At 39.2% G+C, this 72,089-nt stretch overlaps 1 long non-coding RNA gene across 1 annotated transcript; it reads left to right on the forward strand.

The window, feature by feature from the left end:
- The first annotated feature begins 44,712 nt into the window (after window positions 1-44,712).
- Window positions 44,713-47,396, forward strand: LOC129519906 (uncharacterized). Its single transcript, XR_008666448.1, has 2 exons — window positions 44,713-44,810; window positions 46,926-47,396. It is a non-coding gene; the product is annotated as an uncharacterized LOC129519906 (long non-coding RNA).
- The last annotated feature ends 24,693 nt before the right edge of the window (window positions 47,397-72,089 follow it).

Here is a 72,089-nt window from a genome sequence, read left to right on the forward strand (position 1 = left end):
GTCAACAGATTGGTATCATGTCATACAAAGTTTCTTCTTTTTTCCTTCTGTCTGCATTGTCATATTTTCCTCCTTCCCGTCATTATTATTGCTTTACATTGGAGGGTCAATGGCTTGTGGCATCAAAACCATAGTAAGACAGAAGGTCAGCTGGCAACAGGGTGAATCGTATTAGCTCTGTCTTCAGTTTAATTTTTTCATGAAAAATTTCTCATTTTTCAATGGACACTGAGGTGTTATTCTGGAGGACTGCAATAAAAAAAATATCACCATTCACCTAGGATGTAAAATATTTTCCCAAGGCAGTCTCTTCTTAATTTCCTGTGTTCTGTCTATTGGAAGGCTCGCTGGTGCAAAGCCAATATGAGCTATGCTATATTTCAAACAAATGCCTTTTTGTTCTGGGGGACTGGGCATTCTTTTTTCTTTTCCAAGTAATTAACCCAGTCAGGGAAAAATATCAAAAGTCATTTTGTCCATTTTTGTTTCCCTTTTCCTCTCTGGTCAAGGTTGGAACATTCTTCTCATCAAGAATATTTCCAAAGACAACTTTGTGTAGCCAGGAAGGACATTGTCCACACTTTTTAATTCAGTGGCAGAGGCTTTGGGAAAACAGCAGGCTACTTGTAGTCCAAGCAAAAAGGTGTAAATGGCTTTATTGAAAATCAATATGCTCTTGTGAAGTGCTGCTCATTTCTGAGTTCTTCACCATTTGTCGTTTTGCACCGATGAGAGTTGGAAGGAGGTTTACAGCTGTGGGTCTCTGAGTTTGAAATTTTATTTTTTTTTCTGTGTTTTCTACCATGAACATAAGGTTAAAGGATCATTTGGTGTTTTATTTCTTTACTCTTTGGAAGAAGAGATGTGTGCTTTTTTTTTTCCTCTTTGATCACAGGGGTCGACGAATTCCCTCCCACGAAGGAATATGGCTGTCATTCACAATGTGGTCTCCAAAATAAGGTCAAATTTGGACAGACTTTGGACGGGTGTTTAGGGTTTCTTAAAAATTCTCTCAGGATGCTGTAGAAACTCTCCCTCATCCCAGAGAGTGAAAAGATGAGGCACTGAGTTCAGTCAGTACAGGAAGGCAAATGTCTTCATACTCTGTCATGAGTACTCAGGTCCATTACTGAGTAGGTTTAGTTGTGACCATTACTATAAGAACACAAACTGATTTTAATTGGTCACAGTTTTGGCGAAAGATTAGCCATGAGGTGAGATTTATCAAAATTTATGTGCTGGTTGCGGTTAACATGGCAGCATCTGAGAAAGATCAGGGTCATTTGTAATGACTTCATTTGATTTGTACAGATTTCGATGACTTACAACATTTCTCCTGTGCTGAGAAACTAGATATTTCCTCATAAATTTCCAAAGACCCTTTAAAAAGTTTAACCTTCATTTTAAGCCTAGAGATAACATAAATCTGAACAGTGAGGTATGGGTGACGGTAGCTGTGTCATAGCAAGGTCTTAATGAAATAGAGCCTAAAAGGGGTCCATAGGAGAGAGGACTGGAGGGTATGCCCTTGGACAATTTCTTAATGAATCAATGTCCAAGGGTCACTTTATTTATTTATTTATTTATTTATTATTTATTTAATGCCTTGCAAATACATGGTATTTGATGCATTTAATTTGAGACCTGAACTCAATGGGATTTACGGAGAGAATGACACGTGACACAAAATAACTTGATAACAAATTGTTTGAAAGAGGACAAAGTGTTTTACTTTTTGCTATTTTGAGCCAGGAATTGGGGGGGAGGACAAGCCCAGGGGCAGTTCAATAGTTTTGTTTCTTAGCTTCACATTTTTTCCCTATAAAATTCCTACCTACCCCTAAGCAAATAATACTTATCTTTGGCCTCATTTGCTACATCCCTTACTCAGACTGGTGCCTTCCTTTCTTTACAGTAACTTCTGATCCTGTCCTGAAACCTTTAAGCAATCCCAACAGGGCTTGCTATGTTCCTAGAGGAGGGCTCTTACTACAAAGTATCACTAATATTCCATACTGTAACTTAAACATTGCCTGCTGTACAATTTGATTAGTAGTTAATTAGGATTCTGTTTAATTTGATCAGAACCTCTGGAATTAAATCATTTTATATTAAAAAATCATAAAATTTCATTGTTCCAAGAAAAGATTATTAGAATGCCAATCAGATGGTTAGAAAAAATTGTCATCAAATAATAAGACTAATTTTATAAACGAGTTGGAAAACAGCCAGAGAAGCTAGCCTAAGTTTGTTCTCAAAGTGTGTCCCCAGGGAACTTAGAGCCAGCAAAAATCTTCCTAATGGTTCTATGGGCTGACCTCTGATAGCTCAGATGGTTGTAATAAAACAGATGCTACAAGTTTGTTGTTACATGCATTGAAAATTTACTTGTGATATTTAGTAAAATAAAGCCTGAGTGTAACCACCATTGTTTTGACTCATTTAATTATGTTATTCATTTACTTACTTGTATGTGCATACCTTTATATCTCTTTGGTGATTCTTTAGGTGACATAAACTATATTACTCTTGAAAGATCTTCTGGAATATGCTCTATTTTGCAAAGTTGAATTATTTATCTGGTAGTGTTTGGGCAACCAGATCATTTCTTTTCTTCTTGTCTGTCAGATTATAGGTGAGAGTTGATGCCATTTATTTAAGGTGTATTGAGAGGAAATGGCATTGCAGGCATCTGTTAGTAAGATTTTAAAATAGTTTCCTGGGACGTTTGACTCATCTCAGTCTGGGTTGACCAGGTGAGAAGAGGCAAAAGGACAGCTAGCACCGGCCAGTGCGTTTGGTTGTCCCAGTTACACATAACTGAATGTCTCTATGGTGAGGGGACATGATCATGAATTTACCTTTTGTTTTCACAAAATATGACTAATTTTGGACATTTAAATACTATTATATGTTATTAAATAAATGAGGAATACCACATGGAGTTTTAAAAAAATAATGAAGAAACTTCTACTACTGAACAGTTTATTTGAGCTTGTGGTCTAATATGCTACATTCAGTTTTCTTATGGAATTTCACAGAGCTAGCCAGTTTTGCTTATTCTCTACTGTATTGTGTTTTTGTTTGTTTGATTGGTTAGTTGTTCTCATAAACAAACCTTTTATCTCAGATGAAGGCCCCTATTAATCTAACTTTCTTTCAGAGAGATATTTTTCTATTGCTTCAATTCTCTCTTACAAAACCTGATAGGTTTCCTCCACCTCTCAAAGACCAGGTTTTGTTTCCTTTGTTATTTTTTTGCCAAAATTTCACTTAAGGAAAAGAAAAATGAAGTGGATATTTTTTTCACATGTAAAAAGAGATCTTGGAAATTCTGTAGATCATTATTCTTAAGAAATATTGTTACTAGAATGTGTAATATTGTGGCTTTTGTGGAGAATGTATCTGTCCCACTGGTCAGGTCCTGGAGATTATAAGGAAAAACACTCACTTATTGCCTCAATAGAGGAAGATTACTGGAAGGATATATCAATAGCTTGAGTATAAAAGAAGTTTTCTCCTGTATCAATTTTCCTGGACTCCGTAATATGCAGTTAGTTTCTTAAATACTAATAATATATCAATAACAGTGTGAAAATGTTAATAGCTAACATTTATTGAGAAGTTACTAGGTGGTACACATGTTATAGGGATTGTGTAATCAAATCTTCAAGGCGGTTCTGTAAATTAGGTATATTATCTTCATTTTACATATGAAATGTTGACTTGGAGAAGTTAAATAATTATCCAGAGTCACACTATTCTTAAGTGGGCTAGGACTCCAGATAGATAGAATCCAGACCTTCAGCTATATTGTGTATGGGGTTCATATACATTTATAAATGGTTAAAATCTCGTCCATTGGCTTAAAAAGCTAAATGTAATGATCTTTTTTCCATCCTCATCTCTTCTGCGATTCCCAATCCCTCCAAACTGGTTAAGTCCTCTTATTAGTTTCTTTATAATTACCTGGAGTTTTCTTAATGCACATGTGAACAAATATAAATATAATATTCCCTCACTTTTTAAAACACCAATTGTAGCATTTATACAAAAGACTGTGCATGTTTGTCTGTATCTTGTAGAGCCTAGCCCTTAACTCTCTTACTCTCTCCACCTTTCATGACCAGAATCTCTAAACTGTTTAAACTCTGTCTACACCAACCACCTGGTTGATTGGTTTAAGCACATTCAAAAATGGAAAGCCTGGTAGGGTAGAGTCTATGCCAGCCTTCTCAAAAGTGGCTGCCCCTCCTAATGTTCGGGCCAAACATGATTATCTTAATGGATTCCTCCACTGAGGCTGAGACTGACTCCATCTCTAGTGAGTGAGCAGCAGTGAGTTGGAAATGCTGCTCAGAAACTAAATGTAAATGACGTAGGTACAGGCTTCCCTGGTTTCTCCGTATGTCCTTTTAGTATTATATATATATATATATATATATATATATATATATATATATATAGTTATATTTTAGAGAAGTTTTAAGTTCACAGAAAACATTGAGCAGAATGTACAGAGGGTTGCTGTAGACCCTCATCCCCATACATAACCTCCTCTACTATCAACATCCTACACCACAGTGATACATTTTTTACATTAAGTTAGATTTTTTTTTGCTTGCTTTTATAATATACTAACTCCTGAACAAGACTTATGTTTAGTTGACAGTATATTGAAAGCATTTAGTTTCCTCAGGGCTCCATGTTGTCCGGGCACAGTAGTGAGTGAGAGGAGGATAAGCAGAAGTACTAAAGGCAAGTAAAGCATGGTGGTGAGTGCTCTCAGAAGCCCAAGTCAAGTTGGGAAATCAGACCACATACATAAACTGACTGGGGAATTCACTTCCTGAGAAAATGTACACTAATAAGTGGAAAGTAATACCCCATAAAAGGCACATTTACTACTTCAGTAATATAGATCTTGAGATCATGTATGCATGGATTGGGTTGAAATTTACCTTCTATACCACTTAAGATAAAGGGTAGTACCAAGGGTGTAAATCAGTTTATGGAGGCCACACTTAGTCTATTTAGGCAGTGAATCACTTTCTAGTATTTCCCAAACCACTTTAGCATCAACCACTTCAATGGCAACAATATGCTAGTAATTATTATAAATGGTTCTTAGTCATTTATTAAAACAGATCCAATGAGAGCTTTACTTAACAATATTTGGCCTTTAGTCAACATTCTTTTTTTTTTTTTTTTTTTTTTTTTTTTAGTCAGCATTTTTTGAACTACTTCTTTGTGACCACAAGAGGCAGCATGAGGCCGTGAAAAGAACATGGGTTCTGGTGCCAGACTGGCTTTTTTTTTTTTTTTTAAGATTTTATTTATTTATTCATGAGAGACACAGAGAGAGGGAGAGAGGCAGAGACATAAGCAGAGGGAGAAGCAGGCTCCTTGCAGGAAGCCTGATGTGGGACTCAGTCTCGGAACTCCGGGATCATGCCCTGAGCTGAAGGCAGATGCTCAACCACTGAGCCACCCAGGCATCCCATTTTTTTATTTTTTTATTTTTTATTTTTGTACCTTAACCATATACTAGCCTGTGAGCTTGACCACATGACTTTGCCTTTCAAAGCTTCAGCACTTTATAATGCTGATGTGAGGGTGGATGAGACAACTCATTTCAAGTGCCCTGCAAGGTGACCAGAACATGGTGGGTTCAGCATGAATATATAACCTCTTTGTTCAAAAAATTGGAGAAACCAGACTCTCTTTGTAAAACAAGATTGCCAGATCTTAACCATTAGGGAATATAACAAAATGACCTTAAAAATATACATATTATAATTGCAGTTGATCCACCCTCAAGTTATTGTAAATCACTGAGATTTTACTGTGGAATTGAATTCAGTGAGGTTGATGAAGAGCAATTAACTAATTGGGCATGTAGATAGGAAGGCCGTAAGAATCTGCCACATTTTGTAGGCCTCGGATGACTCCTTGGGTACAGATATTCCCCATTTAAACATTCTGAGCCATTGTCAACAGCTTAGGCACTGCAGGGCTGCTATGTAGTAGTCCCTCTTGGGATGCAACCTGTGGATCACCTGACTCTTGGATGATGTGGTTGTCTTTCAGCAGACAGGCAGTGGGGCCAGTTACTGATTACCCCCGGTGAAAGAAAGATACTTGTCCAGGAAGCAGTTGCCAAATTGCTAGCCAAGCTTTTCTGTACTTGGAACATTTTATCCACACACTGCTTCCAATGTAGCCTATCTTCTAAAGAGATTTCTGTCCTTAGTTTTGGAGATAGGATTTCATTCTACCCTGCAGTCCCATTTTTTGACTGGTGGTCTTAAGAGGGTTATTACTTTGTTGGCTAAAGAGCACTAAAATTTTATGACATGCCATATGGAACTAAAGAATTAAGGAGGTGACTCCTTTGTATGGTATTATTAATTCTGATTGTCACCCATCTCTTGCCTTCAGCCATTTCTCTGGCCTCTGGATGAGGTATGTACCAGTGGTCTGAAATAATACTGTTTTGGCTTCCAAAAGCTTTAATTTCCCTGAGATGGCAGTTGTGGTAGAGCTCTTTTTCTCTCTTTCCAATTTCCTGGATACATCCACACATGGAATTGAAATGGCCTCTCTCTACCTGCTGTGTGCATAGGACCTCTACACCTGTTCAGTCATGAAACCACTAATGAGGCCTCTCCTGTCCTATTCAGGATTTTGACGGAATATGAAATCTCATTACCCAGAGTCAATGAATGACATCTGTTCCCCATCCCCCTCCCAAAACCATCATTTCAGCTGCTTGGTGCTGTGAAAAAGATGTGCCGCTCAGAGAGAGAATTAGAGTCCAGAAAAGAAGGTCTTCCTTCTCTGTCAGCAACAGGGTGGGTAGAGCTTTCTAGTGTTCTGGTTCCTATTTAGACCTTTGTCCTAAGAGAATTAACATAATGGAAAATTTCATTATTACAGGCTTTAAAAAAATTCTGACTATTTGCTTCTGAAACAAATCAAAACCAGGAAATATGAGGTTTTCCTGTTAAGGAAGATGTGGAAAGTATTAACCTGAAATCCAGCTCAGTGACTAAATGATTAAATTGATTAAATGTTAAGTTGTTTTAAATGGGTATGAATACAAAGGTTATTTATATAATTTGGCCTCTCACAGATCCTTCTTTTAGGAAGAGGAGAGCTATAAATAAATAGACACGAATATAAAAAGTATATATATATGCCATAAAGTTTTTTATTTGGGGGCTATTCATGCAGAGTGACCTATATGTAAGACAAAATCAACATAAAATACTGTACAATTAATTTATCCAAAATATTTCATTGTTTTCATTCATTATTCATTTATGAAAGTGGCCACTAAGTATTTATTAAACATCTATTATGTGCCAGGCATTATAATTGCTGCTGTGGATACAAAGATGAATAAAAGCTCAATGTTTAGAAAAGGAGATATGATAAAGTTAATCATTATAGTCTTTGTGGGCTAAGTCCTACAGCTGATGGATTGGAGGAGTGGGATCACCCCTCCCTGGGGTGTGAAGACCTGAGAGGGGTGGAATTGCTAGCTGGGTCTTAGGGGGGCCAGGAGGACACAGGCAGGAAGACATTCAAGGCAGAGGGAGCATGTACATGTGGGAAGGCAAGCAGGTAGGAAAAGGCATCTCAGGTTTGGAGTCTTACAAATACTTCGACCGATGGGATACTATGCTCTGAGAAGAGAAATGATGCTGGACAGATTCTTTCAGGGTCACATCACGGAGGACCTTTGAGGCCAGTAGAAAGTTGGCACTTTTTGCTGCAAGAGGAATTTTATTCTACTTGGTCAGGAGTAGACTCTCAATAAAAGTTTATTGAGCAAAGCTGAATCGCACTGAAGATTTTTTAATTTTTTATTTGTTTTGCAAAACTGTTATGTGCACATGGTAACAACCGAGCTATAATTGATTGCTTTATCATAAAACAAGCCTGCAATTCTACTCCTTCCCCCCAGATAAGGTCTCACTCCCCAGAGGCAAGCTCTTTCTCCTCTCGTCCTCCCCCTCCTCTTCCTCTTTCTCCTTCAGGCAGTTTTTGCCATATTTTAGATAAGATGTTTAGCTTTTATTTCTTGTTTGATCAATCTTAGGTAACACTTAGTGATGCCAGAGGTAAAATCTGATGATTTAATGCACGTTTTTATGTCCCTTACTCTTTCTCTTTTGCTCTGAGTTAGATTCTCAAGGTCGTGATTATTTTTATTTCTTCCATTAATTACCATCATAACTTTGAATAACACGCTCACCTCTCTCGCTCTTGTTCAGGCAGATTTGGGAGTGTCTTTTGATTTGCCACTTTATACAATGGTTATCTTTCCCCTATGCTTTCCTCCCCGCTTCTTCCCAGCTTTGCTCGCTCCGTCTTTGTTAGCTGCTCCTCTTTTATGTTTGCTTTGTCAAGGTGGTCAAGGTTGATGTCTTGCACTGCGAGTCCCTGTGAACGTCAACCACGTTAGTCAATAATGACAGGTCGCCGTGTGCTAGGACACTACTTTGATCTCTGTGAGCCCTGTGTTGTAAGTTAAGCCAGGCGATGCAGACTATTCTTAGTGTTAAGATCAAAGGCAAATGGATTCCTCTTGCTTTCATTCCATCAACTGCTTGAAGATGATTCATTTTCCTTGATAGTCGGAGTCTCACTTCTGTGTGCACTTTGTGTTGTTTTCCGGGAGTTCTATTGGCTTTGTGTTGTTCTGGCACGGTTCTCACTGAAGGTAGCTTCAATTTCTTCTTAAATTCTTAATGTTGCCTTCAATCCTCTTGAGGGCTCATTCTAATATTTCTGGAATCCTCTCTCTTACAAGCCTCCTCTCTTCTACTGGAGCCTGGACTGGTGGCTTCCTAGGTGCACTGCACAGCCGCCTGCTGGGAGCTGTCCGAATTGCTCCCCTGCGCTGCACCACTGTTTCCTGTGTCATCCTCTGGTTTGTATTCTTGTTTTGCTCGAAACTCTCCCAAAAATAACCTTCCTCTCATTTTTAAGTCCCTTCAGTCTTTATTCTCCAGTCCCTTTTCAATCCCCTTCTACTCAGGCAACAATTTTTATGCACTCATCATGCATCTTTTTTGTGTGTATGTGTTCTTGCAAAATGTTCTTTTGTTTGCATACCTGTTCTTCTTCTTCTTTTTTTTTTTTTCATTTAGGTAAACAGCATTGTATTACTTTGCTGGTCATTTTGCCTGTTTCTTCTCAGACCCATTTCCTGAATTTTTCTTGCTGGGTTCTGTATCACACACCAGGGCATGACCTATACAAAACACGTTTCCCACACATGCCTGGCTTTGGTTGGGTTTTGAAGAAAGCACTGGGGTGAGCTTTGAGGAAAGAAGGAAGGGAAAGGGTGGTGGATTCTCCTCTTCACCTCTGCCTCGTGGTGACTTGCACAGTGACTTCACCTACTGCTGTGCTGCCAGCACCAACCAGGTGGCCCTGGCTTCTAAGCTCTAGTAACATCCTCCTGACATCTTTTCCCTGTATTCCTCCAACACTGTGTGTTGGTGGGGGAGATTTTGCCTCCAAGGAAGCTAAAATGGTTCTTAGGGGAGGGGAATCTTCCTTTTTTTTTTTTTTTTTTAACATACACTACATAAAGAGATATACGATGTATCATGATGGGGGGATGATTAGGGAAAATCAACCTAAAAAGTCTTCTCAGAGGAATGATAATGAAAAAGAAATAGCACAGCAGTTGTTGATTTGTGCTTTGCCTTATATTCCTCTGTCTTTCCTTTCAGCCCTTCTAAAATCTTAGTTTTCCGTATTAAATGCCATCTATTTAACTACCTGGCTTAAGTTCTGCTTTCTTGGAAGATCCTTACTGTCATAATTATATACTTAATTTTGTTCCTCACATTTTCCCCCACTAAGCATTGTATCCGGTAGATCCATCTATGTTGTTACATACATCTAACCCATTGCTTCTGATTTCTGTACAGTATTCTGTGGTGTTCCTCTGCCATGGTTAACATAACCTCTCTCTTATTATAGATGTTCAGATTGCTTCCAGTTCCCCGCTCTACAGAAAAGCTGCACCAAGCATCATCATATACAAACTGCTAAGGACCCGTGAGAACTACTTGGAAGTAAAGATTCATGAGGGGAACTGCTGAGTCATGAGTAAAGTCATTTTGATTGCCAGATTGTTTTCTGGAAAGCCTGCATCATTGTATATTTTTACCCACTTTATAATTTTTGCCAATCAAAAGATATGAAATGGTATCTCCTTGATATCTTGGTTTGAATTTCTCTATTTATGGTTTTTTAAAAAATCACTCTTCAAAAAAAAATCACTCTTCATTATATTTGTTGGTCTTTTGGGTTTCCTCTTTTGCAAATCACCTATTTGGATTTGCTTATTTTTCTTAGTGTGGCTGTTGTTCTTTTTCTTGTTATTTTGTAGGTGTTCCTTAAATATTCTGGGTAGTGACTGGTTTAGACATAGATAGGTATCTCAATCTTTCATGTGTCTGTTGACTTTTCAATGGTTTCAAATGGTAAATTGAACTTAAATTTTGAATGTAATGAAATTATGAAATTCTTTTTAGTTTTATTGTTCATGCTTTTTAGTTTATTGTTCCCTACAGAAGTAGGGATGAGATACAAGGGAAAACCTTGTAAAGAAAGAGTTTTAAATAAAACTCCCAAATTCCTTTTCAGCCTCTAAACAGTGAAGATACTTTCCCACATTTTTGCCTAAGTTTATGGTTTTCTTTCATTTTTAAGCCTTTAATTCACCTGGAATATATCTTTGTATGGAGTTTTAAGTAGGGATCAACAATTATTTTCTGCATAATGAGGTCATTGCCCCAGCATCATCTACTGAACACAATAGATGTCTCCATGCTATCTATTCTGTTTAATTTTTTTATTAGTCTCTTCTTGCATGAATACAACATGATTTGGATTACTATGATTTCATAGCATTCCTTAGGGAAACTTTCCCCTCCTTACATCTCCTTTTGTTAAGGCCTATTTAGTTATTCATGATGTTTATTCTTTTTTTGTAAATATTAGAGTATATCTATCAAGTTCCTCACAAAAATCCAAACTGGCATTTTGATTGGAATTATATTGAAGAAAAATAAATTTTTGAGTCTTCACCTGCCTTCAAACTTAATCGATAATTTGGCTCGGTACAGAACTCTTGGTTGAAGATAATTTTCCTTGAAAACTTGGAAAGCATTGGTCCATTGGGTTCTAGTGTCTGCTATATTGGTGAAAAGGTGTCCCTTACAGGTAACTTGTTTTGCTCTCTGGCAGCTTTCTGTTATATTCAGGTTTTGAAATTTCACAATGATGTGTTTAGATATAGATTTTAAAAAATTCATCATGCTAGACATTTTGTTTGTACTTTTAATCTGAAGACACGTGTCTTGCTTTAGCACTGGGAAATTCTCTTATTTTTTTCAGTAATTTCCTTCTTTTCAAATTTTTTTGTTTTCTCATTATGGAATGTTTATTGATTGGATGTTTGTAGTCTGAGTTTTTCAAGAAATATTTTTCATGCCTTTGTCCTTTTGCTTCAATTTTAGGAAATTTGACTTTATTTTCTAGTTTTCTTTTAACAGTTTCATTTCAAGAATGATCTTAAATGTCCAATATCTTAAATTATAACTTTCACTACTTATTCCTTTGTCATAGCATCCTAATTTTGTTTTATGACTGTCATAGCTTTTTTACTCTTCTTGTCTATGGTAATTAGACTTTAAAAATTGTCTTTTTTTCCCGTAATTTCTTGAGGTCAGTTGTCAGTTTTTCTACTTCTCCTTCACACTTCTGGTTCTCCTCAGTTTTTAGTTACCAATGGTCATCTCTTCATCTTTAAGAAAGTAAGATTGGAAGTTGTGATTGATTTCCTCTCCATGGTAGAGGTAATGTCATTATTTATTTTATTTATTATTTTATGATGGGCCGAAGGAAGCACCTCATAGCCATGGGCTCCCTAATGTCAGGAAAGAAGGTCTTTGCTCTGGGAAACCAGAAAACATGCTGCAACTATTTGCTATTCCCATCTGTTCAATATCTTTAGAGATCTAATGGCTTTTGATCTAGGAGCAAATGGTCTCTGTCTATATTCTTCGTTAGTTGGGGAGGTGATAGCTTGCATGTTTATGAATAGAAGCTACCTTGTACATGGTTTTAGAAGCTCCCCAATGAAGACTGTGTCCATGTTCATGGGAAACAGATGGCACCCTTGATATGAAATAATTAGAGGAGGTTTTCTTACCAAGGGACTGTATGTGATAATATGAGTATAAGAAAAGTATAAGAAATGATGCAATAACTCAGTGTCTTAGTAGCACCTGAGTAGTTTCCATGCTAATGTACCAAGAAGGGGGGGGGGGAGTTTTTGTAGAGCCAGGTTTGAATGGAGCAGTGACTTTTGATGGACAGATAACAAGCATCTGTCAGAAACCTTGTAAAGAAAGAGTCACCACCATTGTCCTTTTCATCTCTTTCAAGTGCTCCATTAGCTTAACCCAGGTGAAAGCAAGAGAGCATGTGAACCAGTTAATATGTTCCATCCAGATGATTTCCCAGGGCTGAGACTAAGGTGAAAAAGGACAGAAAGAGGTCTGTCAGGGCAAATGAAAAAAAACGCAATAGGTCTACATTGTTTGAAGCTCACCTGTGGCTTCCATATATTTTGAGATGGCTTGGAACCTGAGGCTGCTTTTGTTTGTATACTGGAGATAGAAATGAATTAAGAGGCCTTCTAGCTTTGGGTGAATTTGATGCCACTATTTATTAACATGCCACAGAGGTAACCCATAGTGAGAGTATAGCAGGGTGAACCTAGTTGGACTTCAGGCCCTAAGTCCTAAAGTTGAACAAATATAGTTATTTAACCTGGTGAGATACATGACAGAAGTAGGGATGAGATATTTCTAGACACTAAAATGCAAATTATTAGTGACTTTATTTCAGTAACTGGTAAGGAAATTTTAGGAATCTGTGATGAGGAGAGACATGGGCATTTGAAACATTTTAGCATTTAGAATTTTGAAGTTCCTAAGTCCAGGTTCTGCTCTGAGTTCTCTTGCCTAGAAAGCAGAACTTCAATGCACCTCCTTCTTCTCAGCCCTGGTCTTGTTGCAGTCTCTGGATTTTGAGCCCAGAGGCTTTCTGAGATTAACACTCATATCTGAGGTTTGTCAGTTCAATGTTTGGACTGTTGTTGGCTCACTTCACTCTTCAAGTGCACATAGATGGCAACTTCTCAGATCATTGGGAAATAGGAAATGTTTTGTACCCTAATTCCATGACCCTGGAATAATGTGATGTTGAAGGCCTGAGGATGGAATCCTTTTGAAATTGATTGTCCTGATTTTCTTGCACTCTAAAATGATGGAGTATGCAAAGACATAAATATTTTTTCTTTTCAAAAAAGATTTTATATATTTATTTGAGAGAGAAGAAAGCACTTGCATGAGTGAGAGAGAGAGAGGGCATGCACCAGCAGGGTGAGGGGCAGAGGGAGAAGCAGACTCCCCACTGGGGAGCCTGCATGGAACTGGTTGGATCCCAGGACCGGAGCTGAAGGCACATGCTTAACCGACTGAGCTTCTCAAGTGCCCCAAAAATCTAAACGCATACTTCTTCCAGGATTCTTTTTCTCCATACCATTTGAAGGGCTTTGTTTGATATATATATATATTTTTTTGATAAAATATAATAAACCACTGCCACCTTTTCCTCTTTTCAATACCTTAGACTTGCTACATCATTTTCTTGGAGTTGTAATCTCCATGTGGGTACACAGAGATACTGCTCTGGTACTCTGCATGCTAAAAAGCACCCGTGCTTTAGAAAATTGGTTACTTAGTTTTCTTGTTGATACAGACCCTCCATGTCTGAGCTTGAGGTTAACAGACAGTAGGGAAAAAATGAAGCACCTTCCTAATTTCTTTCAGGCTATCGGGGGTACTCTGCTGGTAAACCTTAGCAGTCTTTTTTTTTTCCTAGAAAATTATCCACTATATTAAACTGGGAACAAAATAGTCTGTTATGATTCCTTCAATTTTCTTTAGATCTGAGATACTTTTCTCCTTTTATTTCTTATTTCGTATATTTACTTGATTTTACTGTTTTCTTAGAATTGATAATAATTTGTCTGTTTTTTGGTGTTTTTAACCAGTTTAAAATTTTTCCCTCTATTTTTTCCTCTTTAAATTCATTCATTTTTTCCTAATTTTTATTCTTTATATTGTTCTGCTTTTTAAAGGCTTATATTGAATTTTAAATTTGAATGCATTTCCTCTTTTTCTTTCTGTATTCAGCGGTACTTGAGGTTGCTATCTTTCCTCTGAATTCTATTTTAGCTATTTTCCATAGGTTATCATGTGTTGGATTTTTATTATAATTATTTTCTAAGTATTCTTGAGTTTCTGTTTGAATTTTCTCTAGTATCATCAAGAATACTTAAAAATTTTAAAAAAAACTTAACTTAGATAATCTCTGTACCCAATACGGGGCTTGAACTCATGACCCCAAGATCAAGAGTCACATATTCTTCTGACTGAGCCAGCCAGGCCCCCCAAGAATATTTTATTAAAAGATTGGGAAAGGCAACATAAGGGAATTGTTTTAAATTATAATACTCTAAATAATCAAACTTGAGAAAATTTAAGTTCTTAGTGATGAAAGTCAATGACAATGTGTGAGAGTTGAAGTGATTTCTTCATCAATAGCAAACTGCCTTTCCGTGTGGACTTAGAGCCAGCTAAGGCTGAAGATTCTACTAGGACAACTAAAAGAAGAACTGGAGGGCAAGTTTAGAGAAAACTAAAAAGAAAAACCTTGTTGATGTGTCAGCACCTTGAGGCAGTATCCCATCTCCTCAAGCCCTTTGGATTTCTGAATGTTTGACCCACACAGAGCAGCTCTTGACTACATCATGGGACTCTGAGAGCTCATGCATTACACTGCAAATTCCCTGAGGCCAGATATTGTCCTTTGCAGTAATCGTCCTAGTGTTCACTTGACTTTATTGTACTACAGCTGATCATAGTTTGTGAGACCAAAGTTGTACCAACACTAAACAATTGAATGCCATTAAATGTATTTCAAAAGTAAGTAAAACTTTTAGAAGGCATCTGTTTTGAATATAACTTAGATTAATTGACATACAAATCTGCTCTGGATCAATCACTTGTTTTAAGTATTTGGGAAATACTGCCTCCCTGTTATATACACTGATGCAGATTTTTCTCAAATGTCATAGTATTCAAAAGTGAGTCTTTAAAAAGTTTTCAAAGTGTTCCTTACTTTGAAATTATGTCTTCTGCACTTGTATATTCCTTTGTTTGGTTTTCTCAGGTCTCAGGAAAATGCTTGTGTTATTGTCTGACCTTTCCACAATTTATGGCAGTGCTTCATGGTGTTCTTTTCTGGGCTTGGTCTTCTCTCAGTATATAGATATCTGTATCACACTCAGAATGCTTCCTGGATCTGCCTGCTTGGGCTACAGAAGTAGTCATTGCTCTGGGTGTTTAGAAGGCAATGCAAGTGCAGACTGAATGTACCACAAGCACATACAAAGATAATTTATTGCACATTCATTTATATGAAGCCGCATGCATAATGTTTAAAAATCCATAGTGGGCAAAACCACTGCATTTAGTGATTATTGCATCTCTTTCTCAATCAATAATAATTAATAATAGCAACAACAGCAATAACAATAATATAGCAATTATTATTTATGGAGTACTTAACTCTGCATCAGATATTGTTCTTAGCACTTTCCATGGACTGACTCACTAAATCTTCACCTCCATTGTATGATATAGCAACTTTTACTTTCCCCATTTTGCAGAAAAAGGAACTAATACACAGAGAGGTTAAATTCCCTAGGTCCCTGAACCAGTAAGTGGCAACTATGGAATTCAAACCCCAAGCAGTACAATTTATAGCCCTCAAACGTTACTGTTACAAATTGCTGTGCCTTTTTTTTTTTTTGGATCTCAAAGAAAACTCTTTGATTTAACTTAATTTTATTTTATCCCACTAGAGTTGACATATAGTATTATATTAGTTTCAGGTACACAATATAGTGATTCCACAATTCTTTACATTACTCAGTGCTCATCACAACAATTATCCCTTAGCCTATTTCCCCCATCCCCCAATCCACCTCCCCTCTGATAACTCTCAGTTTGTTCTCTGTAGTGAAGTCTGGTTTTCGGTTTGTCTCTCTTTTTCTTTGTTCATTTGTTTTGTTACTTAAATTCCACATATGAGTAAAATCACATGGTGTTTGTCTTTCTTTGACAGACTTATTTCACTTAGCACTATGCCCTCTAGATCCATCTCTGTTGTTGCAATGGCAAGATTTCATCCTTTTTTATGGCTAATTAATGTTCCACTATATATTTAGTAATATATATATTACATGTAACATATGTGATATTAGATGTAATATATATATTACATTAGATGTATATGTATATTACATCTTCTCTATCCATTAATCTATAAATGGATACTTAGGTTGCTTCCGTATCTTGGCTATTGTAAATAATGTTGCTGTAAACATAGGGGTGCATATATCTTTTCCAATTAGTGTTTTTATTTTCTCTAGGTATATATTCAGTAGTGGAATTACAGGATCATATGGTAGTTCTTGTTTTAATTTTTTTGGGTACCTCCATGATGTTTTTCACAATGGTTGTACCAGTTTCCATTCCCACCAACAGTGTACAGGTTTCCTTTTTCTTTACATCCCTGCCAAACACTTGCTGTTTCTTCTCTTTTTTGATTTTGGCCATTGTGACAAGTGCGAGGTGATATCTCATCATGATTTTGATTCACATTTCCTTGATGATTAGTGATGTTGAAAATATTTTTATGTGTCTGTTGTCTATCTGGATGTCTTCTTTGGAGAAATGTCTGTTTATGTCTTCTGCCCATTTTTTAATTGGATTGTTTTCTTGGTATTGAGTTGTATAAATTATTTATATATTTTGGATATTAACCTTTTATTGGATATGTCATTTGCAAATATCTTCTCTCATTCAGTGGGTTCTCTTTTAGTTTTGTTGATTGTCTCCTTTGCTGTGCTGAAAATTTTATTTTGACGTAGTCCTAATAGTTTATTTTTGCTTTTGTGTTCTTTGCCTTAGGAGACATATCTAGAAAAATGTTGCTATAGCTGATGTCAGAGAAAATATTGACTATACTTTTATCTAAGATTTTTATGGTTTCATGTCTCACATTTAAATCTTTAACCTATTTTTAGTTTATTTTTACATATGGTGTAAGAAAATGGTTCAGTTTCATTCTTTTGCATGTAGCTGAACAGTTTTCCCAACACCATTTGTTTAAGTGTTTGTCCTATTTCCTATACATGCCTTTTTTTTTTGTCATAGATTAATTGACCATATAAGCATGGGTTTATTTCTGGGTTCTGTATTTTATTCCATTCATCTATGTGTTTATTTTTGGGTCAGTGTCATACTGTTCTGATTACTACAGCTTTGTAGTATATCTTGAAATCTGGGATTATGATACTTTCAGTTTTGTTCATTTTTAAGACAGTTTTGGCCATTTGGGATCTTTTGTGATTCCATACAGATTTTAGGATGGTTTGTTCTAGTTCTGTGAAAAATGCTGGTAGTATTTTGATAGGGATTACATTAAATGTCTAGACTGCTTTGGATAGTATGGACATTTTAACAATAGTAGTTCTCCAATCCAGGAGCATAGAATATCTTTCCATTTGCTTATGTCATCTTCAGTTACTTTCATCAGTGTTTTATCATTTTCACAGTACAGGTCTTTTACCTCCTTGGATAAGTTTACTTCTAGGTATTTTATTATTTTGGTTATAATTATAAATGGAATTGTTTTCATAATTTTTCTTTCTGCTTCTTCACTATTAGTGTATAGAAATGGAACAGATTTCTGTATATTGATTTTGTATCCTGTGACCTTACTGAATTAGTTTATCAGTTCTAGGATTTTTTTTTTTTTTGGTGGAGTCCTTAGGGTTTTCTATATTTAGTATCATGTCATCTGTAAATAGTGAAAGTTTTGCTTCTTCCTTACCAATTTTGATGCCTTTTTTTTCTTTTTCCTTGTCCAATTGCTATGGCTAAGACTTCCTATACTATGTTCAATAAAAGTGATGAGAGTGTACATCTTTGTCTTGTTTCTAACCGGAGGTGAAAAGCTCTCAGTTTTTCCTCATTGAGTATGATGTTAGCTATGGGTTTCACAAATGGCCTTTATTATGTTGAGGTATAGTCCCTCTAAATCTACTTTGTTGAGGAGTTTTATCATGAATGGATGTTGGATTTATGAAGTGCTTTTTCTGCATCTATTGAAATGATCATATGATTTTTATTTTTTCTGTTGTTGATGTGATGTATTACACTGATTGATTTGCAAATATTGAACCACCCTTGCATTCCAGGAATAAATCCCACTTGATCATGGTGAATGATTTTTTTAAATATATTGTTGGATTCGGTTTGCTAATACTTTGTTGAGGATTTTTGCATTGATGTTTATCTATATATTGTTGCTTTTTACACAAAAGTGTTGCTTAAGTAAATATCTTTTCAGTGGCTTAGACATTACTAACAACAACAACCTTCAGTGAAATGAAACAATAGGGGTCAACTATTTAGTCCAATATTTTTTGTTTTCACATTAGAAATTGGAGGGCCAGAGGATTGGAACAGCAGAATCACAGAATTAGAAATGGATAGAGCCAGGTTGTGAATTCAGATCTTCTGCCTCCCAGGGCAAATTATCTTTTCAATGATGTTATATTGTCTCTTCTTGGTTTTTATCACACATTGCCCAGGCAGTGGAAAATTTTGCTATTCTTATTTTTAGTTTCTAGTTGTGCAAAAAAGGATTAGGGATATAATATTTGTTGAGCATCTGTTATGTACTGGGTCTGTAATAATTCTGAGATGCAGATGTTACTATACTCTTTATCCAACTGAGGAAGCTGAGGCTCAATGATGTTAAAAAACTTACCCCAAATCCTAGAAATAGTAAGTGCTATTTTGAATTCTTATTCATTTAGCTTTGGAATTGACAGTCTTTATGCTCACTAGGCTGCCCCCTGGTTAAGGACTTCAGAGTGCAAAGACTTCATCAACTATGTATTTTTAGCTCTAGCTATTTATCCATTTTTTCCTACTGCAAAGATCCTTGTGACTTTTGGAGATGTGCTCTCATCCAATTTTGCAAATATGCCTGCTTTGTCTATCAGTGATGTGGTGAAAGATGAGGTTTATAGATCTCGTTGTCTTTCTGACTGATGTGCCTCCTAAAGAAATCCTCCACTACCGAGAAGCTCTTTCATTTGTAATTGCTTCTTAGGTAAGACTATCAGAGATCTCTCCCTAGCTGCAATATCTGAGTTATAAATTGTCTGCATTCTGTCTTGCTGGGATTTTGTGGTTTAATTTTTCCATGCTACTTAACAGGGAGCTGCATTTATGGTCACAAGAGCAGTTGACAAATGTTTAGCTGTCTTGAACCAGCTTGCACTCTTGATTATCTAGTATCCCAGAAAAAGGATTTGTATCCAAGATAATCCTTCCCCTGGCTTGTTTTCTTTCTGTGTTTTGACCTCCCCAGAAGCAGTAGAGAGTCACTTTGCATCTTAGAAAAAGCAGAAGAGGGGAAGGATTTTTGAATTGCCAAGTAGGATAGTATCTTTCACTCAACATTTTTCTTGTTGTGCATGAGAAATTCTCTCACTACAGTCTTTGTTGCTGGATCACAGACTTCAAATGCATGGGATCTCATATCTGACAATCTCAAAGTCAATCCAGTGCATTAAGTAGTTTAATAAAAATGAGGTAGATTCACTGTGACATATCTGTAAAGATTTGGTGAGAAATTCTGATCTTGTTGTGGTGGCTGTTACTCCAGCCATTAAAATTCCTGGTGAGGCTAATAGTGCTTGTTCTTCATCATTGTTGATACTCTCTCTTTGACTCTTTATGAAATCTGTTCCGGAAATCTGATGCAAAAAAGCACAGTGACCTCCTTTTTTAACTCCAATGATTATGATGGCAGTGGAGAGCTTGAGTAGGGACGGCTTAAATGATGAGGCAAAGGGTGAAAGCCTAGACCTAGGCCATTGATTTCCTTATTTCTCTCATTTATCCATTATCCATAAGGCCAGTGGTAGTCAATCAAGCAACAAGAGGGTGTCCCAGTCTTGTTTTATCTTCCTCATAAAAGCAATTATAGGAGATAAGGAAGTAGCAGAGCTTATATGTTGTCTCTGGGTTCTGTTGCATCTAGCTGTCCTCAGTACCGAAAGGCCATTTCCACCCGAATGACCCGTGCAGTTCTTTACAATGTACCATTATAGCAGAACTGCTTTCCTACTGCATGACAACCCAGATTAACATAATCTAATCCTAATGGGCCACACCATTTTCAACTTGCCAAATATGTTTAAAGTATATTTCTCAACAGCACTGTCATACTCAGTCAATCAGATAATCCATTTACGCACTCGCTCCTGACTGAAGGAAAGGTCATATGTCTGTCTTGTAATGCAAAAGAGAATTGTTACAGGCTGAGGCCTATTGTAGTGTGTTTCAAATGCCTTTGGCTACCTGAGTAGCCTTAAACTTGACTAATCTCATGATAGGGGTGAGACTACAAAAAAACCAGACAAAACAAAAACAAAAATGTTTCCACTCTTTGATGAAGGGCATTACTACAGCCTTTGTTTAGAAAAGGATGATTGTTATCCATGTTCAGGAAGTCTCTGTGAGTTGTTCAGTGTGACATGGCAATAATCAAGAATGCCATGTGATGAAATATTGGAAAAGTAATTAGATTTTCCTCAGTTCATTGTTTAATTAGAGGGCAGGTTAAAGTCCAAAGTAATGAAATTAAAATCTAACGATGGTTAAGACTGTGATTTTTTTTTTTTTTGCTCAGTGCCACCAGAGTACTTAGCACCCCAGGGAACATATGAGGAATCATAGGCCCTGAGGCTAGGAGTATAAGGCTTTAGGTAGAATTTGACAGGGTTTGATCTGAAACAGGGGAGGCTAAGAACGAATCTGCAAGATGCCAGAACATAAGTATAAATCCTTTGTAAAAAAAAAAAAAAAGAATAATATTAATGTATAGAAGTCCCAATTTGCTTAGCTTCCAGGTTATTCAAATTATGTTGATAAGACTAATGAAAGGTTACTTTTCCTTTCTTAATATAGTTCTTTAGGAGATGGGCCCATTCGTGGAAAATATGAACTTGCTAGTCACAGCAGTAGCTATGGCACCATTGGAAAATAACGAAATGTGTATAGATTAGAGAAAACCACAAGGTCAGCATGACAACTCTCAAAAGTCCCAGGACTGAGTCCATTACATTCTTAACAGAAGAATAAAAAAATAGAAGAAATACACTTTCACATGCACACATTTATAGGCATGAACCTACCATAGGATGGAGAGCCATAAATTATTAGCCCCTTTCCTGCCTGGATACCAAGAAAAGGTACATTTCAAGAGGAAAGTCTCTTCAGGCAACCTTCCCATTCTCCCCTGGGTGGGCTCTTTGATCGGCAGTGACCAGCCAATGCTGAAAGCCCAAGAGAGCTTTTGTCTTTCTGGGAGGAAGTGGGCTTCAATATTTGGCTTCTTACCAGAGAAGACCTATATACAAAAGGAGTAGCTACATTGGCCTGACAGGGCCAAATTAGACAGCACACACAGTTTTATGTCTCCAATATGGTCTGGGGTTGGATTACTCAAGTGTTCACTTTTCCTTCTTCCATAGGTTTCTTCTCCTATAAAGATATAGGGAAACAGAGGGGTTAATTCATACCTGCTCCTAAATTGCCCACCCCATCATCATGTATTCCTTCCGTCCCCCAAGGTCCCCAGGCCCACCCACTCCTGCAGTTGTCCCTGCCTGAAATTCCTGCTGGAATCTACCATGGTATTGGTATTTACCATGCCTCCCTCCATGAGATGTAACTCTCTTGGCGAGACATCAAAGCAATGAGAATATGGCCAACCATGCTTCCTTTGCCTGCTCATCTCTTGTTTCTGCAGGACTGTTTCACAGGTCATGATTAACTACAGGGAATTTTAGGGTAGGAGGTCTATTTAAGCTAGGCTTGTATATGACCTTTCCCATATCATATTTCATGGAAAACCCATCTTTAAAAGAGAATTCTCTTGCTGGTCCTCTAGTTATTAATTTTGTACTGTTTCTAAGTCAGCCATTTCAGCAAGAGTGTGTCCTTTTTCTAATCTCCACCACGTGACTCTCCATGCATCTTCCATCCACAGAGATGGATCTTAATCTCCATCCCTAGTTCTTAAATGTGAGTAACTCAGTTTGGACTAACAGTCCTCAGAAAGATCCTCCTGCTCTCACTCACAGCTCTGTATCTATAGAACTCTGAGTCTGTGTAGACAATCCAGAGTAGACCTGAGCATCCAATCTGGTCACCTAGGAGTTTGTCTTGTGGGTGGAGATGGAAACATATTTCTTTATTTTTCTCAAAATTCAAACTGTTGGAACATGTGTTCATACAGACAGACAGACAGATATGCACACATACACACTTCCCAAGGACAACTATTAATTCTCAGAGATGGTATGCTTGAAACTCACAACAAGAAATACTTTCCCACCTGCCCTAGTTTGTACCAACCAGTAGGGGTGTTCTGACGATGGTACCCCTTGCTTTTTTGTATGGCATAATGGAAGTTTAAGCTCCTCTTCTTTTTCTCTTCTCTCACATTCAAACTGTGTTTCTTTTGATCCAAAAGGAATAGAAAAAAGAGCCTGCCCTGAGCCACATATGTCTTGTGGATGCTCGTCTAGCTGCAGGTAGAGCAAGGACCCATCAGGAGCCTTAGGAGGGCTCATTAAATGCTTAGCCCAAGTCATCTCCCATCCCAGGAAGTGCCGAGGGAAGGGGTGGGGGATGGGGGAGTGAGGTGTGCTCACATGGGGGTTTGCTCTTCCAGTCTCTTGAGTAAATGTTAACATCATCTCTTAAAGCATATGACACAAAGCATATCACATTTTAACCTCTGTCAACTCACTTTCCATTTAAAGCACATTTTACAAGATCAGTGGCAAATCTGCTATTTTACTTGATTTTTAAAATTCCTTTCTAGGTTGGCTGACTTGCTCCTTCTCACACTTCCTGAGCTTAAATGTCACCTTTTCAGAGAGATCTTCTCTGACTACACATCTGAAAGTGGTTCTGTGTGTACCATCCACTATAGTAGCCTGTTTATTTCTTTCATTGCTCTTGTATTTATGTATTTACCTGTTTGTTACTTGTTCTTCCTTTCTAGAATGAAAATTCCTTGAGGACAGGGTAGCATTTGGCTTCATCATTGTCAACATACCCAACATACAGCACATATTAGACATCCTATAAAATGTTGCTAATATGACAGAGCAGAACAGGATGGAGGTAAAGAGAGTGTCTCTGAGACATGTTGCCCGGGTATGAATCCTGGCTCTCCCCCTTCCTAGATATGTTCTATTTTCTGGAAACTCAATGACTAGTGAAGCTCCCAATTCACAGATGCTGTTTCTGGGGTACTTCTCTGTGCCTCAATTTCCTCATTCATAGAACAGATAATAATAGGGCCCACATCAATGATGGAGCTATTGGAAGCATTCACAGTGAAACATAAAAGTACATGAAAAGTGAAGCAGATTAAATACTATTTGAGTTTGCTAGTATTTTTGAGTGATTTTATTTACATTGATCAAAAAGTGTATTCAGTGTCCTATGTGGCAGGCCCTATGCTAGCATAACCAATATGCTGAACAAGCATTCTTATGAGATGTAATCAGTAGGGACTTCTAATTTTCCTGCTACTATTCCTTGAAATTTTTTAGCTATGGATGTTGTTTTCCTGCTACAGAGTAAGAACTCTGGCAAACTCCATGACTTTTGTAATCTTAGTTCCAAGACTAGAATGCTTGGTCCAATTAAAAAAACCTAACTCGATTTTGAAGTAAACATTCTCCTTTTCCCCAGCTTGTGGTGGCTAGCGACCTTGTTACAGACTACAGTATACTTTCTTCTTTTTCTTTTTTTTCTTTCCCAAGTTACTAGTTGTGGGTTCTGACCCTTTACTCTTGGAGCACAAAGAGGCAGGTGGGAAAAGTGAGAATGGAAAGTTCTTACTTGACCGGTACTATCATAAGACAGTCTTGCATTTTCTGGCTCAGTTATTCAAAGCTGAGTCCCTTGGACTGGTTTCCATTGATTTTTAGGAGCGTCTCTGCTGGAATCTTGGAACTATAACCTTAAGAAGTACATTTTCTCCTGATAGCCAATATCTAGCTTTCTAGGGGTTCTGTGTAGATAAGACTCTCTCTATCGGCATCCTTTACCCTTGCCAAGGTGGTCCTCTTGGGGAGCACTTAAACTGGCTCCAGGCTGTAACCCCCCATGTGGGAAACACTCATGTATTCGTTGCCTAGCCATTGGTGGGGGGGCACTTACTTCTCAAAGACAGCAGTCTATTGCACCTTAGCACCACCTTAGGCTGATAAGCACAGCCTCTCATTTCCAGATTCTTCAGATATCATCAGGACCAGTCTCCTAAGCCTTGTACCAGGAGCATGTATACACATCAAGGCCTCCCTTCAATGGTTGAGTTAAAGCCCCTCTCACTAGGCTTGAGCTGAGAGATCACACAGTCCCTCTACCACCTTTGGAGGCAGGGAGAACATCAAACTCCAAAGTTTTCCCAAAGAATAACTTCTCATTCATCTTTTCAACTCCACTTCTTGATGCACTGATATTCTCCTTGAGAGTTCTGGAGTTGTCTGTTTTTTGGCACCTGTTGTGGACTGAATTGTGTCCTCCCCACTGACTCAAAGTCATGTTGAAGTCCTAACCTTCAATGTGACTGTATTTGGAGATAGGGCCTTTAAAGAGACAATTAAGGTTAAATGAGGTCATGAGGCTAGAGCCCTAATCCAACAGAACTGGTGTCCTTATGAAAAGAGAAAGAGATACCAGGACTCTTTCCCCCTTGCTTCATGTACACAGAGGAAAGGCTTTGTAGGGACACAGTGAGGACACAGTAGAAGGTTGTCATCTACAAGATAGGAGAAGAGGTCTTGCCAGAAGCTAATGCTGATGGCACCTTGATCTTGAACATCTAGCCTCCAGAACAGTGAGAAAATAAATTTCTCTTATTTAAGCCACCCAGTCTCTGGTATTCTGTTATGGCAGCATGAACCGATTAATACAGCCCCACTTTGAAATTTCTGTGAGCTGCTATCTCATTCTGGCATTTTCCATCATATCATGGAGCCTCTTGAAAACTTCCCACATAACAATCACTATACCAGGAGCTGGGAACACAAAGTAAGCTGTAGCCCATGCCTTTGGAAAGCTCCTGGTCTAGTTCCAACTTCCAACTCATGGGCCCAGTTTCTGTCTGACATACATCAGACTTAATGGTCTCCCCACCTCTCTGTCTCTGATTATTGATGCACATTCATTTTATTTTTCCTTGTGTCTTATTCTCCATGCTATTCTTGGCTTCTTCTTTCTCTCATCTTCCTTTTTGTTTTCCATCCTTTTCTTTCTCCTTCTTTACCTCCTTTCCTCCTTTCACACATGTGCCATGTATGTCATTACCAGGCTCAGAAATATCTGTTGATTTTATTATGTTTGTCCTTTTTATTCTTCCTTCTCAGCTTCTAAACAGATGGGCTACTTTGTTCCTACAACAATTTTGTTTTCTATAATAATTATCTCTTGATTATTCCAGTCTGACTTTTGTCCTCAATATTTGAAAGCTGTGTATTTTTTCAACCTTTGAAAGCTGCCTATTTTTTTAGTTCTGTAAATATCTACAGATAATTATTTGATGTCACAAAAACAAAGATCTGTACACTTCCTTCTAGTTTACCTATTTCCCTTGGCTTTTCTTTGGTAGTTCTTGATAAATTTGGTTTTGGGGATGCCCCTCCTCAAGGGCAGAGGAATACTTCTTATTTTTATATCCAACTTGAACATCACAACAAAGCACCTGGTAAATATTTGGAATGGCTCAGTAAATGGATGCAAAGCTTACATTTACACTATCTTTGTTATCCATTTATTTGTTAGCTCTTCTCAGCCATTTTATTGGGTTCTTATTATGTGCCAAATATTCTTCTGTGTAGTAGGGATCCAGAATAGCAGTAGTTCTTGTTTACATGGAGTGTATACTCTAATGGGAGGGGGGAAGGACATAGAAAAATAATTTAAAAATACTAATTTCAGATTGTTATCAATGTTATGAAAGAAAGAAAGTAGGAGGTTGTTACAGGGAGTGACCAGGAGAGAGAGAATTGGTAGGCTATTTTAGTTAGGTAGTCAAGGCAATTACTCTGGAGTGATTCCATCTAATCCAACCCAAGATCCATTTTGACCAGAAGAAATAAGCCATAGGAAGATTTGGAGAAAGGAAATTCTAAGTAGAATACATTGTTTATGCAACATTTGAAGTGAGATAAATCTCAGTATATTCAAAGAATAGAAGAAGAGCCAGCATGATGGATTTTAATGAGGGAGAAAGATAAGCTCATTCAAGTCAGAGGCCAAATCATACAGGGCATTGAAGACAGTGTAAGAAGTTTGGGTGTTGTTCTAAGAAGGATAGAGAACCACTGGAAAATTTCAGATGAGGGGGGAGGAGCATGATCTGATTAATATTTTAAAAGATTTCTTTGGTAATCAGAAAAAACAATTAGGAGGCTATTGTATATTTCTGTGAGCTGCTATCTCATTGAAAGTTGAGCTCTCACTTCATGAGGTGAGAGATAAATGTGTCTTGGGCTAGGGTAGAGGGAATGGTAATGGAGATAAATGATGCATTTCAGATATTCTATGGGGTTAGATTACTGGACTTGATAATTTGATATAAAAGGTGATGAGAAAAAGAGGTTAAGGGTGAATCGTAGGTTTTGGCTTAGAAGCTGGGTTCATGATAATGCCATTTCTGAAACAAGGAAGCCTAAAAGAGGAGCAAGTTTAGGGGAGAAAATTAGGAGCTCTGCTTAGACACATTAAGGTTGACATTCTATTAGGCATTGATGTGGAAATGTCACCTAGGCCTTTGGATGGCTGATTAGAGTTTAAGGGAGATACTTGTACCAGAGATCTCCCTTGGAAGTCATCAGTATATGGATAGTATTTGAAACCATAGGACTGGATGAGATCCCAATGGTGTAAGGGAAGATAGAAAGGAGAGAATTGCATTCAGTTATGGGACATGCCAGGGTTCAGAAGGAAGCCGAGGATGATGAATTGCAAATGAGACCAAGGGGACACCTGTGTTTAGTAGGAAAACCAGGATACCATAATGTCATAATGTCAAAAATGACAAAAGAAGAGAGTTTTTCAATGAGGTGGTGGTTGAGAAGTTGAGTTGAATAAGGTCAGAAATATAACCATTATATTTGGTAACATGGAGTTCACTAGTGACTTGAAAAAAGCAGTTACTGTGCCGTGGAAGTCTGATTAGGGTGAGGTGAAGAGAGATTGGGGGTTAAGGAAGTAAAGATAGTGACTATTAATACTTTTCTGGATGTTTTGCTGTGAAATGGTGGCAGTAGCTGAACAGACACATGGAAAGTTTTTGTTATTCAGTATGGGAGATTTGCAGTGCTCCTGGTAAAATATATATGTTTTATTGGAGCAAGAGATAGATTGGTGGTAGGAAAAAGATGTTATTATGTCTCCTGATCTCTTTATTTTTCTTTTCTTCTAAATATTTCTCACACCTTGAATACGTAGTTATCTCTTTTACAATGATAACTATGACATATACCTCTCTTTTTTTTCCAGATCCTTAAGACTTTTTTATTGCTTTTTTTGGTAAAGATTTTTTATTTATTCATTTGAGAGAGTACTTGTGCATGAGCAGGGGGCGGTGCAGATGGAGAGAGAGAAGCAGGCTCCCTGCTCAGGGGGAGTGGATGTGGGGCTTTATTTTTCAGGACTCTGGGATCATGACCCGAGCTGAAGGCAGAGGCTTAACCAACTGAGCCACCTAGGCACCCCAAGACTTCTTCTATTTCTCATGGCAAGCCACAGGACTTACTTTTTCTTTTTTTTTTTTTAATTCATAGAGACAGAGAGAGAGAGGCAGAGACACAGGCAGAGGGAGAAGCAGGCATCATACAGAGAGCCTGACATGGGAGTCGATCCAGAGCCTCCAGGATCACGCCCTGGCTGCGGCGGCGCTAAACCACTGAGCCACGGGGGCTGCCCAAGCCACAGGACTTTTCAAGGAAATATTTTTCTGCATGTTGGTTCATTTCCTCACAGTCAGCTTTGGGGCCGTAGAGCTTTGGGCCCAAAGATGTGATTCCATGTCCTTTTGGGACTGAGCTTACATCTGAGGTTGGAAGAATATTTTGACAATTGAATGCTGTTGGTTTCTGTCCGTAAAATCCCATTGGGCTAGTCATTACTGTGCCAAGCAACTCAGAGTTTCAAAAGGGGAGACTGTTGTATGATTTTTTTTTAAATGTAGGGATGTGCAAAGAATGGAATGCAATAGTACGATTTTCACAGGATCCATAGCTTGAGTATGAGAAGTGTCTTAAAAGTCTATTTTTAAAAGAGGAACCTATTTTTGAGAGGACTTAAGGTTAGTGAGTTTTTCATATATTTGGAATAAAATAAATGTACTAATGGACTGGTGAGTGGTATCATGGTTTATCCTGAACAAGCCAAGGTGAATAGGTATTAATCTATTCTCTGCAGAACTGGGTTTTGTGCAGCAAATTGGAATTACCCGGGTTCCTCTCGACAGTCTGTGCAACATGAAAAGTCAGTATAGAAAATCCTTATTGACTTGATGATATGGCTGTGTGATGAAAGCAGTAATCATGTTTAGAACAGCTATGAAACAAAATGCAATCCTCACGCTCGCTCACTGCCCGTGATAGGATTATATTCTGATTGACTGAAAATGTGGTCAGCAAGGAGGATCATTTGGCAGCAGAAGAGGCCGATTTTTCTGATGATCCAGAAATCAGATTTTGATTCTGATGATTAGATATTTGGCTTACAGTCTTCTCACTCCTAAAGAATGCTACCAAGGTCAGTCTGTCTTATATACTTTAGAGAATGAATGAATAATGGTTTATTATAACAACAAATAAGTCAACTTAAGCCTTGTGACTCACTGCTGTTATCCTTCACCAAGCAAATTCAGCCCTCCTGTCTGGATGGGTAGTATGAGATTTACAGATGCTAGAGAACTGCTGTTTGGTTTTCATATTTGAGGAAAGAGTATAGACATTTATTTTTGAGTGGAATTTAATTTGAGAATATGACAAATATTGAAATACTTAGGGAATAGTCTTTTAAAATAAATTTCTGATATGATTCTTTAACTTGAAATTTAAATTGAGATTTTTTTTTTTTTATTTACGATAGTCATACAGAGAGAGAGAGAGGCAGAGACACAGGCAGAGGGAGAAGCAGGCTCCATGCACCGGGAGCCCGACGTGGGATTCGATCCCGGGTCTCCAGGATCGCGCCCTGGGCCAAAGGCAGGCGCCAAACTGCTGCGCCACCCAGGGATCCCTAAATTGAGAATTTTTTATTGTAAATGTAGTATGTTTGAGTTGAAAATCAAACAGTATAGCAAAGTATAAAATAGAAGTCCCAGGCAAGCTCCAAGCCCAGCCCTACTTCCCAGAGAGAACCACTGTGAATTGCTTCTTGTGCAGAGTGCTAACTCTATGTTCAGTATTGTGCTAAGCAATTTACATGTCTATTTTGTTTAGTTTTCACAGCACTAGGTAAAGTACATAGTGTTATTCTCACCTTCAATATGTAGAGGTACAGAGTGGTCGAGTATTTCCACTTAAGGTCTTGAAGGTTTATGAGTAGGAAACCTGGTTGCAACGTAGGCCATGTATTTTCAGACATCATGCCTTTATAATCAAGGATTATACTACATATCCTGCTCTGAAATGATCAGCTGCCCCTGATCATTTACTGTTTCCTAGTCATCTTTCTATAGAGATAGATGTAGATCCATCTTGTTCTTTCTCACATTGCATATGGTATATTCATGTTATAATGCATTTATCAAAATCTCTATTGAAGGTTGTTCTCAGTGTTTTTGCTACTACAAATATCCTTCTACAGATACCTTTACACACATATCAATTATTTTTGTAGGGTAAATCCCTATAGGTGAAATTTATTGGTCAAAGAGTATAGTATTTATAACTTGGATTAATATTGCCATAGTGGCCTCCAAAAAGTTTGTACTACTTTGTAATCTTGCCAACAGTGTATGAGATTCAAGATCAAGTATTATAAAACTATTAAAAAGCATTGTTAATCTATAAAATATGGTATCTCATTTTTGTTTTAATTTCATTTACTATGAGTGATATTGAACATCTTTTCATATATTTACTGACCATTAATATTTTCAGCTGTTGACTTATGTCATTTCCCAATTTTTCTGTTGGATTATTTTTTCATATAAACAGTCTGTTATATGTATTATAATCTTTTTCCAAGTTTACAATTTTTATTTTGACTTTTTTTGTTTAAAGATTCCATTCATCTATTCACGAGAGACACACACAGAGAGAAGCAGGCACCATGCAGGGAGCCTGATGTGGGACTCGATCCCAGGACTCCAGAATCATGCCCTGGGCCAAAGGCAGGTGCTAAACTGCTGAGCCACCCAGGGATCCCCTTATTTTGGCTTCTGTCAAAAAAAAAAAACTTTTTAGGATTTATGCATTAAAATTTAGCAATCTTTTTATGGCTATGGGCTTTATTTCATATTTAGAATGGCCTTTACTCTTCTTGAATAATAATAAAAGAAGGTTATTCACATAGGTATTATTTTAGTATTTTTGTGCTTTCTTATTTATATATTTGAGTTTTTGTTCCATCTGCAACTTATTTTTGTATAAGCAGTAATTTAATTTTGCAGATGGCTATTTAACTGATTCAATATTAAATATTAAATATTTGCAGAATGTTTATCTAGTTTATCCAATAAACATACTATTTAATATGCTATTTATTATTTACCTTACAATGTATCAAGTATCTATATTTATTAGGTCTAATTATACTAGCATCATTGGCAAACTTTCTACTTAGCATAACTTTACAATATATTTTCATATCTGATAAAGCTATAACTGCTCGTTCTCCTCTGTTCTCACATGTTTATTTTTGCAGATGAACTTCTGTATCATTTTATCAACTTGAAAAAATATTTCTAGATTAATTTAAAGGGAACTGATATTTTTATAATACTCTTTTCCTATCCAAGAATAATATATATTTTCTATTTATTCAAATCCTTTAAGTCTCTCAGGAGTCTTTTATGGTTGCCTTAAGCAGGTCCTGCTTTTTTCATATTACTAGAATTCTAATTCTTAATGATAATCATAATATGGATCTTGTGGCAATGATCCGTTTTGTTTCCCTTCTCTCTCTTGTGTTCTCCACTTAGTTGTCTCTCTTCTGTCCCATTTTCCCATTCTTCTGGCTCCCTATTTCTTGGTCTTCCCATCTGCTCTTCCTATTGCTTGTTTAGCTCAGAGGGAGGACATACTGCAATGGTAGAGAGATAGTAACAGACATTGATAATCTGTTTTTCTCTGACCATTGGCTTCCTGCAAAAGAAAGAAACTGTTCCTTTCTATGTTTCCTTTCCTTACTCCTTCAAATATGTTGAAGAATAAGACATTGTTTTTTACCAGTGTTAAGGGAAATTTGGGGTTGGGGTATTTTGCAAAGTGTGGTCCAGGAAATTCCAGAAAAAAAAATACCAGAGATGCTTGGTAAATTATAGCTCCCTCAGCCCATCCTGAGACCTGCAGAATCAGAATCTTTAGATGCAATGCCTAGAAATCTGCATCTTGAGTAAGTACCTCAAGTTGGGGCTTCTTAAACTGAAATGTGCATGGGAATCCCGTTGCATTCTGTTATAGTGAAGATGCTGATTCAGTGGGGTTGGGGTAGGGCTGAGATTCTGCATTTCTGACCAGCTCTCAGGTGCAACTGTTCTAGCCATACCTTGAATAGCAAGGCTATAGAAGTTTTTTTGGCTCCTTAAATATGACAATCTTTGAATTACCTGGTATAGGGTGCTAAGGAAAGAAAGAAGACTTTCTCTTTAAAAAAAAAAAAAACAGTCCTTTTGAATGTACATTCCCCTGTTGAATGTAGAACCATGCCCCTGCTTCTTTTTTCTCTGCTTCGAAAAGTTTGACCTATTTATCATGTCCACGTGATGGTTTAGTTTACCTTGATTCCTGAGCAAGTTCTAACAAAGGCAAAGGCTGTGGAAGATCTGGTACCCATTCCCCTTCCATCTGGACAAACTGAGCTGGTGTGGGAAGTGCAGTGTGATTAGAGGGTCCCTGGCATTGGGATATTACTAGAATATTATATAGACTACATCTAATAAGCAGAATCACTAAAGGAAGACTAAGAGTCTCTTTTCATCTGTACTACTGACCATGAGGATGAAAACCTGAATGACCCATGCAGTTCTCTCTTCTATGGCTTTTGTCAGTCTTCAATACCCTTCATCCTCCCACAGGCCTTGCCAGCACTGTTTTGCTATTGGCATCCCATATTTGAGATTGCTGGCCCATCCTACTGGGTTAGCAAATCTATATTCAGAGAATATAACTTGTTTTTAAAAAGATTTATTTACTTATTTTAGAGAAAGAGAGAGCATGATTATGGGGGAAGAACAGAGGGAGAGAATCTCAGGCAGACTCCATGCTGAGCAGGGAGCCTGATGCAGGGCATATTCCAAGGACCCTGAGATCATGACCTGAGCCAAAGGCAGATGCTTAACTCCCTGAGCCATCCAGGCACCCCTATAACTTTTTGTTCTTATATAGCACTTTGGTTTGTTTGAAGGCCACATCTGCCATCTTGCCCTCCATAAACTTTATGCTAACATTGTAAGTAAACAAGCTAATAATGCTCTCTTCAGCATTAAAAATTCCATCCTGGGTATTAGCAGGGCTGCTGAATATGACTATGTATTGTGCAACTCCAGAGGATGTGATTCACATTTGCAAATAGCACTTCTGAGGTTCTTTGATATGGTGGCTCTGACTCTAAGATGTTTGTAAAGATCATGGAATTGGGAGGTTAATCTTTGTAGTAGGGGAATATTGGTTAGAGAAAAGATAATGGGAAGGAAAGGAACATATTGAGGCTACCCAAGTTTTTTTGAGAAAAGAGAGTATGTCCTCCCTTACAAATGGCCACAAAAATTGAGAACAAATGATGAGAATGTGTTAGGACTCATATACAAAACAACAGAAACATAAATCAAACCAATTTAGATAAAAGGGGAATTTATTGGCCTATGTAATCCAAGAAAGGATTGAGTAATGAAATGTGGGGAGAGCAGTGATACAGCTAGCCCCAAAAACTATTGTAACCAGGGATTCAAATGCTTTTAACATTCTTCTTTTGTCTCTGAATGTTGGCTTTATTCTCTCTTAGAAGGCTACCTTCCAATGTACAGTAGAAAACATGGCCTGCGGATAGCTCCTGAGTTTTACATTTTAAATTCTCCTTTCCTAGACACTGATTCTCTTTCTTGGTCCAGTGTGCAAAATCCAAAGGGAAGGCTCTGGTTGGCCTGGCTTGGACCAATTGACTGTGGCCAGGTAGGCAGGCTCATGGAAAAAAATGGCTGCTCTCCCATAGGAATCACATAGTTAAAGTGGAGTTAGGTTTGGAAAAATTCCCAGAAGAAGGAATGTCTGCTGGGCAGGCTAAATAGTAAATGTCCACTATGAAGCTCATTTGCCCTCCTACGTACACTGTAATCGCTGGGGATCGCTATAGACCACATGAAACCCCATCCATATTCAGTAAGAATGTAGCTCTCTTCCAGCCTGTGGTTCCACTAAAGGCTTTGCCCTAATGTTGTTAGAAGGGGCAGCTGTATCACAGCAATAGTTGCTTATTTATTCACTGTAGTGACAGTTACATTTCATGGAGCAGCTGTTGAAGCCAAAAATGTTCAGCAAGGGCAAAATGTGATAAAAGCTCAATGCAATTTGCTTGTGCGTTATTAAGTTTTAATTTTTGGTTCAGGAATAAATTTTGTTTTCTGTAGCTATTTTCAACTTGTTTCTATAGTTGAAAAAGAAATAAATGACTCCCATTCCACCAATTAAACTGCTAGAAAACCCTCTTGGATTTAAGACCTGAATTAACTTTGAGTTGAAACACAGGCAAAGTAGAGTTTATTTGAGGATGGAAGTAGGGTCCCACTTGTGCTAGGCAATGAGTTTACGATGGAGTTCACCTTTCTGCATCACTGTATCATTCATTACCTGTAAGATGAGAAGAGAATTAACACCTTGCTTATGGATCAAATGAAGTAATGAATGGATGGCACTTTGGATGTGCAGCACTAAATGTTAGCTAATGTCACTATATTGTTAATGCAACATTTTGTGTTAAATGAGCAATTCTTGAGTCAATAATTTTTATTTACAAATTCAAAAAGTAAGGTTTATTATAAAGCTACATTAGATAATATAGGCACAAAGGGCCTGAGATGAAGTATAGGAAAGCCTCAAATAGACAGGAATCAAAGATGGAAATAATCTCTTTCCCTGGGGCTATGTGGTTTCTTAACCTTCATTCTCTGTTTCTTTCCCATTCTCTTGTCCTCAGATCAGCTGCTTCTCTCTATTCATGTTTGCTGCTCTCATGGCACATACTAGAACTTGTTCATGGCTTTGGTTTGGCACCAACTCCAACCTCACACCTACGTGGTTCTTAGTTCCAGAGCCCATCACAACTTGATGCACTTTCCGTGTCTTAGATTCATGTTAGAGAGGAGCTGACCAGTCCAGGCCTTGGATGAAAGGTTCCATCTTGGGATATCTCCTGAGCTGTGATCAAAGGGCAGAGCTGTTGAGTCTAACTACCTGGGCCTGCCCCTTCAGCAAGGGCTAAGGGCCAGGTAATTTCCAGAGAGGAGACTGTGGGCAAGAAAGATGTCTGAGACCATATACATTACAAATGGTTATGAGTGAAATGGTGACTTCCTAAGGTCCTTCTGATGATAAATCATAAGAATGGGATTGTTTAGTGCTCTGGGGTTACCATGCTGCAAAGAGTGCCAAACACAGTGGTCTAGAGGTTGGTGCCAAGCCAGTCTCTAGACATAAACATCTAGGGTAGTTACATTAAAGGATGATCATTCAGGAGAATAGCTCTTTAATGTGTTTGAACCTCATTTTCATGTAGTAAGGTGACAAGGTCTACCTTATAGGGTATTAGGATTCAGTGAGAACAGACATCTTATATCTAATCCAAGACACTTGGAACCTAGTAGGTGCTCAATAAATGTTATTTTTCTTCTTTTTTATTTCCCTTCAACTTATGCATTGCCCACTGTGAAAATACATCCATCTAAAGGAGACAGTTGAAATGATTTTCCTATTTTGTTGTACTTGAAAATAAATTTAATTATTTGTAGGTAATTGATTTAAGTAATGTCTAGCCAAACAGCTTACTAGATTTTTCCTGTTTCAGATGGTAAAAGGAAAATCAGAGCCACTTAATACTTTTTATTGATTTCTTGAGATAAATGCTGGCGTGATTTTGCAAATACTGTTTGTGTATTGAATTTGTAATAACAGACTATTTCAGGAGTCTCTCCTGGCACGCAGCTCTCTCTTTGTAAGAGAGTGGTGGTATCTTTCAGATGCAGCCCATCTGGAGGGGCAAATGTTTCCTAGGCTGCTTCCTGACCTCATTCAAGGCACCTAGTTCTTTTACTTTTCAAGCCCCCTGATACTGTGCTGTCTTCTGGGCCAAGGGGCCTTACTTCTCTGTGCAATTCTGCTCTTAATCCTCTCTTCCCCTTCCTCTGTGCCCTTCCGTCTTCTGAATTTTTCACCTCTCCCTGAGGCCACGAAGTACTTACCCTTGCCCTCATCTTAGGAAAGTCGTCTCAAGCCTGCTTCCTTTTCCAGCTACTCCTATTTCTTTCCTTCTCTGCCAAACTTCCACAAAGCATGGCATGGGCTGATTTCCCTTGTTTTTTCATGCCTCGGTCACTCTCGAACTGACTGAGCACAATTTTCTCTCCCATCCACTCTACAGATTGTGCTCTCCAAAGCCATTAATGGCCATCTAGTGCTAAATCCTATAACATCCTAATATTGTTACCATCTCTTTCTTGCTGAGATTTGCCACTTCCTTGGATTCTATGACACAGGAATTCACTGCTTATTTTTCTACCTCTAAGTAGACCTCTTTTTCTGCTTGCCACCTCATATTCTATCTCTTCTTTTATATAAATTGACATATTTTTTTAGCCTATTTATCTAGTATGTGTCGTCACTAGACTATAAGCTACAGGAAGGCATGGCCCATGCCTATCTTGTTCACCATTGCCACCCACTGATATTACCTTTCTCCTGCTCTCTGAAAACCTGTTTGTCTTCTACCCCTTACCGGCTCTGTCTACCCAGGCACTGAGGCCAATTTTACCTCCAAGGCATCTCTCAACTTGATCTGTCCTTTCCCATTTGTATTGCACAGCTTGAAGCCCTCACCATGGTTCAGCAGAGGTGGCTGAGGAATGAGTTGGTATGTTGCTATCCCTGCTTCCAGCCTGTTCTCATGCCCCTCCCTCCCTTGCACTGCTATCAAATTGACTTTCCTAAAAGCATAGCTTGGGTCACCTCACACCCTGTTGTGGACTTCCAATTCTTCATAATAAGTTATTGAATCAAGACTTGATTTTTTTTTTAAGATTTTATTTATTTATATGTGAGAGAGAGAGCACAAGCAGGGAAGAGAGGGAGAAGCAACCTCCCTGCTAAGCATGTGGGTCTCAATCCCAGGACACTGGGATCATGACCTGAGCCAAAAGCAGACATTTAACCGACTGAGCCACCCAGGTGCCCCGCAAGTCTGTATTCCTTTCCCTGCTTATGCCAATCTCAGTTTACCTCTGATGCTTTCTCTCCTGCTGCTCCCCATCCTGCCGACTTGTGTGTACACGAGAAACTGGGCTGCAGTGAGGCTGCCAGGGAGGAGTGATGGAGCCACCTGACACTTCTCTGCACTGGTGTCCATGCCATTCTAAGAGCTCCAGGATGCACCTACTCAATTGGGAAGGTAAGAAACTTAAATAGTATCTGTAGGACAAATTACAGAGAAACAATAGCTAAGCACAAGCAATATACTGTTTTATTCAACTTGGAACAAATACACTTGACTCTGATGGCAAGATTAAACCTAAATGTCTCAAGATAGAAAGAGACAATAAAGAACGGTGATTGAGCACACAGCCTCTGAAGCTAAACTGACTGGATTTGAGAAGCAGTTCTGCCATTTATTAGCCATGGGACTCTAAGCAAGACACTTAAGACCTCTGTGACTCAGTTTCCCCATATGTTATATGGGGATGATGGAATTGTGAAAATTACATAAGTAAATACATATAAGATGTTAAGCAGATTATCTGGCACACAGTAAGCCCTATATAATTTTTAGGTATTAGTGGTGTTGATTCAACAAATACTCATCACATATTCATCAAATATAGGGCATTATATAACTAACTACTGGTTGAGGTAGGAGGAAGAAAAGGGGGAAGGAGAAGGTGAAAGTGGGAAGAGAAAAATCCTAGGATAATCGTGACTTGCACAGTGAACTAGATACCGTTTACTAAGGGAAACGTAGGAAGAGTCACCAGGAGCAGAACCCTACGTGTTTAAGCTTTAAGTTATAATTTCCACTGGTTTATTCTTAGACCTTTTCTAGTTGAAAAGGTCATTACTTTTCAGAATAGGGAACACACAAATATATATTATTTTAAAATAGCTTTAAGGACCAAGAAGAGCATATCTTTAAGTAGATGAGAAAAAGCTTTCAGAGATGGGAAGAAGGAAAGGTTTGGGGCCCATATTCCTTTTCCAAACAATCCCCAAGAGAAACCATTGGTGAAATCAGGAAATGCTGCCAGAAGAGAACATGATAATGGGCTGCTCACTCTGCTTTCTAGAAGTAAGGTATGGATGTGAGCATCTGCTTTCCCCCTTTCTCCACAGGCCCAGCCAGGATCACGGTCTAAGTCTGAGCTGCCCAGTCTTTTCTTTTTAAGTTAAAGCAACTGATGTTTAAAGAAAATTGAGGGCGGCCGGGGTGGCTCGGCGGTTTAGCACCGCCTTCAGTCCAGGGCGTGATCCTGGAGACCTGGGATCGCTTCCCACATCAGGCTCCCTGCGTGGAGCCTGGTTCTCCTTCTGCCTGTGTCTCTGCCTCTCTCTCTCTCTCTCTTTGTGTCTCCCATGAATAAATAAATAAAGTCTTAAAAAAAAGAAAAGAAAATTGATATGATGATAATGGCAGATATGGGAAGTTTATATTGTTATTCGTGATGATAGCCATCACTTCCTCAGCACTTATGTGCCAAGTATTATAGCAGATATCATAGCACTTAATATGTATTAGTTAAGTAGGTGGAATTTCATTTATTCATAGAATATTAGGGCAAGATGGGGCCTCCCTCTCATTTTGCAGATTATCAAACTGGGGCCTCCAAGGAGGCACAGGAGCATGCCTAAGGTCACAGCACCATACTTTGACTAACAAGCTGGCAGTCAACAAGGCTGACAAATATCCAACTGGACACTCTGAAACCACTCTGATTCCTCAATTTTTCTTCAGATATTGACAAAAACAAGTAATTTCTACACCGTGTGTCTTTGCCTCACAACTTCACTAACTCTGTACCTGACAGTCTTTTAAAAAGACAAGAGTATAATCTTCAGAAACAGCAGCATGTCCTTTTGAACCCAACCCACTTAGGTTTTTGAAACACATGAACATTGCATGGAGCTGAATTATTCCTTTTTTTTTTTCATTTGCTCCCCACTTCTTTCTCTTTGTAATACCCCATTTAAATAATTTAAATAGGAAAATTGTGATAGCATTTTGTCCGTGTGTATATGCGTGTGTGTTGGAAAGGAATTGACCTAAAATTTCTCCCTCCTGAAACAATCCGCTTGCTGCGCTCTGTGAGCGCGCACCTTGCCTCACACTAAAGTTAAAGACACAAGAATCCCGGGGCTGGAGGTGGGGAGGGGAGGCCGCTGCCCTCCCGCGGGGTCTCCCCTCGGCGCTCTCCCGGCCTCGCACGCTCTGCACCCTGCTTCTTGCAAACCCAGATGCTCTGGGCCCGGCTCGTCTCTGCCTAACATCTGATTTGAAACACTGCGCCGAAGCCATCTGCTGTACTTGGGGAATAAAGGCGCGGGGGCGAGCAGCGCTTTTTGCAAATGTGTCCAAATAGGGCCATCAAGGGACGGACGGGGAGGGACGGGGGTGCCTGGTGGGTGCGGGCCCGCGCGGCCCCCGCGACTCTCCCGGAGCCGGGCCGCCCCACCGAGCCCCTGGGCCTCTTGCCGGCGCCAGGCCCGCCGCCTAGCGGCTCTGGCCTCTGCCAAGCTGAGCCTTCTCCCCGGAAGCGAGGATGCAGAAGCTCAGAAACAGACTGCGGGGATCCCTGGGTGGCGCAGCGGTTTGGCGCCTGCCTTCGGCCCAGGGCGCGATCCTGGAGACCCCGGATCGAATCCCACGTCGGGCTCCCGGTGCATGGAGCCTGCTTCTCCCTCTGCCTGTGTCTCTGCCTCTCTCTCTCTCACTCGTCCTATCATAATGAATAATCATAAATAATAATAAATAAATAAATAAATAAATAAATAAATAATAAATAAAGAACAGACTGCGGCGGCGGGGGGCGGGGGTGGCCCCTCTTGGAGGCGCTGAGCGCTCAGCACCCCGGCGCCCTGCGGGCCCCCACAGCTGGGAGGCTCGTTCCCCCTCCCCGTCGGCCCACTGCCAGCCCTGGGACCTCGGTGGGCTGTGCGCGGTTTCACCGAACACCTGCAGACCCAGCTCGGGCTGCTTGCAGCGCCCACGTCGTCGCTCTGGGTGCTGGCGGCGGGCTGGGGAGAGGCCCAGGAGAGGCCGGGGAGGATGGGGAGGATGGGGAGGCTGGGAGGCCCGGAGAGGATGGGGAGAGGCTGGGGAGAGGCTGGGGAGAGGATGGGGAGAGGCCCGGGAGCTGGGAGAGGATGGGGAGAGGATGGGGAGAGGTCCGGGAGAGGATGGGGAGAGGATGGAGAGAGGTTCGGGAGAGGCTGGGGAGAGGATGGGGAGAGGCCCGGGAGAGGATGGGAGAGGATGGGGAGAGGCCGGGGAGAGGATGGGGAGAGGCCCGGAAAGGATGGGAGAGGTGGGAGAGGCCGGGAGGCGGGAGAGGATGGGAGAGGCCCGGGAGAGGATGGGGAGAGGATGGGGAGAGGATGGAGAGGTTCGCAGAGGCTGGGAGGATGGGGAGGCCCGGGAGAGGATGGGGAGAGGATGGGGAGGCCCGGAGAGGATGGGAGAGGCCCGGGAGAGGATGGGGAGAGGATGGGGAGAGGCCCGGGAGGATGGGGAGGATGGGGAGAGGCCGGGAGAGGCGGGGAGAGGATGGGGAGATGGGAGAGGCTGCGGAGAGGATGGGGAGAGGCCGGGAGAGGCCGGGGGGGGGGGGGAGGCCGGGGGGGCTGGGGAGAGGCCCGGCACGACTGGGTCCCGCCGCCGACGTCTGCAGTCTGTGCCGCCGCCGCCCTCGGGGCGCCCCCTCCGCCCCCTGAGGCCGGGTCTGTGCGTGGCCCAGGCTGTGGGGTTGGGGCTTGAGTGCGAGTTTTCCCCGCCTCGGCTCCCGCTTGGTCAGCCCCTGTGCAGAGCGCACGGGTCCCCCCGCGACGAAAGCGGCTTGCAGGCTCCTCCCCCCCGTCTCGCCCCCCCCCCCGGGCCCCCTGTGTTTACTGCACCCGGTTTCCCCCCCACACCCCCCTTTCCCCCCCATTTCCCTCAGTCTCGCTCAGGAGGGAGTGTTTGCTGATTTTTTTTTTTTTTTTTTTGGTAACCATTCTACAGACGTGCAATACTCCCACAGTTTTTCACACAATCTGGGAAGTTCATATATTCTTCTCTAATCTTTGAAGACACCGATGGTCAATTTAGAACTTTAAAATCCCCAAATCTCAAGTCAAGAAAAAAGTTTTTCTTCTAAAAATACCCCATTAATCAATCTCTCAGGACATTTAAGCCTTCCCACCTCCCTCCGTGGGCTAAGAAAGGACAACCACAAGAGTAAAAACTAAAGCTACTTTGGGCTGACCCTGGAGTTTTCTTGCTATCATCTGAATAGATTGAAAATGCTTATGTTAATGGGTTTACATTGAGGGCCTCCTCCTCTGGCAGGAGTGCCCTGTGGAATTGTCCTTTTTTTTTTTTTTTTTGTATAAGTGGAGAAAAAATCATTCCTCTGCTTCAAAGACCCCCACAGTGATGGTTCAACTTAATAAATGGAAATAATACCACTAACGAATATTATTTACTGACTACCACTGTGGGCCAGACCCTTTATGAAAGCTGCCTTCAATCCCACAGCATCCGTTCAAGCCATTAGTATCATCCCCATTTTGGAAAATAGAAAATCGAGGTTCCAGGTGACATGAATTGATTAAGCTCATACAGCTGAAGTGTAACGGGGTTGGAATTTGAACTCAGCTTTCTCTGAACCTCAATCTCCTGATCTCTATTAATGTCTTTCTCTAGTATTAATTGCATTCTCTGCGAGGACTAAAAGTGTCGAGCAGATTGTAGTTGGGAGACACTGGTAATTAGGGCAGTAGGGGTAGTGATCACAGCATTTGCTTATTAATTACGGAGCCACAGCTCACTAATAGCAGGAGCCATTATATGCATGATCATCCTTAGTTCTCACGACAACTCTAGAGCCTGTCTTCTTCGACCTTTAAGTCGCCCTAGCACAATGATACACTTTGGAGTCCCTGCTAAGTGTCAGAACACGGTGCAGTCATCTACCAACATTGCCCAAGACCAGGCACCAGGACACACCTCCTTCATGCCTGACCGGCTTCTGCTTGGTTCTAGTCACTCAGTCCCAGCTCCAAAGAACATCCTTCTTCACTTTCAACCCTGCTTTTGTCTTTATGATTTATTAACTGTTATTGTTTGTCTCAACCCCAAAGACTTTGGTTGCCACACCGTCTGATATTATTTGACAGATCTGCTAGGACAGCCCACCCAGAATCAAATTAAATTGGAAGGTCAGCTCAGCTGGGAAGTTGTCAGGGAGGAGGCCCCATCCAGACTCAGCTTAAACTGGCAGGTCAGCTGGGTCATTTCCTATATTGTCAATAATTTAGAGCGCTAGAATATCCTTGGGGTCTGAACTATCCCTGGAAATTTGAAAAGATGGAGAAAAATGACATTTCTGGAACTCCTCTCGGGAACAATACTGTCTATATTATAAGAAAAACACAGAGAAGCTGGTTTGGAGGGAAGGTGCTAAGACACCCAAGGTAAATTCTTGAGTATTAATGGTTGGCAAGTGCTAAACTGCTAAGAAAAAAGGGGAGATGGAATTTGGTAGACAGAAGTTGTTCTTTCTCATCGCAGCCCTCAGCATCTCCAGTAGATATTGTTGAACAGATATTAAAAAATATATAACGATACCTGATTAAAGACCACCGAACTGTTAGCTTGCTAGGTATCCTGAATGTCTTGGTCTGATGCTGACTCCACCAGTCCCAGAGCCTGGGTGGTAGGCTCATTGGCTACTCCTCAAGTGTCAAGCTCCTTTCTACTCTTGTGAAGTCGATTTAGACTGGTATATAGGTATTGTCATCATCATCACATTTTCGGGTGAGGTATTCTGAGAGGTTAAGTAAAATACGCAAGGTTTTTCATCCAGGAAAAAGTGATGGCTTCTAAAACTACACCTTGAAAGGCAAACCAACACTACTCAAAAAATCTAACAGTGGTCATGGAGGACTGGAACTGGTCTTCCATGTTTCCTGTGAAATGGGCTACTTCTGCATTTCTTCCTAGAATGGTTTTTTCATAAAAGCATCCTAACTAATGCCCAGAGAATTCTATTATTCTATTCTATTATGCCCAGTAATAGAATTCTATTACTACTTGTTCTAGAACAGGTTCTCAAGGAATAATAATGAGCACATATGTATCTATGGTGTCCACATTTAAGGGATGTTGTCGTATTTTTTCTCAATAGGCCGCTGCCATCATGCTTTCATCTGACCGAGAGTAATGTTGGGTTCCCTTGGTTCAGGAGCATTTCCATTAAAGTGTCCGCAGAGTTCTTTTCTTTAGGACCAGACAGCTGAGGGAGGAGGAAATCAAGATGACCTAGGAAATAAACCCTATATAGTACAGCAAGAGCGAACTTAAGTTTGAATATATTCTCAAAATTCAAACCATATTCAGGCATCCCTGTGGTGTGAGAGTTCTGATGCATTCCCACTGGAGCATTCTAGAAGCTCTAAATTGGAGGTGGTTTGGGGGTGGTGATGCCCTTCTTCAGCCAATTTTTTTCTCTCTCCTCTGTGGCTGGCTCATTCACACGCACCCCACAGCTGCCTGGGCTGGAGGCAGCGTCCTGGGACACCTCCTCTAGCAGCGCTGGTCCTGGTTGTTAGACAAGTGCCACCCATTGAAATTGTTCGGGGAGAAGCCTATGGCCCCGCCGGACTGCGGGGCTGCTTGTGAAGTCACGGACCCACTGAGGCAATGTCACTCCCAGCTTGTCATTCTTTACCCAGAGAGTACAGCGTGTCTGGAGCTGCTAGAACTGGAGGGGATGGGTGTCTCTCTTTGTTCCAATGGTTTAAAGTGAACCAAGAGTGATAATCTGGGGAAGATTCTTTAAAAAATAAAAGCAAGAAAGAAAAGGGAAGGAAAGAAGAACAAAGTCAGGAGGAGGCTAAAAAAGCGGACCCAGGCCTTCCACCCTTGCTGCATCCGATGGGCTCTGTCATTATCCTGTCTTGTGTACTGGGGTTCTTACTCTGAATATGATTTTGATTGAAAAAAGGAGTCTACAACCAAGGGGAACAAATTAAAAACCATTCGTCTCGTTCAATCTCTTCATTACACAGATGAGTAAAATGCGGTCTAAGCAGGTTTGAAGAGCTAGGGAATATCGGAAATACCGCATATTGTCTTCTTTTTGGGGGGATTAGGAAAACACGTTGTGGGTTATTAACGATGACCTACTGTGACTGAGCTACGTTAAGGTTAGATACAACCTATATCCGTACAGTCTTTTCAGAAAATGTTGCTCCCATCCCATGGCAGGAGTGCTCAATTCCCTTGTGCGGGTGAGAAAAATTTCTTGGGAATAATAATATCTTCTCCCTTCGAAGTGCTTCCTGTATTGCAAAGTTGCTGCCATATGGTTCCTATAAAGGTTCTGCCAAGATTCCCGTGGTTCTCACAAGAGCTTCTATCTCCTCTGTTCTTTTAATCTCCTGCTGCGGGCGGCAGACATGGGGGAGACAGACGAGCTGCAGAGGGAAGTCGATGAAATGAAATGAAAGCCCTACAACTGTGTTGGTGTCAGTGTAGACGCGCCCCCCCCCCCCTCGTTTTGCTCACAGAGGTGGGTGTGAGAACCCATGGGAGCGTCTGGAAGAGATCCTGTGCAAGTCATTCTGCCCAGAGCTGGAGGAGAAGCAAAAGGCAAGTGTCAAGTCTCTGGAAGGCCTGGGGTGGGGGAGTAGGGGTGCAGGGGGCTTGGGGGTGGCCTTCCAAGGGGAAGAAGCTTCCTGGGATTTTTACTTCCTAGAGGAAAGAGAGCGGTGGCTGGAGGCTGGTCTGCATTTGTAAAACAACGTGACAACGTAGGGAAAGACACCACCATTCCTGGTATGTGTTCTGGCAGGCAGAGGAGAACCGGGCTTGGGGCCCATGTGGCGACTGGGGTTTCCTCCTTATAGGATTGCTTGCAGTCCCTTCTGCTTCTTGGTGAGCTGTGTTATGCTTGCTAGGTTGGGTGTGGAGTCATTTGTATACCCGTGTGTGCACTGGGTTGTTGTTGTTGTTTTTTAATCTTTAATAATAACTTACGTGGATCATCTGTTTCTATTTGGCTATCACTGTTCAAAGGAGGGGAGATGAAAGCAGAATTTGGGTGTCTGCGACTCAATGCAAAAATTAGGCTAAAGCAATAAAATCTCTAGTCCAGGCTCGCTGAGCCCCAATGGGGCTCAGGGTTCCAATCTAATGTCACTTCCTTCCCAGCTGTCCATGACGTGGACTTGGCCAGAGGAGGCTTGACACACGTGTCGGGGAGCGGAGGGGTGAAGCAAAGGTCGCCAGGGAAGAGCCTGCACGCGGGTCTGTGGTTCTCGCTGCAGGTCCAGGGGTGTAAGTCCTGCGGGGGATCTGTGCCCACCTTGGCGAGTGGTTTTCACCATGCTCCTATCCAAGGATCCCGCTCCTGCACCTGCTCGAAGTGTCCTGTCTCTGATGCCGCCGGTGGGCCTGGGGCTTCTGCTGGGTTGGACTGAGAGGGGGAATGGCTCTCCCTCCCCCCTGCCCCCCTCTCCCCTATTTGAATGGCCTCTGCGTGCTTGGAGAGGAGGTAATTAAATACATCCTTGAAGGATCCGGAAAGCAATAACACTCCTCTCCTTGCCTGGTGCTGGGGGAGTGCAATCCCTTAAACCACCAGGTTGGCTTGTCCAATGAGTTATTGTTTTTCAAAATATAGCCTGAACGGCATCCTTTATAATTAAGGCTCCTGGCTTTCAGTTTAAAGTGATATTTGCCAGTAAAAGCCTGCCAAAAAATAAATAAATAAAAGCAGGCTTACCGTTAAATATTGATTTAAGCTTGGAGACTGGCTCCAAATTTTGTTATACCAGTCTTGATCTCCGTGGCCTCTGGGCATCTGTTTCAATTTGGTCAAATTGAAATGGGGAGGGACAGTGCCAGGCTAACAGCAAGGTGATCCAATATAGTAGGATGAGTTGTATTTGATGAAAAAGAGCCAGGCAGAGTCATCTACAGATCCCGGGGACAGGTGAACTGGGCTCAGATAAAATAAGAGCTGATGGGCATCTTAACTCATCCCCTGGGCTGACCTGAGCTAGTGCTGAGTTTTCTGAAATGTAAAAAGGGTGGAGTAATCTTTGGGGGGGGGGAGCAGTATGTGTTGTTTGTTTTGTGTGGTTATTGTTATTGTTGTTGTTGTTGTTTGTGTTTCTGCGTATCCTGCTAAATGCAGGCTTCTCCTCCAACTGGGCATTTTGCTCATGATCCTTTCATGTCACTGGCAGGGATGTTAAAAAAGCCCAAATACAAAACTTTTTCCTGTGAACTGAATTTCTCGCTCCCTAACTGGAGGTTTTCTTCTATCCCGGAAAAAGGGAAGGTCCTCAGAAGAAGCTTCTTCTCCGGAATGTATTTACTTGAGACTTGTTATTATCCACCTCCGTCTGTGACAAGAGAAGGCAAACAGGATAGAGGAGGGTTAAAAGTTCCTGAACAAAAGGACTTTTGATGCAACTGAGCTCCATGGGTGCAAAGTGCCTGAGATCCATTCGTTTTGACAACCTCAGTTATCCCGGTGCCTCTCATCATCTGTAAAGTTAACAAGGGCTGATAAGACACGATGAGGCAGGGTACTGGTTTGTATTTCCAGCCTCATAAATATTTCACAATACCATTTTCTTACAATCAGATACATTAGTTTGCCGAGTGTGGATGCTGCTGCATGTTCACTCAGTGGCTGGTGCCTGACAAAAGCTTTGCTTTTAAACCAGCACATCTGGGGCCTCAAGGTGCACACTGCTTGCCACTGTACCTGGCTTTCAAATGCATGTTCTAATTCGGGTGAGAGAGTTGGTGTTTGACCTCTAGAAACCGTGGCTGTCTACCTTGAAAAATATATTGTTATGCTCTACAGGCAAAAAAAAAAAAAAAAAAAAAAAAAAAAATCATCTTAGCCAGGTTCTCCTATTCTTTCTCCTTCTCCAGCCCTGCGATGCCCTTGCGTTTCTTTGTACTTCACACTGTGGACAGTAGAAGCAGGAGCCAAGGGGTGAATTTAATTTGGAACAGACCTCTGTCTTGGTGGAACCGCCTCGAACACAGCAACCTGCAGCTTCCTGAGGCCGGGCCTCAGCCGGGGCTCTCACAGGCTCCAGAAACGAAGTCCAACCTCCACGCGTGTCAGAGCCCACCCAGCTGCCACCACCAGCCACAGTGGTGTGGGCTCCCGAGGCAGCCGGGGAGCGACACTTCTCTCCCTGATGTAATCAAACTGAGTGCACGGATATCACTTGATTAACAGCTGCAGTATTAATTTCCCTTTTTGGTTGCTTGACTCACAGCGAGAATCATGTCAAGGCAGCAGAGAAGCAATTAAATTGATTTTAATCTTTGTCAGAGAAGATAACATGCCTCTTTCTCTTCTCATTTAAATAATTAAAGTTTCAGTAGGTATTATTTCTGGCTTTAAAGAAATTGGTATCTTAATGTAATAGAATCCTTGTAATTATATACTTAATGGTTCTTAATAAGTTAATCATGGTTTTTCATTTAAAATGTATTTTTTACTTATTAAATTTTTTTGTTATAGTATCTTTGCTTTTAAGGAGAAGGGGGAGACACAAAGAGCGATAGATATAAAACAGTTCTGTCATTTCTCATTATTAATTCTTTCAACAGCCATCTCCTCCTCCTTTTGTGGTGCGTTGGACTTAAGTTTGAAGCAATATTTTTACATTTCAGTGCATTTAAAAGAAGCCCACTTCTTTTAATGACAACATATTTAATTTTAATGATGATGGAGTTTTTGGCTTCTGTGAAAATTTCCTTATAGAGCATCCTATGTATTTCAATTGTGTGGAGGCCTTGAAACTTAACATTTCATTAAGGCCTTAGAGAAATGTTGAGAAAATATTGCGAGTGGTTTCGTTCCTCTTTGGTATTCAGTCACACGTTATACAGTTATTTTACTCCTCACTCCAATATTGTGAAATGTCTTGTAAAGAAAATAGGGGTAGAAGTCACAGATCGAGTGGCCCTCCTCATTAGATGCTGCATTTCAGCTGTAATGCATGTGTAGCCCCCAGGATATTGAACATTACATAATTTAACTGTCATCGACCCCCATCGCTACCACTGGGATGAGTGACTTCTCAAACAGAGGAAGTGTTATCCCAGAGAGATACTAGTTCTCCCTTCAGACCCCCTATCAAGAAATGAATGTTTTTTTTTTTTTGTTTTGTTTTGTTTTGGTTTTTTGTTTTTTTTTTTTTTCAAAAAAAGGTTTAAAAACCGCCTCCTCTTTCAGGATGGTGAATGCTGATCGAGGAGAGAGAAACCATGGGCCCTCGACCAGAAACATCGAGATTAGGGAGATGCAAAGCCAGCATCCTAGAGCTGGCCCCTGTACCCCAAGTTTTGGAGGGATGTAGTCTTCTGTAGAAATTAATTGATAAAGAGGAGTTCTTCACTTGGTATTTTGAAAGAGAGTTTCTACAAGTTTATATACTATAAATTGCCAAGTTGCACTGCCTCTAGGTGGATAGATTACAAAAGACCCTCTTCCTCCCAGTATGGCCAGCACAGGATAGGCTGGATTCCAGTCCTTACTCTTACCACTCCCCCACTCCCACCAAGCTGGGTGCTTCTCTGTAGTGCACAATCTGCACAACTGTACATGGTTTTAAAACATGTGTAAGCAAGAACTAATAGCTTCTGAAACACACTCTGAAGCAAGGATTGAATAGATCAATGCTGATGGCAAAAAAGGTGAGCAGTATAGACAGACAGAAGTATCACAGAGACTGCAAAAAGAATGCTCTAGACCAGCCCATAGTAGACATTTCTTGGCCAGGCTGATTGAGAATTATCACTGGTTACTTAGGACTTGGAAACTTAGAAACACAGTGAATATCCTTTCTAGTTTGTTATAGCATCTGTATATGTGTTTCCTGTTATAGAGTGTAATTCAGTCGTTCCTATTTAATCTTGAGGCTGTTAATCCCTATATGACTGATACATTGAAGATTCCAAAGCTCAGAGTATTCAAAACCAGCATTCTTTTGAATGAAAGGATGTTTACACAAACATTGAGATGTGGAAGGGAGTTGGGGGGAAAAGGGAAGGCACATATCATTCCAGGCAGAAGAAATCAGTTAGGCAAGGGTGTGGAGGTGCATTAAGAGTATATGGATTCTTTTAGGAAGCGTTATTTTGCACCTGATTAAATCTGAGTGTCCCTGGAGATACCGAGCTGATTATGGTACATTCCCTGCCCCGGAGGAGCTAGAAGTATTTTGACATCTACCCTATTTGATCTTCACACAAATTCCATGAATTAAGTAGCAAAGATCTCATCAACTGAAAATCACTGGGGAAGATATTGGAGCCTAAAAAAGTACCCAGCACTTATGGTTACACACCTAATTCTAGGTAAGCTGGGACTGAAATGCAGCCTCCCACTCACCAGGGTGCGTCTTTCAAGTAGATCATTCAACTAGACCCCTCCAGGGTGGGTCTTTCAACTAGAGGGGAATAGCTGTTTCCTCCCTCCTGAGGATAGGCAGCAAACTTTTTCTAAGTATTGTTGTGATTATGATTATGATTATGATTTATCAGTCAGTAAGACAGAAGGAGGAGACTATCATCAGGTCCATTCACTTCTCTTTACTAGTAGTGAAAATTAAAGAAAAAATTATTGTAAAGGGAGTTAGCAGGAGTTCAATGCAGTAAAAAGTATATGTGTGAACAGAATAAAATTTATTAAAGAGTCTTGAGTATTGCATGTCTTTAAGGCAATATTATTTATTACTATACTAAATAATAATTTATTATTTAAAAAATAAATATTTTTTATTTAAAAATAGTTAAAAATAACTACTGATCATGATGAACCCTGAGTCATGTATAGAATTGTTGAATCAATATATTGTATAGCTGGATCTAATATAATACTGTACGTTAACTATACTGAAATTAAACTTAAAAATTTAATAAAAAAGTGAACTTATCCTGCCAAGTGAATCTCTTGCAAACAAACATATACCCCCTTCAAGAACACTGACCACAAGGCATATTTCTAATGGGATACTACCCCTGTTCAGGGGTCTGTCTTATTTACTCTTTTGCCCCTAGTTCCTAGCATAATGTCTGGGCTGCAGAATTCATTCATTCATTTAACAGATATTTATTGAGCACCTACTATATGGCAAATACTACTCTAGGAACTTAGGACAAGCAGTGAACAAAATGGATAACTAATGGATACACCAATAAAGCATTTATTCTGGTGAGATAATTTAATATTTACACAGTATGTCAACAACCAAGATGTATTATGAGGAAAATCAAACAGGGAATGGGGTAACAATTAGATGTGATTCAATTGAGTGTTGGGGGGACCTCTTTGAGGAAGTAATATTTGAACTGATATCTGTATATCAAGATTCAAATGTAAGAAAAAGCTTGATGAGTCTTTGAGATGGAAGGAAGCACAGTGTGGCTTGAACCTGGATGGGAGATGGGGTGTGGGGATGAATGGGAGGAGTTCAAGGTGGTCATGTCAAAGAGTAGGGTGAGGGAGTTAGGCAATATCAGAAGCTGATTCATGCTTCTGGGGTGTTGGAAACACCATGTAACAAAATTTCTTTAAAACTTCATCAACATTAAAAATGTTTGTGCTCCAAAGGGCACCATGAAGAAAGTGAAAAGATAATCTAATGGGAAAAAATATTGGCAAATCATATATCCCATAAGGGACTTATATCCAGAATATATAAAGAACTTGTACAACTCAATAATAAAAAGACAAATAACTCAATTAAAAATTAGGCATTTCTTAATTATGTTTTTTTTTAAGATTTTATTTATTAGAGAGAGAGTGAGAGAGATCACAGAAGGAGAGGAAGAGGGAGAAGCAGACTCGCTGCTGAGGAGGGAGCTTGATGCAGGGCTCAATCCAAGGACCCTGGGATCATGACCTAAACTGAAGGCAGATGCTTAAGTGACTGAGCCACCCAGGTGCCCCTCAAAATAGGTATTTCTCCAAGGAAAATATACAAATGGCCAATAAGCAAGTGAAAAGATGGTTGGCATCATTAATTACCAGAGAAATGTAAATCAGAATCATGAAATAGCCCTTCATATCTACTAGGATGGCTAGAATAAAAAAGTCAGATAATAACAAGTGTTGGCAAGAATGTAGAGAAATCAGGATCCTCATAAGCTTCTGGGAATATAAATAGGAACATAAAGTAGTATAGCCATTTTGGAAAACAGTCTGGCAGTTTTTCAAATGATGAAACACAGAGTTATCATATAGCCTAACAATTTTATTCTTAGGTATATAGCCAAAAGAAATGAAAGCATATGTCCACATAAAAACTTGCACTCAAATGTCTATAGTGGCATTATTTTTAATAGCCAAAAGGTAAAAACAACTCAAATGTCCAGTTTGTCCAACTGACAGATGAATAAACAAAATGTGGTATATTCATACAATGAATTTTAATTTCACCATAAGAAAGAATGAAGCATTGACATGCTACTACATGGATGAGCCTTGAAATTATGCTAAGTGAAAGAAGACAATCATGAAAGACCACATAGTGTATAATGCATTCATATTAAATTTCCACAACAGGGAAGTCTGTAGAAACTATAAGTAGATTAGTAGATGCCTAGAGGATGGGAGAATGGGAAGATACAGGAGGGATAGCTAAAGAGTACAGGATTTCTTTTTGAGGTGATGAAAATATTAAAACTCATTATGGAGATGGCTGCACTTATCTATGAATATACTAAAAACCATTGAATTATGTACATCTGAAATGAATGAATCATATGGTTTGTGAATTATATCTCAATAAAGCTGTTTAAAAAACACTAAGACAACAACAAGAAAACAACTCAAAGGCCTAGGGATACACTTCACACTCACTGGGAGTTTCAGGCTTTTCAGATAAAATTTACTAGCCCGGATTAGAATATCTTTGTGCCCAAGGGACAATGATCAATGAAGCTATTCTTAGAATGCAAAGTTTTCCTTTCTAAAATACTGGAAAGGAGCAACACCTTGAACACCACAGGAAACCCATAAATATCTAATTTGCACCACTGCATGATAAAAGCAGCTTGCTTCTTTCACTCATTAGCAACCCTCAAAAATATAGTCTAGCTTTTTGCCTGCTAAAAGTATATTTACATTTCCTTTTTGCATCAACTACATAAAGCCGGTTTATTCCCATGGTTTTTCTGCAGCTCTGGTCCACTTGAACTGTGTTTGGAAAGCTGGCAGACAGAGCGCTGTTTTGAGACAAACACAGTGGTGAAAAGTGCAAGTGTTGAATGAGAAGTCATTTAAATTAATGCATTTGAAATCATGGATTTTTAAATGAATTAAATTTGGAAGCTGTTTCAGTTTTCTAGATGACAGGAAGTCAGCCATTGTATTCTACTGTGAGTAACAAGCTCTTTATCCTGCAGATGATAATTGCTTGCAGAGGCAAATTTTAGGTTCCTTAAGATAGGAAAAATCTTAGTCATCTTTGTACTTTCTACACGTCAGTGCTTTTGTACCTAATATGTGTTTAGTAAAATTTTTAATTGAATTTGAATGAATAGATTACTAGGGTTTGAGAATAAGATCAAGAATTTTTTTCAGTGATTGAAACGATTAAAATTTGAACATATGATGGATGCTTTAGCCATATTAGGTCTGACTCAACCTGGAAGCTTGGTTATAAATATAATGCTATTGGAGCCAGGGAGTATCCAACTGCTAATCAGGAAGCTCTGGTAGTGATGGTGCTATTGTAAGTTTGACATAAAAAGAAAATGGAAAGTGAGACTTTCCCTGCAAGTTTTAGCCCAGCCTAGGAAAGTAGGACACTCCATCTGGTAGATACAAGCATTCAGTTCAGTGGACTGAGACTCTCTGTGGCAGAAGAGTTCACCAGGCTTTGCCACAGTCTACATGAGTTATCTAAATTTCTCTTTCATTGTGAGACAGAGTTTCCAGGAGTTGGAATAAATGAGGTTGTATATTTGCCAGTCATAGGAATCAAACTCATCTCTTCCCTTTCTCTTGCCTCAATGTTGGCCAATAACAAGAGACTTCTCATGTGTGCAAAGCCTTTTGGCTTCCGTTTGAAAAAAAAAAAAATTAACGGTGATTCCAATCAGTTTCTCCCTAACCTTTTCTCTTTCATGCCATCTAGCAGAGCAGGGCCTCTTTTCTCATCTTCCCTCTATCCATTCAGGTTACATGGATGAGTCTGAAATGTTCAAATCTCCTAAATGCATTTTTAAATGTAGGAGATGTGCTTCGAAATCCTAGGTGTAGGATACTGATGCCATCTTTACCACACATATGGCTCTTAGCACTTTACAGCTCAATTTTCTGCTTAAAAGGGTGCCGCTTTTAAACTAGCAAATACAGCAAGTGACTAATTAGCCAAATTAATGAGGGCTTGTTTACTCGAAGTCCCCAGTGCCCTTGGAACTTGGGATGTTTCATTATTACAATCTGCAAGTGGTTTCCTCCAATTAATTTTTAACATACGGCTCTTGCCTATTCTCAGTAATATGTAATATCCTAATACTTCAGAGGAGCTTGCAAGCATTAACTTATTATTCCTCATAAGGGACTATTGGAAAACCAAAACAAAAAAGGAATCATAGTGCTTTTTTTGTCAAGACTGCTTTTTTGGTATACTTTATTACAAAGTCTATAGGTCTAAAGCAAAATTAGTAAAGGACAATTATTAAGGCCCATTGTCAGAAAAGGATGGAAAGGAAGAAACATATGTAAATATGAAAGAAATTTCTCTTTGACACAGAATAAATGATAAATAAGCTAAGAAAAGTCATTCCTCTTACAGATTCTTGTCTTCTAACTGGAAATAAACTCAAATCTAATTGGGCATGTGAAAGCATGTATTTGGATGCACATTCAAAAGTGATATATGCATCTAGTTACATATAAAGAAAGAAGTGAGATGAACATCTAAAGCACATTCAGAAGTAATCTGTGCATCTAGAGCATTTACAGAAGTGAGGTCTGCATCTAGAACACATTCAGAAGTGAGGTGCGTGAGTGATGTCACAAGAGGAGTGAAGTAGAAAGCTCTAAGAATTGGTCCCTCCACTGAAGCAGCCATTAAACTGGTAAAGTCAGATAGAATCATGTTTTTCAGAACTCCAGAATCTAATAATAATAAAAAACAACAACTGGGGGAGAGCTTAAAGAAGAAAGAGATTGCAAAATTTCAGCATTTAGGGAAATCTCTGTGATATCACTGCTGAGAATGAAACAGATTTTAGGGATCACACATAACAAAGAATACAGTCACTGCAAAAGAAATTGTTTGGAAAAAGTCACTTAACAAATGGATGACCTAAATCCTTAATAATCAATAATAGCAAACCCTGAAAGGAGAGAAAATATGATTTCCAGAGTTACTACATTGTAATGCCAAAATGTTAACAAAATCTTCAACAAAAATTACAAGGCATACAAAGACACAGGAAAGTATAGCTACTCACAGGAAAAAAATAAATTGACCAAGAACAGCTCTGAGCCAGCTCAGACATTAAACTTACTACACAAAAACTTTACATCTAGACATCTAAGTGAAATTATGGATAAAGAACTAAAGGAAATCAGCAAAACAATGAAGAAATAAAGAATATCAGTGAAAACAGAGACATTTTAAAAAGAAATCAAATAGAAAGTCTGAAGCTGAAAAGTATAATAGCTGAAATCAAACATTTGCTAGACAGATTTAGCAGTAGATCCAGCCAGGCAAAGGAAAGAAATAGCAAACTTGAAGATAGGACAATTGAAATTGAGTCTAAGGGCAGGAAGAGAAAAAATAATGGAGAAAAATGACACAACCTAAAGGATTTGTGGGACTCTATCAGCTGTATAAACATACACATTATGGGAATTGCGGAGGATAAAGAGAGAGAGGAAGGGGAAGAAGTAATATTGAAGAAATAATGGCTGGGAACTTTCCAAATTAGATGAAATACATGAATCTACACATCCAAGAATTTCAACAAACCTCAAGTAGGATAAACTTCAAAGAAATCCACATGAAGACATCTTATTACCAAACTCTCAAAACCTAAACACAGAGAGAATCTTGAGAGCAGCAAGATAAAAGTGATTCATCATAGACAAATGATCCTTAATAAAATTAACAGCTGACTTCACGTCAGAAAAGCATGGAGGGCAAAAGGCAATGGGTGACATGTTCAATGTGCTGATAAACAAAAAAAAAGCCAAATAAAAATTCTATAACTGGAAAAATTGCTCCTCAAAAACGAAAAAGAAATTTAGACACTTCCCAATAAACAAAAGCTGGGAAAGCTCATTGCTAGTGGACGTACTCTATAAGAAATACTAAGCAGGGTCCTTAAGACCAGAATGAAAGGAAACTATACAGTGAGTTGAGTCCATGTGAAGAAATGGAAAACTTTGGTAAACATAACTTACATAGGTAAATACAAAAGATACTAGTATTATTATATTTTTGGTTTGTAACTTTTAATTTTCCTGTATGATTTAAAAAACAAATGCATAAGATGTTCATTATAAATCTATGTTAATGAGGACACAGTGTATAAATATGTAATTTGTGATAATTAGAGCATAAATGGAGAGAGAAATACAGGAGTAGAGTTTTGGGGATTAAAGCTACTAAAGCTTAGTTGGTATCAATCTAAACAAGATTATTATAAACAATCTTATAGATTTAGCATATTGATTGTAATACCCATGATAATCACTAAGAAAATAACTTAAAAATATACAGGAAAGGAAATGAGTAGGGAATCCAAATGTTACACTAGGGAAAAAAGAAATGAACCAATCACAAAAGAAAACAGAGGAACTAAAGAACAAAAAGGATATAACAAATAAAGAAAACAAATGGCAGAAGTAGTTCTTTCTTATTAGCAATCATTTCAATATAAATGGATTAAACATACCAATTAAAAGACAGACTATCAAAATAAATTAAAAAAATGTTCAACTATATTCTGCCTACAACAAAAGGTAGTAGTGGGGTGTGCCTCTAGAGCACATTCAGAGTGAGGTGCACATGTAGAACGTGAATAGAACCAAGGTCCATCCCTATAGCATATGCAGAAGTGAAGTGAGCATCTCCAGTCCATTCAGAAGGGAGATAATTGGCATTAATGATTAAATTCTAATTTATTCAAGATTATCATTTCCATTTTTACCTAAAACTTAGAAAAATTAATCATTCTATTTTTGTATTTTGACAAATGATAATCTTATATATTCAGGTATTGAGTTTGGAATGAGTGTTTTAAAAAGAAAGGGAAAGGGATTTTTTTGATCACCAACTACAAGATAATAGTTCTAAAACATGACAACAAGGTTGGGATAACTTGCATTTGAGTCAATGGAGATTTCACAAAAAGGCATATTTGGCATCTTGAAATTTGTGGATACATTAAGAACAGGAGAAAAAAATTCAGCATGTGTACATACCAGTTATTTACTTAGGATATAGAGAGAATGGGTTTTGAGGTTGTGTTTGATGAAAGAGAGCCTGGTTGGTTGACTTGGTGAGGAGAAAGAATATTCCAGGTCAGGGAGGAGGTAAAATGTACGTTGAACAGAAAGTGGATTTGAAGGCTAAGAAAACAAAGGAAACAATAGAGTTCAAACCTTCCTTGAAGCAGCTGATAAATGCAGTTTCATAGGAAAAGAAACAACAATTTCATCCTTAATTACTTAATATTTCAAGTATCATTCTTGACACAGAGAAAGATAGCAATGGACTATTAGTGGCCTCATATCTTTCTCTCCTCCAACCATTGGATGTATTATTTTTTTAAAGATGTTCTCTTCTTAAAACACTCTGATAACTGGCTTTCCATTGATAAGAGTATAAAGTGCAAACTTACTGGCTTGAATTCAAGGCCTCCCACAATCAGGCTCTTATCTGCCTTTCCACCCTTTCATTTTTTAATCTTCTACCTTCTCAGGTGGTAGTTTGGCTAGACGACACAGGCTCTACATATTTTTGATAAATCCCCTGTTTTAAAAGACTAGGTATTTGGATCTTATGATTATATGAAGACAGAGGTAACCTAAGAACATTATGAGCCTTTCCCATACTCTCATCTGCAAAAATGGGTTTTGGCTTTGCCTGCAGTTTCTTTTCCTTTCTTGCCTCTTGAGGCATGTTCTGCTATTGCCAGGCCAGATTCCTGGGGATTCATGATGCAAAATTAGAAAAATAGGTGGGGAAGGTAGAACAATCAGAGTGTTCAGACAAGACATGGAAGAGGAGATATTTTTATTTATTTTTTAAAAATTTTAAGATTTCATTTATGAGAGAGAGAGAGAAAGAAAGAAGAGGAGAGAGGGCACATAAGCAGGGGAGAGGGAGAAGCTGGCTCCCCACTGAGCAAGGAGACCAATGCATGGCTCAACCGCAGGACCCTGGGATCATGACCTGAGCTGAAAGCAGATGCGTAACCAATTGAACTACCCAGGTGCCCCGGGAGAAGATATTTTTAGAGTCTCAAGGACAGCTGCATGAGGAGTGTTCCAGGTTATGAAAAAAAAATAAATGGGAGAAGAAAGTAAGGTTTTAAAAAACATAACATTACATATGAATTGTAATTCTTCAACTGTAATCCAAAAGGATTGAGTGATTTCAAAATTACTCGGTGTTGAACAGCGTTTTGCTGAGTGTGCACTAGACTGAATCACATGGCTTCTGGCTTCAATAGGCTACATGAATGACAGTCAAGTTCTGGAAACTAGTGACATTAGGTGGAATTTGGATTAAAGGCACTGGTCCTTTTCAAATCCTATTTCTGAGACTCAAGTTTTTGTTTATTTATAGTTCTTTCAAAGTCTCTTTTAAGACTTAGCTCTAACATGACCTTCTTTTTGAAAGCTTTTCCTGATATTCTTCATTTCCTAATGGAATGGAATCCCTATCCTTCAGGTCTTTCTTCTCCTTTAGATAGATTTCTCTCATTTCAACTATGAAACTAAATTTATTTGTCTGTCTTACTAACTGACTGTGAGTTCTTTGAGGGCAGACACTAACTTTGTATCTTTGGATCCTAGCATGGCACCTGGCACTTAGGCCTTTAGGGCACACTTGTTGACTAAGCAGCTTATTAGCCATTGTTCCTGCTAATTGTTTCTCCCCACTTCCATGCCTACATATCACTGACTGATGAGTGTTCCTGAAGAACAGGATATACACAATGGCTCCACACTGTTAAAATGAGAGTTCAAATTCATTAGTGTAGCATTCAAAATTCTTGATAATCTGACTTTAAATTATTTTTTAGGCTTCCTCTCCCTTTTAAACCTCTTTGTTCTATCCAAATTGGATCACTTGTATAGTTTTTTTTTTTCAAAATGGTTCTTTGTAGTGTGAAGGAAGAACTTTATAAAATATCCCAGCGCATTCCCTGCCAGCCTCAGAATTAGCACTTACAGTTGTTATAGTAAAGACTGCTGGGACAAAGGGACAGGAGACAAAAGATGACACAGGAGAATGTAAGTTATTGTGAATGTTCCAATTTCTATGTTAGGCAATGGGATCACTGGTGTTTATATATTTTAAATAAGCAAGCAAGCAAACAAATAAATAAACAACAGCTGCATAGACCAATGATGAAAGTGTGCCATAAAAATCAAGGGTATGATGGATTCAATTCCATGAATTTGAAATAAACAGAAGGGTAGCTGGAGTTTGTAGGGTAATGAGGAAGAAGACTACAAGTAACATACCTAAAACTGACTGTCCCTTCTCCCACATGTCTGAGATTCTTTCTGCTTTCTCCCTGACACCTTCATTTGTGAAATGGTCACAAATAATAGTGGACAATTTTTTTAAAAAAATTTTGTGTCTAGGTACCAATATAGAAAAGATATTTAAATTTTATGCTGAGAATTTCTCCATGACTTTTTGTAGACAGTCGTACAAAGCTTTAGTATGCCTAAGTATAACCTGGAATTTTTTCTTAGTTTGACATTTTGAATTTCTGTACCAGCTTCCTAGAGGTTCTGATTCATTAGGTTTGGTTGTATGATCCAAGAATATGATTTTAAATAATTATTCTTGTATCATTTTGATGCAGATGATCCAAGAAAAATATGTAATTCTATGACTTTGGTCAGGCTTTTTTTTTTTTTTTTTTTTTTGACTATCAGGTGGAACCACAGACTTCTCAGTGGTGTAGAAATGTACAAAGACCCTGAAGACAGTTAAGAAGAACATCAGAAATGGTTAGAGTAATGGAAGGATTGATTTGAGGCATTTACCAGGTTTAAAGGATCTAAACGTGTCTAATCCTTAAAGCCTAGCTCAGTAACAACTAATGGGAGATGTGATAATGCTCTACAAATATTTGAATGGCGTAAACATCAAAGATGGAGAGAAATTACTTAGCTTGTTAGAAGAGAGTATGATTAAGAGTAACTAAAAATGACCTCTGGGCTGAATCTAGGATTAGCTTTATGGAAGTAAAGTGATTAGATTTGAGGGTAGACTTAACAAAAGTGATAAATCAATAGAGATAAATGTGAAGAAAAATTGATCTGTAAATAAGTTGATCTCACTTTTATTTAAAAGCTGGGGATGAGAGCTCCCAAATTTCCTCTAGTGTCCATTTCTTTTTTTAGTATCCATCTGGCCCCGTCTCCCATCTGCTTTCATGTTTGGCCTTGATAAATTTTGAGTTGTCCTTATTCTTTTTTCTGGGGACATCACAATGATAGCCACACTTAATTTGACAGTTGCAGGAGTCACTTTCTTGCAATAAATACTTGTTTGTTTGTTTAGAGGTAGGGAGGGGCAGAGGGAGAGAGAGAGAGAGAGAATCTTAAGCAGCCTCCATGCCCAGCGTGGATCTCACAACCCTGAGATCATGACCTGAACCAAAATAAAGAGTCAGATGATTAACTGACTGAGCCACCCCAGGCACCCCGTGATAAATATTTATTAATCATTTACTGTAAGTCTAGGCACTAGGAAACAAGAAAAACAGAGGCTTCAGGGAGCTTATATCCTAGAGGATTACTGATTATTATGTACTGAATGTTTTTGTCTCCCCAACATGTGTATCTTGAAATCGTGACCCCCCCATCACTTTGCAGGCTTAAGATATGGGGCTTTTGGGAGGTGATTAGGTTGTAAAGATGGAGCCCTCATGAATGGGATTAGTGCTCTTACATAAGAGACCCCAGGAGCTCTTTAGCCCTCTTTCTGCCTACCATTTGAAGACACAGTGAGAAGTTGGCAGTCTCCAACCAGGAAGCACACTTTCACCAGACACCAAATCTATAGGTTCCAGCCTCTAGCATGTTAAGAAATAAATGTCTGGCTTTTAAACCAACAAATCCATGAGACTTTTGTTATAGAAGCTTGAAGAAAAACACTGATGATGCCCCACTTGATAAGTTTCTAGCTGGAAGTGGTTGAGTTCTTTCTCCATTTCTGTTACACGGAGAGAACACAATAGCTCTCGGTTGTAGCTAACCCTATAAGACAGGTAGCTGGGAGAAAAACCATTAGAACAGAACAGAATATGAGACTTGTCTCTTCCTTCCTTCCTTCCTTCCTTCCTTCCTTCCTTCCTTCCTTCCTTCCTTCCTTCCTTCCCTCCCTCCCTCCCTCCCTCCCTCCTTTCTTTCTTTCTTTCTTTCTTTCTTTCTTTCTTTCTTTCTTTCTTTCTTTCTTTCTTTCTTTCTTTCTTTCTTTTCTTTCATTTTTTTCTAAAAAAATTGTATCATATCATATCAAACCCTCCATGTCTGTTTACACGTTTCTACCATCCCTCATCCCCCATCTATTGCAATCACTCATTCTGTTCTTTGAATCTATAAGCTTGACTTTTTAAAAAAAGATTTTATTTATTTATTCATGAGAGACACACACAGAGAGGCAGAGACACAGGCAAGGAGAAGCAGGCTGCCTGCGGGGAGCCCAATATGGAACTCCAACGCGGGATCCTGGGATCATGCCCTGAGCTGAAGGCAGACGCTCAACCACTGAACCACCCAGGTATCCCTTGATTTATTTTTTAATATTCCATGTAGTAGAGATCAAATCGCATGTCTTTCTTTATCTGGCTTATTTTGCTTAGCATAATGTCCTTAAGGTCCATCCATGTTGTTGCAGATGGTGAAATTTTATCTTTTTTATGGCTGAATAATATTCCAATGTATATATACCACAATTTATTTATCTAGTCATGCATCCATGGACACTCAGGCTGTTTCCATATCTTGGCTATTTTAAATAATGCTGCCATGAACATGGGGGTGCATATATCTTTCTCAATTAATGTTTTTGTTTTCTTTGGATAAATACCCAGAAGTAGATATTACAGTAGCTCTATTTTTGATTTTTTGAGAAACCTCTGTACTGTTTCCCACAGTGATTGCACCAATTTACATTTCCATCATAGTGCATAGGGTTCCCTTTTCTCCACTTTCTTGCCATTGTTTTTTGTCTTTTTCATGCTAGCTAGTCCAACAGGTGTGAGGTGATATTTCATTGTGGTTTTGATTTACATTTCCTTGATGATTAATGATGTTGAGCATCTTTTCATTTACTTGTTGGCCATCTATATGTCTTCAGAAAATTTCTACTAGATCTTTTACTTTTTTATTGGATTATTTGTGGGTTTTGCTATTAAATCGTATGAGTTCTTTGTATGTTTTGGATATTGGCCCCTTACCAGATGGATGATTGGCAACTATTTTCTCCCATTTAGTAGGTTGCCTCTTCATTTTGTTGATGGTTTTCTCTGCTGTGCAGAAGTTTTTTAGTTTGATGTAGTCCCGCTTATTTGCTATTGTTGGTTTTACTTTTGATGTCAGAATAAAAAACAAAACACAAAAACAAACAAACAAACAAAAAACATCACCAAGACCTATATCAAGGAGCTCACTGACTAGGTTTTCTTCTAAGCGTTTTATGTGTTCAGGTCTCATGTTCAAGTCTTTAATCCCTTTTCAGTTATTTTTTGTGTGTGGATTAAGGTAGTGGTCCAACTTCATCTTTTACATGCGGCAGTCCACTTATCCCATCACCATTTATTAAAGAGCTTATCCTTTCTCCACTGTATATTCTTGGCTCCTTGGTCATATATTAATTGACCACATATGTGTGGGTTTATTTCTGGGTTCTTTTTTCTATTGATCTATGTGTCTGCTTTTATGCCAATACCATACCTTTTTTGTTACTATAGCTTTGTAACATAGTTTGAAATCAGAGAGTATAATGCATCCAGTTTTATTATTCTTTCTCAAGATTGCCTTGGCTATTCTGGGTCTTTTGTGGATCCATACAAATTTTAGGATTGTTCTATTTCTGTAAGAAAAAAAATGCCATTGGAGTTTTGATAGGCATTGCACTGAATCTGTATATTGCTTTGAGTAGTATGGGCATTTTGACAATAGTACTTCTTTCTATCTATGAGTATAGAATATCTTCCAATTTAATTATGTCTTCTTTGGTTTTTTTCACCTAATGCCTTATGGTTTCCAATATACAGGTCTTTCACCTCTTTGGTTAAGTTTATTTCTAAGTATTTATTCTTTTTGCAACTGTAAATGGGATGGGTTTCTTAATTTATCTTCCTGTAGCTTGCTATTTGTGTAAAGAAATGCAACAGATTTTTGTGTATTGATATTGTATCCTGTAACTTTACTGAGTTAATTTATTAGTTGTAACATCATTTTGATGGAGTCTTCAGGGTCTTCTATACACAACGTCATGTCATCTGCAAATAGTGACAGTTTTACCTCTTCCTTTCCAATATAGATGCCTTTTATTTGTTTTTCTTGCCTAATTGCTCTGGCTAGACATGGAGTAAGAGATGACTTTAAGGTAAAGTGGTGAACTTATTACCACTTCGCATCCTTCCTTCCCCCCCAAAAAGGACTATACTTTCTTCTTCTAGACTTTCTCTCCTTTCCATCTTAGACTGAAATTGTTCTTTTGTGATTAGCTCTCTTAAGGCTGGTATTCAGTTAAAATCAAAACACAAACATTTACTTAATCTTATCTATTTTTAAATGTTCTGGGGAGAAGGGCAGGACAGACAGATGAGAGATTTGGGCAGGGGATTGTTGTGGGCTACACCACACATATCCATTCTTAGAAGTGTCCTGTGATTTAATCCAGGCAACCACTCCATTGGGTTTCATTTGGGTTATTCTAGTATCATGGCTTCTGCCTTGCTAACCTGAATCCAGTAAGACTTAAAGCCCTGGGGCAGGGACAGAGTCTTCTCGTTCTTTGGTAATTCCTTGCTAGGCCGATATTTAAAGGCTCTGATGCTTTTCACACATTATTTCCTTTAATTTTCAATACAATTCCATGGAGTACCTACCTCTGCCAGCTAGGTGAGAACATAGAACACTTACAGTCTTGTCTTCTCTGATCTGAGTTTTTTCCCTTCTTATAGGCAGATATAGCAACAGGCCTAGTTATTGGACTCCTGGATTTTTAAAGAAGTTTTTTTTAAAAAATATGTTTTCAGGACTCCTGAGTGGCTCAGTGGTTGGGTGCCTACCTTTGGCTCAGGTTGTGATCCTGGGATCTGAGATCAAGTCCTGCATCAGGCTCCTTGCAAGGAGCCTGCTTTTCCTTCTGCCTATCTCTCTGCCTCTCTCTCTCAGTCTGTGTCTCTCATGAATAAATAAATAAATCTTAAAAAAATTAATTTAATTTAATTTAAAAATATGTTTCTGGGTTGAAGTTAGAATTGTGATCATCTCAATTGGATGAAAATACTCAGCTGCCCTCTGTGAAGAGGACACATGCAGATATTTCAGAGTGATTAATGAATTGTGGAGAGCCTTCCGAAGGATCATTGTCTCTGAATATTTTTATAAACTGCTAGCAGAGATTAACTATTGTCCTTTTCTAGGGAAAAGTCTAGAACTGTCTGTTGATTATGGTAGCCACTAGCCATATGTGGTTATCAAGCAATTGAAATTCATCTAGTCTGAATTGAGATGTACACTAAGTATGAAATACCAGATTTAGAAAACTTAGTAGGAAAAAAGAATGTAAGATATTTAATCATTAATAAATTTTTATATTAATTTCAAGTTGAAATTATATTTTGGATACATTGGCTTAAAACATATTATTACAATTAAGCTTGCTTGTTTCTTTTTACTATTTAAAAATGTGGCCCCCAGAAAGTTTAAAATCACATATGTGCATGCATATATTTCCATTGGACAGCACTGGGCTAGAAGAAAGATATCTAGAAATATGTGCTTCTAATTAAGCACACCTTACATTTTTACACCTTTTTTTTCTGCTGGGACTGCTTATATCTACCATTTAAACAAGCTTAGAATTAAACTGCCACCTTTGCTTTAAAAACATCTGGCATGTAACACCAAGGCACAATTATTTTTCTGCTGCAGCCATGTTGCCATAGGAGCAAAGTTATGGTGTAATAAAGAACAACTTGAGCTAATAACTTGTTTTTTTTTTTTTTGAGCTAATAACTTGTATATGAAAATAGTTACATCTTCATTGTGAGAACCACGAGGCACCCATACTGTTTCATTGCACACACAAATCCCTTTTATAATGATGCTTTTTCATTCATTTGGCATGCTTTTATTATTATTAATACAACAGTGAAAACTCTATATATATCAGGGTAAAAGCATCTATTTTGGATAATCAAACCTATAAATCTTGTGGCTGCTCAGATATAGCCAATTAACTCCCCTTCCTCAGAACTGCAGTATACCAGATGGTGCAAAAAGGGTGGCCACATACTTTTTGCAGTGCTTTTGACTGAGTGACATAGTCACAAAAGCCATGGAAACTAGTGGGGAGGGACAGGTGTGTCAGTTGCCAAAGATGCTCATTTTAAACTCTGATAAGAAATGTTTCTATTTCTTAAAATGTTGACATCTTCATTAGCTAAGTAGATTAACAGAATCCTTCATGGTGCACTAGCAGGGCCTTTATACCTCTGATATTCTATTGTTTGAGATTTTTTAAAAAATAAACAAACAATGGGTAATACTTTATAAAGAACTCAGGTCATATTTCATAGCTATTCCATGATATTGCTTTATTTCTTTGCTTATAACACCAGGTGATATTATTGTTTTATATTTGGGGGGTGGTAAGAAAGAGAAGTAGTCAGTATATAAAATGTAGTGCATGTAGTAGGTAAAGTAGGATTGTCATTGGTGATGCTCTTTTATTTTCATGAACTATTTTTTTATATCTATATAAAAATTCCTGGTTACCATGTTTAAACGATTTGATTGATACTACCTAAATATTTATTGAATTAACTAGTTATATCACCAAGGTAAAATACACACTTTGAAATTTCAAAGATTAGGGAATCATGCTTCATGATCACATGAATTTTGACTATGTGTGTATATGAGTGTGTTTCTCCTGGGTACAATCTTTTAGGACATCTTGGATCTAGGTTTTATTGAATTAAAATTTGTCCCGTGATTCTAATGTTTTTTTCTTAAGCTGTGTTTTTAGATAGCAGTTGCTTCTGAATTCTTTGGAGCTTTTAATGGCAGACTTTTGAAGGGCTTAGACACAGTTTAAAAACTGAATAAAAATGAACTGAGAAAACTTTCATATTTGTACACTTCTCATTTGATATTGTTTCTTGCCTCCAAATCTCCAAAAATATTTCAGATTTCGATTTCTGTTTGAGTTGTTCATCATTCCTACAAACTATATAGCTGACCTTTTCATAGATTTGATTTTGGATAAAAATGATGACTTAGAAGATATTTCACCAAGTGAAACCCTGCCAAGACTTGATAAGTGCGGTTCAAAAAACCCAATCCTATAAAGTGAAGACCTAAGATATTGTGAGGTTAACAAAATGAGGGGAGTGAGCCATTCAGCTGGCTGCCACAAAGTTCCTGGGATTTGGGGGTGAGGGATCCAAATCTGTCTGCATCCCAGAGGCAGTGTGACCACCTAGCAATGGCTGTCCTCTGACTTGAGTATTAGTGGCATTTGATCCAGCATCCTCTACAAGGCTGGTAATTCTACGACAGCAGCAGCAATTCCAGGAGTCTCCTGGTTAATTTGTGCCCGTTTCACTGGTCTCATCTGTGGTGACTGAGCCAGAAGAACCCCAGGGACCAGAAATCCACTCTCTTCTGACTCTCAAGAAGACGCTGCATGACACTTTCAAGAAACTTCCCCTTCCCTTTTACATTCCTGTTCCATTCCTTCCTTCTCCATATAAGAACTCTGGTCCACCCACCAGATCTGAGAATAGGTTAAGGCAGAGAGAAGGAGTCAATTACCCAAATCTTTGTCATTGCTGGGCCTGTTCGTGTGGAGTTTTGCTGCAATTTTGTTATGTTCAATGGGATACCATCAGGAATGAATTTGACAAAAGCTGCATCCTTCACTTACATGAGCAGTTTTAGATTTAAGTTCCCATATATTTTTAACTGCTGCCTCTAGATGATTATTACACACGTAGATTTTACTTATTTTAAAATTTTGGTTATATATTTAGCTGAGGAATGTTACCTTCATTAGGGCATGCAGATAGTGTTTTACTAAATTTCCGTTTTGTCCCCAAAAATGACTGCTTGAAACACTCCCCTCCAGCTTTGATTGGTATGAATGGGAATTAAGGGCTATTCATGTCATGATCACAGATGAAATAATATCTACTTTTTAAATGTAAGGTAAATCTAATGTGAAGGAGCCCTTCTGCTTTCTTAAATACCTACGGCATTTGATTTGAAACAATTGTACTGCATTTGCAAAACACACAAAAAAATATACTGCATTTGAGTCTTATCTCCTCTACTAGAATATAAAGCATTATCCTTAATGACCTGATCCGATTCATCTTTATATATCTCACATTGCACACAGTAGGCCTTTAATAAATATATTAAAAAGCAAAGAACATGCACATACACATGTACTTGTAAAATATTCTTCAAAAGACAAACACTAAAGACAAGGCATTAATCATTGCTTTTCAATGTCCTTCAGCCTGAGTGTATAAACAACTGGGAATGAAAGCTGTTAAATATTATGTAATCACACATAGCACATATGCGGCATGGAGAGCCAAAATGTTTTCCAACCTCCTTTGTCACTTAACTTATTTGAATATCTGATCTAGGCATTAGAGATTGAAATCAGCTGATTTCTTGGTGCTGTAAAAGAAATTGAGCTGTAGCCACAGCCTTAATAAGTTTTCATTCCGGCTGAATGATCCTATCCAGAGAGACAGCTTGTTTTTGATGGGAAGTTTACCCAATTCTCAGTAATTAAAACCTCCTATACTCCAGACAAAACTTTGGAAAGTTCTCAAAGAAATTCAAACACTTTGAGGTGCTGTGGGAAGGTCACCTTATATAGCAAGCCACTTAAGGTATGTGGGTTCTTGTTCCACAGTGAGGAACAAAAGGTAGTGATTTTGCTTAGTCTCTTCTTCCAAGAAGATTTAGGCAGTCACACAATGCTCAACAAGGCGGAATCTTTTCTTAGAGCTAATGAAATTGTCTCTCCAAGTCCCAATTGTGTAATCATCATGAATTTAATTTTATGCCTGGATCCTTAGCTTGAGAGTGATGGAGAAAATATGCTACTCTGCTGTGCGGGGAGGAGGACGCTTTAGGAGTTGAAATGTGATTCCAAGCCTGGGTCCAGAGATGGGCTGCAAAATAACACAGAATCCATCCATATCTTATGCAGAATTATTTGTGGATATGCATACATGCATTTTTGGGTGGATGCACAGCTTTTATCAGATTCTCAAAGGAGTTCAAGGCTAGCCTCAAAAGTAGAACTGCTAATTCAAGGGACTCAGCAGGTTCATTCTGATGATTTGACAAATTTAAGAAGTAATGTCTCCAGGACACCTGGATGATTATAACAAACTCCATGTGGATATTTTGACTAATCTAGAAAATAGGTAAACATTAGGGCCTTTGTGTATAGTCATGCTCATTTAGAATAGTGCTCAGATCATGACTGTCATGAGCAAAGCCTTAGAGGGGGCAAACATCTGGGGAGTAAAGTTGGGTGGGAAAAGAGAAAATTCATGTGGACAGTCAAAAAAATGGAATACAGTCAGAGAATAGTATCTAGGGTGGTAGAGGGTCTAGAAATTATGGAACAGGTTAAGCACAACAGAGCAGAGAACATTTAGAAACAAAAAAAGCTTTGCCTGAGGGAGGGAAAACATGAGAGCCATCTTCAAACATCTGGCAAAAGAGAAGCTGGAAGGTTTTTACTCTGGGTGTCAGAGAGGAAAAATCCAGGCAAGGGTGGGATTTGTAGGTTTGGAATTAGCATAAAAAAGCTCTCCTATTAGAACCCTTTAACTGAGATGCCCTGCGGGAGTGAATGTGCTGAAGGAGGTTGGGCAGTCATCTGCAGGCAATGTGTAGAAGGGACTCTTGCGGTCAGGAGACTTGCACTGGATGATTTCCAGATTCATTAGTTCACTGCCAAGTCCTCATCTCTACTTGGATGTCTGGAAGCCATCTTAAACTCGTATCGACATCAAATTTATGCATTTCCTCTTCAAACCTGACCTTCTCTAGTTCTCTTGTTTTTCATTTTATGGAAATTTATTTTGTTTTGTTTTGTTTTGTTTTGTTTTTTAATTAAAAAATCAAGTTTTTATTATTTCCAATATAGTTAACACATATTAGTGTCAGGTATATGACCTGGTGGTTCAATAATTCTATACGTTACTCAGTGCTCATCATGATAAATGAACTCTTGGTCTCCTTCACCAATTTCACCTATCCCCCTCACCCACCTCCCCTCCAATGACCATCAGTTTGTTCTCTATAGCTAAGAGTCTGGTTTTCGGTTTGTCTCTTTTTTTCTTCTTCCGTTTGTTTTGTTTCTTCAATTCTACATGTGAATGAAATCATATGGTATTTGTCATTCTCTAACTGACTTATTTCACCTAGTCTTATACCCTCTGGATCCATCCATCTTGCTGCAAATGACAAGACTTCATTCTTTTTATAGCTGAATAATATTCCATATATACCACATCTTCTCTATCCATTCATCTATCAGTGGACACTTGGGCTGCTTCAATATCTTGACTATTGTAAATAATGCTGTAGCAAACATAGGGGTGCATTTGTTTTTTCAAATCAGTGTTTTTGTATTCTTTTTTACCAAGTAGCAGAATTACTAGATCATACAGTAATTCTACTTTTAATTTTTTGAGGACCCTCCATGCTGTTTTCACAGTGGAATGGCTGCACCAGTTTGCATTGTCATCAACAGTGCATAAGAGTTCATTTTTCTCTACATCCTCACCAAGTCTTCTTGTTTCTTGTGGTTTTGGTTTGCACTTTCCTCATGATGAGTGATTTTGACCATCTTTTCACTCTAGTTCTCTGTCTTAATGAATGATACCACCATCCACTCAGTTATGCATGCCAGAAAACTTTCTATTATCTCTCCTGCAATCCTCATTTCTGACCCTCACCAAGTCCCATTCATTTACCTCCTTTATCTCAAAACTGATCCCTTTGTTTTATTCCTATTGCCACTCCTGTATCATGCCACTAACATCTCTTCCAGGCCACTGCAGTAGCCTGCCTAGGGCTTTGTATGAATCCTTCCTTGCCCTTTCAGCCATTTTTCATACTTAGCCAGCATGGTCTCATAAAAAATCTGATTAAGTTCCTTCTCCAACCAACTCTCTCCTCTGGTTACTTCTTAACATGTCAGTGACTTCCTACTGCTCTTTCTGGCCACAGAACCTGTGTACATGCAGTTTCCTCTATGTGGGATGCTCTTCTCCACCCCTATGCCTCACCCTGTCTCTACTCCCTTACTACTTTTTTTTTTTTTTCAGAATTCAGTTCACCCATAAACTGTTCACCCACCTGTTCAGTTCATTTTCTGACCTTCCTGTTAGGCAATTCTCTCACTGTATCTCTCATGGCAGCATGCTTTTCACAACATCTTCCACAGGTACCATTTGTTAGAGTGAGCCTTTGATTGACACTGTCTTCCCCAACAGACAGAATTTCTGTGGAGTTGGGGACTGTATATTTTTGTTGACACAGAGCTAATAGGTGCTCAGTGAGTAACTCCGGAATCTTATAATTCTGGTCCTGGAACTCGGGGATAGGGCTAATGTAGAGGAGCACTGAGTGAGCCAAGGCTTGGGGAAGGGGCCATGAAGAGTAGTTGAAGAAGCTGATGGCAAAACTGGCCCACTTCCCAGATTCACAGGGGCTCCTCAATAATAGCAGCCTCAGAATGGTTACGATTCTAGTAATTCTCGAATCTGCTCTTTGATCCCTGATCCCATCAGGGGTTTAGTGCTATGGAAGGTGAGACCTTTCCTGTTACCCTGTTAACATACAGTGCAGCCCCACGTAGCCCCCTTTAAGTTCTCCCAGACTCCAAGAAGAGGGTCTTTTGGCTGCCCTCGGTGTAGCCCTGAAAGATTCCCCTGGCCCAGCTGCACACATCTGTTCCTCTTTTGATTGCTTGCCCCAGGGCTTCTTTCTGCTACACATCTTCTTAGACTCTTAGATTTCCTGTAGGCAAAACTTCCAGCCAGTGGTCTAGCCTGGTGGTCAGGACCGAGAATCATCCTGCCAGAGCCTATTACCAGCTCCTCTCCATTTCACTATATACCTTAGCCAGACAAAGATCCATGGCCATCCTTTCAAGTCAGCTCATATAAGGTGCTCATTCTGAGAAACATACTCCATTTAGACTTTGTTAATAAACAGGGACTTGAATGGGAGACTGGATCACTGGAGGCCACTGGGGGTACTGAGGTGCACCAAGTTCCATTTGTTTTTTGAATGTTACTGTAGGATAGTAACAATTATGGTGAACTGCAGTCTCATTATTCATATCTTATTTTTGGGTTTAAAGTGAATCTTTCCCCAAATTTCACAATGCAGTGAAAATCTAGTACAGCACACTGGAAGTCATTCAATAGAATCTGTTGCTCACGTTGGAATGCTGTGAATTTTGGATTACATCACTCAGAAATGAAATGCCAGCCCTAGGGCAAGATTCCAAAGGCTCTGCTCTCTTAGAGGAGACTTTAGGGGAGTTTATTCCTCCCCTGCTGGCTGCATTTTCCCTTGCATCTGGTCTGATGGAATAATTGGCTTTGTCCTTGGAGAAGTAGGAATTTGACCAATAAAGGAGCATCCTTTGCTTCTCTGGGAGATCAGAGATGGTTCTTTGGAGTGAGGAGGAGCTCTGGTGTGGGTAGGACATAGCTATAATGCTGAGGCTCTAGGGTGATGTTCCCTTAACAACAGACCTGGAGACAGTGGTTTAAGTCAAGTCGTTCATTTAGGAGGCTATCCCAGGACATTCTATGAGGCAAGAAAGAAAAGTGAAAAAAGAGTCAGTACTGTGGACCCCTGGGGCTCAATCCCACTGGAGAGCCCTGAGACCCTGTAGACCGTCCTGTAACCTCTGACCCCTGCCTCTCTGTAGCTGAACCTCTCCCAGGCTGGCACACCCACGTGCACTTGCCTTCTATATCTTTGTGTGTGTCTAGGGCAGGACAGCTGTAACACCACAGCTGACAGAGATGGGATGTCTCACTGGGATATCGTAACCTGGGCCCATGCTTCGGACCTCAGACTCTGTGGCAGGGGCAGTAACAGAGGAAGCAGGTGGGAGGACAGATTGGATTGAGGTGATGCTCTCAGGCAATGCTAAAGCAAAGGTCATGAATGGAGATGGAGCTTTGTCTCTCCAGCTCACTGCCATCATCTTGCTCCCGAGCACTAGGGAGGGACTTGTGGCCCGGGGCCTCTTCCACACACCCCCTCAGGTTGTACTTTCTGTAACTTTGCTCTTTAGGGCCCTGATATTCCCTTTAGATTCCCGGAACTACCAGGGAGCCAGGGAACAAAGAATGGGTGATAAGGGTAGAAGCTGTTTTGTGCTTTACCACAAGCCTGCATCTGCCCTGCTGGGCATGGTCCTGCCTGTACTGAGCTCCCGGAGTTGACCTAATTGCATTTTATCCAGGGAGTTCCGGGCAAGAAAACAGGCGTATGCTCAGCTGGATTCTGGTTTACCCATGTAGCAGGTCAGCTAACAGAATTTATTTAAGCTC

Source organism: Nyctereutes procyonoides, unplaced genomic scaffold (genome assembly GCF_905146905.1).
Source record: "Nyctereutes procyonoides isolate TBG_1078 unplaced genomic scaffold, NYPRO_anot_genome, whole genome shotgun sequence".
Classification (NCBI taxonomy): domain Eukaryota; kingdom Metazoa; phylum Chordata; class Mammalia; order Carnivora; family Canidae; genus Nyctereutes; species Nyctereutes procyonoides.